At 37.9% G+C, this 63313-nt stretch overlaps 3 protein-coding genes across 3 annotated transcripts in view; 1 reads left to right on the top strand and 2 right to left on the bottom strand.

The window, feature by feature from the left end:
* The window catches only part of LOC121432222 (leucine-rich repeat and immunoglobulin-like domain-containing nogo receptor-interacting protein 3), a 3211-nt gene extending 2560 nt beyond the window's left edge, over positions 1 to 651 (bottom strand). Inside the window, exon 1 of the mRNA XM_041630075.1 lies at positions 1 to 651. This exon is cut by the window's left edge and continues 877 nt beyond it. Coding sequence (XP_041486009.1) covers positions 1 to 651 — 651 coding nt within the window.
* Positions 652 to 656: 5 nt separating this feature from the next.
* LOC121432221 (biglycan-like) lies at positions 657 to 2344 on the bottom strand. Its single transcript, XM_041630074.1, has 2 exons — positions 1828 to 2344; positions 657 to 665 (listed from the first exon to the last, which is right to left on the bottom strand). The coding sequence occupies exons 1-2, from the start codon at positions 2326 to 2328 to the stop codon at positions 657 to 659; spliced, it is 510 nt and encodes a 169-aa protein (XP_041486008.1). The 5' UTR covers positions 2329 to 2344.
* Positions 2345 to 19737: 17393 nt separating this feature from the next.
* Positions 19738 to 58750, top strand: LOC121431548 (serine/threonine-protein kinase 31-like). The gene is made up of 28 exons (XM_041629068.1): positions 19738 to 20067; positions 20458 to 20555; positions 24935 to 25045; positions 29088 to 29155; positions 29539 to 29573; positions 32950 to 33108; positions 33710 to 33781; positions 34702 to 34866; positions 36251 to 36557; positions 37559 to 37689; positions 38840 to 38946; positions 39780 to 39987; positions 41641 to 41763; positions 43987 to 44103; positions 44490 to 44579; positions 45222 to 45380; positions 47116 to 47367; positions 48355 to 48459; positions 49808 to 49888; positions 51093 to 51218; positions 51711 to 51922; positions 52486 to 52642; positions 53328 to 53453; positions 55101 to 55430; positions 56155 to 56377; positions 56876 to 56917; positions 57226 to 57294; positions 58027 to 58750. Exons 1-28 carry the CDS (start codon positions 20014 to 20016, stop codon positions 58077 to 58079), a joined length of 3780 nt encoding a protein of 1259 aa, XP_041485002.1. The 5' UTR covers positions 19738 to 20013; the 3' UTR covers positions 58080 to 58750.
* Positions 58751 to 63313: the final 4563 nt, after the last annotated feature.

Raw genomic sequence — 63313 nt, 5'->3', positions numbered from 1 at the left:
AAATATCACAAGTCTTGGGAATTCATCAGTGGTGTCTGCCTGCACAGAAGTGTTTCTTATAAAGTATTTTTTAAAAGAAAAACTTTGATGAAGGCTCAGGTATTCAATATTTTTCAAATCTCTTAACACCTCTATGGACGTGTTCAAAAGGGGTATGCTAGACAAATCTATACCAGTATACCCCCCTATTCGGGCTAGCACTCCTGAAAACTGTTGATTCGAAATGTACTTCAGAGGATTTCCACTCAACCTGAGAAACGACAGCTGCTCAATGTGTGAAAACACACCAGCGGGGAGGTACACCAAACGGTTTCTATTTAAGCTCAATCTGACGACATCTTTCAGGCCAATAAAAGCTAAAGGTTGAATATCAATAAGGTGGTTATCATCCAACTCGAGAAAGAAGAGTGAAGATGCCGACACGAAGGTAAAATTCGGTATGGAACTAATTTGATTCGTCTTCAGGTAAAGACCGACCAAATCAGGTGAAATCCTTATCTGTTTGAAGTCTGTCAAGTTATTATTGCGGGCGAAAATGTTGTTTCCTGAAAGAACACTTGAGTTGGAAGATCCGATAGCATTATTGTTAATGTTTATATGTAAGGCTGACATGGAGATGATTTCCGTAATCCCATTGGCTTCTACATTCATATAAATCAATTGTTCTGTATCAAAGATGTGGTTTAAATTTAAATGGGTTAACAAATTGTGACTAATATCAAACCTTTCAAGAGAAGTCAAGCTTAGGGGGTTAACCTCTGTTATGAGATTAAAAGCTAAATCCAGTTTTCTGAGAGAGATTAAACTTGAAAAATATTGACGATCGATTACCCTGACGTCGTTGTGACTTACATTCAACCTTTGAAGTGGTGTGATCGAACGGACGAAATTCAGGCAAGATATTTTATTCTCGGCGAGGTTTAATTCCACAAGGTTTGGTAAGAAATCAAAGGTGGAGTTTTCTATCATGTAGAGATTGTTACCGGACAAATCTAACTTTGCTAGTTCTGGCAATGTTGTAAAGTTTGAAAGCACTGTCAATCTATTGTTGCTTAAATAAAGATAACGGAGTTTTGGCAGACCTGTCAAGTATTTATGATCCCATGCGGTAAGAAGGTTATGACTTAGACCCAAGTATGTTAGGTTGGTTAGGTTGTCAAAATTAGTTAAATTTGAAATACAGTTCCACCTCAAATTAATGTATTCAATATTTCTATGTCCGAAAATTCCAAAGTGTAGAGTTGTGAGCTTATTGTGAGAAGCATAAAGAGAATTTAACGTAGGAAAATACATAACAGAAATGCTTCGCAGATAATTTTTATCAACATTCAGAATATACACGTTTGAATGATTCCTTCCATACAGTGCGTCTAGTGTTAGAATGTTGTTGGAGTTAAGACCTAGACTTTTCGGTGCGTTAAAGAAAATATCGTTTGAAAATTGATCGATCTTATTGCCATTCAATTTGACGGATTCTATTTTGGAAATGTTGGTAAATGCGGGTCTACCCACAAATCTGATTTGGTTATCTTCCAATGAGATGAACTCCAAACGTTGCATGTTACAAAAGGAAGAGACATCAACAATGTTATTGCCTTGTAGGTAGATTCTTTTTATTGAAGGAAAGCAAGTGAATAGAGTTTCACTGATGCTTTTGATATAGTTGTATTCAAGTGAAAGAACCTTCAGATTTTTCATCGTTTGCGCCTTTTCCAAGTATTCAATATTATTGTATGAAATACACAAATTTGATATAAATTTGGGGTAAGCAAAAATAGTTGTTGAAATGTCCCTGATTGCATTCCCTTCTAAATCTAACGATGATACTCTAAATGGGATTTTAGGTAGATTCTGGAGTTTGTTGAATGCCAGTTTTAGCGATGAAAGTCGTGTACCTGATGGATCACGAAGGGTCTGCTGTTGCCGCTCTTTCAGAGAATTCCTGCTGACTGATAGCTTCAGAAGAGCCGGTAAGGTACCAAGGTATGGTATCCTTTGAAGGAAGTTTGAATCAAGTTCAATGTACTGCAGTTGGTTGGCACCCTCGAAGACTCCTTCCTCGATTAAGCGAATACGGTTGTTGGACAGGAGAAGCTCAACCAGGCTTTTGAGACATGAGAATGACTCCTTCTTGAGTGCCGTGATTGAATTGCTCTTCAAGTCAAGCAAACCAGCGTTGCATGGGAGATCCTGAGGCATATCATCAAGATCTGTGCATGTCACATCGACCAAAGTCCTCCTCTGCTTGCACTCACAAAGATTTGAACATCGTGATTGACCTGTTCTTCCCAACAAGACAAGGATATACAGAAAGATAAGCACCCTCATCGTGCCAAACGGGTTGTAAGCATCCGATGGAATATGCAGCGGAATGTAAGCAGAATAGTTTCCTTTTTCGTGTCCATAGAAATACAATTTCGTTTAAATGTCCACTATGTTCATTCATTATCCATTTCAAGGCCAAAAAAGTGAGAAAAAAAATCAAAATCCTCTCACGTAATCTGTCCCGATAAAAGCTCTTTCGTTTGTTGGTTGTCGTATTTTAAGATGATGTAAAAAGGCTCTTGACACTATCATAATTAAACAGGTACTGGAGGCAGCAACGACCTCAATATCTTGCAGAAAACGAGAAGTTATTATGCTACACTGGATCAGATGTCTGATTATTTATAATTACCCAGCTCCGTATCCTCAGTAATTATCCTTCATGGCAACTCTTCCTCAGGGAATTATAGTTTATTGTGAGAGGTGTACTCTTTTCTCTACTCAGTCATGGCTATGTCAGCATTGTTGTGCTACTATTTTTCCATTCAATCATGTTGAAGATGATAGTGAATTTCATTGGACCTTATTTCATTATTTTGATTGAAACAAGACGATTGATATCGAGCATTAATTGAAATTGAAATAAAATCCCTTTTCAATGAACAAAACTGTTGCTTATGCATTTTCTGATCCAGTTATTTGGCTTGACAGTGCATGTGAATATATAATTTGTGAAGAATTCAGTAGACAGTTTAGCAATGTTAAGTCAAAACTTTCTATCTTTCATTTAAATGCTCGAAGCCTAAATAAAATTTTTGATGAAATGTAAACTGTTTTATCATCTTTAAACTTTGAATTTCATATAATTGCTGTTACTGAAACTTTATTTAGTACTTCTACAAATATAGAAATGTATAACTTAGATATGGGTCCCCTATATGTCATTCAGGCAATTCTGAGCAGAAAACATCTAAGATAAACACATGTGGGCTTCATATGGGCCCCATTTGTGCTGTTCTGGGCAAGCTATATATGGAAATCCTACCAGAACAACACATTCGGGCCCCACATTGTTCCCATTATGTGTTGTTCTGGGCAATCGCGATCTCCCAGGACAACACATGTGGCCCCACTTTGGCCCAATGTGTGTTGTTCTGGGCAATATCCAGATAGAAATTCTCCCAGATCATCACATGTGGGCCCCATATTTGTTGTTCTGGGCAATCTGAATAGAGATTATCCCAGAACAGCATAATTGGGCCCCACATGGGACCAATGTGTGTTGTTCTGCGAAATATCCAGATGGAAATCATCCCAGAACACATATGGCCCCCACTTGGGGGCTACCTGGGTAGGAAAATAATTCAGTGGGTATTTCAGTGCCAGTGAATTTGCCACCATTTACCATATTTACAGTGTCGTCAATAAATCAACATTGAAAAGGAAAATAACATATCACAATACAGTCTTTGAAATATTGAGTAAAAGTGCTCCATGAGGGTAATTATGTGTCCAACCAACATTGGGCATTTCTTTCCGGCCTTTTTATCTATCCATTGTGATGAAAATTTTGCCCATTCTGAAGCAATTGCTGCTTATTTTTTAACCTTGCTGGACAATATGCTTCCCGCATTGGGTAAATTACTGCCCAAAAATTGGTTGGACACGTAATTCAATTCATTTATTTTCAATTCCGATAAAAAGAATAAATGTACAGAGAATGCATGTGGGCATAATAACAGATTGTCAATACAAAGCAGAGACATTTTGAAAATATACAAGTAAACATGCCTATATTACATAAGGTGATACAGAGATTTGAAGAAAAGGATGGAATTGAGGAATACTGCAAGTTTTTGTCGAGGCAGTAATCCTACCAAAGAATGTCAGAATTGAAGAATTAAAAAAAAATAGAAAGGAATATGAGAAGAAAACTGAAATACATTAAAATACATAAATAAATACATTCAAATACATTGAAATACATATAAATACATTACAAATACAAAGCAAGGATCTTGGTCAAATAATCAATAATTCAAATCGTGAGATAAAAGATATAATTCGAGTTTTCGTTTGAATACATTTGGAGAAGGGAAAACAAAAATGGATGAGGGAAGGGAGTTCCAGAAAGATGCGCATGAGTATACTGCCCTATTGGTTGTAACGTGAACTCTTTATTGACTTTACCAACATTGAATTTAGAAGAACTTCTTGTATTATAAGTGTGAATACTACTATTAAGATAAAACATGTTATTTCATGTACGTGGAAGGATTTGTTTGTTTATATTTAAAGTTTCTTTAAACAGAAAGATTATTGTGCAATATTTATTGAGTTGGAATATGTTTAAAACATTAAGAGATATAAAAATATGTTTTGATGGGGCTCTAAATTCTGCATGGGTACATGTTCTTAAGATTCTCTTTTGTAATTTATAGATACCCTGTAAACGTGATGTATAAGTATGGCCTCAGACACTATTGCAATAAGTTAAGTGGGGTAGGATAAGAGTATTGTATAATAATTTCATAATTGTTCGTGGTAAAATATGACGTAATTTATTAAGGATGCCAGTGGTTGTTTAGAAATTTTGCATGAATAGATTGAATATGATATATTCAAGTAACATGTTGGTCAATAGTGCAACCTAAAAATTGGACCACTTCAGGTTGGTTAAAACTTATTTTTACAATCTCATTGTAAAATTTTCATTCAATCAATAGGGAAAGCTTTTTGTTTATTATGGAAATACTCATAATTAGACTTCTCAACACTGATAACTAGTCTATTGTTGTCAAACCACTTGCTAACCTTATTCAGATTAGTTGATATCACATTGGATAATTTAACAATATTTTCATGAGATATTAACAAAGTAGTATTTTCTGCATATAAAAAACACTATAGAGCATAAAAATAAATAATTTACATATAGAGAAGCGGACCAATGATTGCACATTGAGGAATACCGCATGCAATAAATGGGGAGTGGGTCAGAAAGTGTTTTATTGAAAGATACATATTGTAATCTATCTGAAAGATAATTTTTGAGCTATAGTAAGGGAACACCACGGAGTCCATACATATTTAACTTTTTAAGTAAGATATCATGGTCTAATGAGTCAAAGGCTTTAGATAAGTCTATAAAGATTCAAATCGTGTGTAATTTTTATATACAAAGAAGAAATAATCGTATCATGTAAGTCAATTAGGGCCATTTCACTTGAAATATTCTTTTGAAAATCATATTGACATGGATCAATGATATTATTTATACACAAATCATCATAAATAGGAGTATATAGATCTTTTTCTAATATCTTATGAAGAAAAAGGCAATATTGAAATAGGACGGTAGTTTGAGGTATGTATGTCATTTTTTATTAATCAGTACAATTTTAGCAAGTTTTAGTTTAGATGGAACTGTTCCTGTGGCAATAGATAATTCAAAATATAAGTGTTGGGAGTTCCAAAAAATAACAAGGCCCATCAAAAAAGGGGAAAATCAAACAAGCATAGCACTGAAATTTCATCAAAATCAGATGTAAAATAAAAAAGTGATGACATTGGAAAGTTTCGCTTAACATGCTTAAAGGGGTATTATGATTTGAACAGAATCTTGTTAGATAGATAGATAGATAAAATGGTTTATTTAAAGATCATCGCAGCCATAGGCCGAATTGTGATCAATTTTACAAACATGCAAGTTACATATAAAGTTCTCATACAAAGTATCGTAATATTTTCTTAAAATGATACACAAACCTATTATCTTGATATAGACTTAAATGAGTACTTAAAGGGGAATGAAACCTTTGGTTCAAATAAGCTTGTGTCGGAACAGAAAAATCAAAGAATAAGAACAAAGAAAGTTTGAGAAAAATCGGACAAATAATGAGAAAGTAATGAGCATTTGAATATTGCAATCACTAATGCTATGGAGATCCTCCCATTGTCAATGCAACAAGAATGTGTGATGTCACATGTGAACAACTTTCCCTTTGATGGACTATAGATTACCCTCAAAATGTATATTTTTTTTTTCTTATGGTGATACAAACTCTTTATCCTTGATGTATTCTTTAAAAATCTGTATTACATGCCCTCCTATAGAAAGAACACATGATCTTCTGATAGATTAGATAAAAGAAGCAATTTAAGTGAAATATATACTAAAGTAATGGGGAGAGTTGTTCACAAGTGACATCATACAGCTTTGTCGCATAGCCAATTTGAGGATCTCCATAGCATTAGAGATCGCAATATTCAAATGCTCATAACTTTCTCATTATTTTGTCCGATTTTTCTCAAACTTTCGTTGATCTGTTTCTTTGATTTTTCTGTTTTCACACAAGCTATCTTGTTCTAAAGGTTTCATTCTCTTTTAACGATGAAATTGGTCAAACTAATACGTAAAAAATAGGTTATACAAAAATATTGCAAAGATGCTAGTATAGCAAACAAAAAAAATAGAATAGAAAAGAATATTTCGTTTTCGGATTAACGAACCTTCGGAATTACGAATCTCATTTCGTTTTCGGATTAACGAACCTTCGGAATTACGAACCTCATTTCGTTTTCGGACTAACGAACCTTCGGAATAACGAAGCCTCAGAATTACGAATGTATGCCGTTTATTAGGGACTTGTGATCGATTTTTTTTAAACTGAGTTGAAACGCAATTATTTCTGTAACGGGATGCCAGGATGATCCAGTCCTTTCATTCAAAATAAACTCGACATTTTATGACGATTTATGAACTACGTTCTTGTAGTTGTAATGTAACATTATATTTGTCACAGCAAATGCAGCAATAAACCGTTAAAAAGGTGATTGAATTAATTACACTGTGGAGTTATTATTTCGTACAGTACCACAATACTGCACTTCCATAATATGTTTCCGTAAAAGAATATAAAGTAAGCCTGCCTATCACAATCCCTTAACTCACTAATACACTATAAAAACGCAAAACAAAGATTTCGAAACTTCCTGAAAATATTCAATTGTAGTTTGCAAAAAAAAGGTAGATCGATTGCATTGCTAGCATCGTTGATAGCAAATTTTTACTCATGATATTGATAGTAGCAAGAGATTTACCACACTGAAGATTGTCCGTCCAGTTTTGGACTAACATTGCTGAATAGTCAGTTCTGTCTTCAATATTTTCCCTTATATTTTCCTTGACAATTAATTTTAGGGTGAATTTCGTTTGCCCAGCTTCATTTTCACTCCAACAAGTGTAAAAACCAGTCATGTTTTTGGTAACATTATTGATCTGAAGAGCATTATGAGAAAGAATGGAAACTCCATCGGGTAAGGTGTCTCTATCAGAGAAGTGCAGATCTTGAAGCGTTACTGACCAGTAAGTGTTGCTTGATGTTGAATGTTTGACTGGGCAAGGTAACTCAACTTGTTCACCAACGAACGAAAACAGGGTTTGATATGATGGAGAGCACAATTGTGGGCGACAACTAAAATTGTCTGCGGCAGCTAGTTCGGCCACTGAAGTGTCGGCGTATGCTGCAGGTTTAACACATTTCATGGATTTCTCTTTTTGATGTATACATAGGGTTATAAAAGTCTTGATGAGGTCACAATCACACAACAGAGGATTACTTTCAAAATTAATTCTTACTGATTTCAAAGAGAACATTAGATATCCAATATTCAGTGTGGTGATTTGGTTGCCCTCAAGATTTAAGTCGGTCAAGTATGTCTGATATTGCAAGGAACCGAATTCGAATGATATAATATTGTTGTAACTTAAGTCCAACATCCAGAACTGCTGTTGCTTGTCTAATGAATCATTAGAAACGACTTTGATTTTATTATCGGACAAGTTAAGAGTATATGCCTTGTTGTTTTTTGGTAGACAGTATCTTGGAATTGAAGTAAAAGAATTGTTAGACAAATCAAGTGCCGCCAAATTGTTCATTAACAATTCTCTACAGTTATTTCCGAGATTAAGTGAAGAAAGTCTAAATATCAAAAGTTCTTGGAATTCAATAGTGGTATCTGCTTGTATAGTAGTGTTTCTTATAAAGTACTGTTTAAAAGCAAAACTTTGATGAAGGTTCAGGTATTGAACATTTTTCAAATCTCCTAACACGTCTATGGATTTGTTCGAATGGGGTATGCAAGACAAATCTATACCGGTACCTATTCGGCTCTGCACTCCTGAAAACTGTTGATTAGAAATGTACTTCAGAGGATTTCCACTCAACCTGAGATACGACAGCTGCTCAATGTGTGAAAACACACCAGCGGGGAGGTACACCAAACGGTTTCTGTTTAAGCTCAATCTGACGACATCTTTTAGGCCAATAAAAGCTAAAGTTTGAATATCAAGAAGGTGGTTATCATCCAACTCGAGAAAGAAGAGTGAAGATGCCGACACGAAGGTAAAATTCGGTATGGAACTAATTTGGTTCGTCTTCAGGTAAAGTCCGACCAAATCAGGTGAAATCCTTATCTGTTTGAAGTCTGTCAGGTTATTATTGCGGGAGAAAATGTTGTTTCCTGATAGAACACTTGAGTTGGAAGATCCGATAGCATTATTGTTAATGTTTATATGTAAGGCTGACATGGAGATGATTTCAGTAATTCCATTGGCCTCTACATTCATATAAATCAATTGTTCTGTATCAAATATGTGATTTAAATTTAAATGGGTTAACAAATTATGACTGATATCAAACCTTTGAAGAGAAGTCAAGCTTAGGGGGTTGACCTCTGTTATGAGATTGAAAGCTAAATCCAGTGTTCTGAGAGAGATTAAACTTGAAAAATATTGACGATCGATTACCCTAAGTTTGTTGTGACTTACATTCAACCTCTTCAGTGGTGTGATCGAACGGACGAAATTTAGGTAAGATATTTTATTCTTGGCGAGGTTTAATTCTGCAAGGTTTGGTAAGGAATCAAAGGTTGAGTTTTCTATCATATGGAGATTGTTACGCGACAAATCTAACTCTGCTAGTTCTGGCAATGTTGTAAAGTTTGAAATCACTGACATTTTATTGTTGCTTAGAAAGAGATAACGGAGTTTTGGCAAACCTGTCAGGTATTTATGATCCCATGCAGTAAGAAGGTTATGACTTAGACCCAAGTATGTTAGGTTGCTTAGGTTGTCAAAATTAGTTAAATTTGAAATACAGTTCCATCTCAAGTTAATGTATTTAATATTTCTGTGTCCGGAAATTCCAAAGTGTAAAGTTGTGAGCTTATTTTGAGAAGCATAAAGATAATTTAACGTCGGAAAATACTTAACAGAAATGCTTCGCAGATAATTTTTATCAACACTCAAAATATGCACGTTTGAATGATTCCTTCCATACAGTGCGTCTAGTGTTAAAATGTTGTTGGAGTTAAGACCTAGACTATTCGGTGCGTTAAAGAAAATATCGTTTGAAAATTGATCGATCTTATTGCCATTCAATTTGACGGATTCTATTTTGGAAATGTTGGTAAATGCGGGTCTACCCACAAATCTGATTTGGTTATCTTCCAATGAGATGAACTCCAAACGTTGCATGTTACAAAAGAAAGAGACATCCACAATTTTATTGCCTTGTAGGTAGATTCTTTTTATTGAAGGAAAGCAAGTGAATAGAGTTTCACCGATGCTTTTGATATAGTTGTATTCGAGTGAAAGAACCTTCAGATTTTTCATCGTTTGCGCTTTCTCCAAGTATTCAATATTATTGTATGAAATACACAAATTTGATATAAATTTGGGGTAAGCAAAAATAGTTGTTGAAATGTCCCTGATTGCATTCCCTTCTAAATCTAGTGATGATACTCTAAATGGGATTTTAGGTAGATTCTGGAGTTTGTTGAATGCCAGTTTTAGCGATGAAAGTCGTGTACCTGATGGATCACGAAGGGTCTGCTGTTGCCACTCTTTCAGAGAATTCCTGTTGACTGATAGCTTCAGGAGAGCCGGTAAGGTACCAAGGTATGGAACCCTTTGAAGGAAGTTTGAATCAAGTTCAATATACTGCAGTTGGGTTGCATCCTCGAAGACTCCTTTCTCGATTAAGCGAATGCGGTTGTTGGTCAGGAGAAGCTCAACCAAGGTTCCGAGACATGAGAATGACTCCTTCTTGAGTGCAGTAATTGAATTGCTCTTCAAGTCAAGCAAAACAGTGTTGCATGGGAGATCCTGAGGCATATCATCAAGATCTGTGCATGTCACATCGACCAAAGTCCTCCTCTGCTTGCACTCACAAAGATTTGAACATCGTGAATGACCTGTTCTTCCCAACAAGAAAAGAATATACAGAAAGATAAACACCCTCATCGTGCCAAATGCGTTAGCATGCAATGGAATATGTAGAATTTGTAGCAAAAAAGTTTAATGATTCAATTTAAAAGGTTCAATTTGTTCATTCCTTGTCCATTTCAAGACAAAAAAGTGAACACAACGATAAATGTACTTTCTGTTGGTTGTCGTATTTTCAGAAGACGTGAAGAAGCTCTTGACACTATCATAGTTAAACAGGTATTGGAGTCAGCATCAGCCTAAGTATCGTGCAGAAAAGGAAAAGTTATCATAATTCACAGAATCAGATTTCTGATCATTTTTTATTAGAAATTAATTACCCAGCGTCGTATCCTCAGTCAGTGAAGGTCTCTAGTAGTGTTATATTAGTCTACAAATGTAGACCCACATCTGCAGTGTGTGTACCTCAGCTGATTCAACGAGTCTGCATAGCAGACTAGGTCTACTGAGGCTGCAGAAATGACTCGCTTCGCTCGCCCTTTCAGGCTTCGCAAACCAGCAGATCCCACCTCACGAGCCATTCAGAGTCTGCATAGCAGACTTGTGTTATATCAGCAGGCGCGTAGCCAGGGGAGGGGTCGGTGGGGTGGTCGCCCCCCCCCCAAAAAAAAAATAAAATAAATAAAAAAGGGGGAAAGGAGAAAAGGAAAGAAATGTATAACTTTCTTGTTTTTTTTTTCTTTCTTTTAGGTCAAAATAATAAAAACTTAAACGAAACATTCTTCTCAGTCTCTACGTAAAATTTAAACAAACTGGCAGTATAACTAGACGAATTATTAACACATACGCTAACCACGTTTTCATAAACTCATAATAGCATATGCACGAATAATATTTTTATTTATCTTTTATCATTTTATATTTTTGTCATTTGAAATACCTTTTGCCAATTCGTTAAGTTATTTTTTTAATTATTTCCGACTTTATAATTATATAGTTGAATACTACAATGGCATACACACTAGTCATTTCCCAGACACACAATTCAATTTCAGTTAATATTTCTTTCTAGAATTCCACAACACAAGTAGTTTTAATACCATATTTTATCCGTAGTGTTTATTTTGTAATTATCTGTGTTATTATTTTATATTGTTTGAATTTTGTGTCATTATTACCTTGTAAATACATCGCAATTCGGCCTTAGCCGCGATGGTGTCTTGCTTTTTATTACTAAGCAATTTGTTTATCTATCTATCCATCCATCTATCTTTTTCTTCATTTAAAAAAATGGTTCCGCGCTCCGCGCAGGAAAGACATCGAAATTGCCTTTCCCCTTTGTTTGCCCACACCTTTTACTACTCGGTTTTCCCCCTCACCGGCTATGGGATTCGTATATACATTGAATATTCTTGCCATAATATCATTGCATTGTGTTAAAGAGTATGAAATGTAATTGTTTTTCAATCGCATTGACACAAAGTTCGGGTCTTTTTTCAGAGCGAGGAGGTAAACACCGTCACTCCCCGAGCAGTGGCGTGCGTAGGATTTTCCTCAGGGGGGGGGGCAAATTCGTCCACCAAATTTGACAAGCAAAAAAAATAAAAATAAAGAATTAAAAAAAGGTCTTCAAGATCAAAGGAGGGACCACTTGTGGCTCGTCAGGGATCAGTTGTGACTCGTCAGGGGGGTAGGGATACCCGGAGGGATACGTTCCTTGCATGGGTTCTGACTCGTCAGAGGGAGCAGTCTGCCCACTCTGCCCCCCCCCCCTTAGGTATGCTAATGTCCCCAAGTCCTCAAATGCTATTTTTACGCTTTTCATCAAGCAATTTGGGGCAAAGGATCTGCGGAAAGGGGAAGGCATTCGTGCTGTGCTATATGTGCACATGTATGTATTCGATGAAATTCCATCGCTGCACATTCATCTCTTGTCGGGTTTGCGCCTTTAGTTCAGATTTAGATAATCACTGAAGTTTGACAATCATACAAAGGGAAGCTCAATTACCCCCCCCCCCCCAAAAAAAAAAAAATCTTCTAAAATAAATCACAGAGGTTTCCGTGCTTCGCGTTCATGAAAAAGGAAATGTTGCTCTTCTAGCTTTAATATCTTGCCTTTCACATTTTGAGCTCTTTTTTCTTCATAACTTGAGAAATATCAAAATTACAGCAGTTTCAAGTTTAAGAGAAATTCATGAAATTAAGAGCTTCAGCAGCATTCATGGGAGGGAATATTTCCTCCAGCATATAGGCCTACCCGTCTTCTACTCTGTGTTGCAAGCGAAAGAAATTTGAAGTTTTTGCAATCAAATATGATCTAGGTAGGCATTTTACACCACTTCGGTTCTCATCTCAATTTATATAAAACGTTTTCGCTTCCGCACTTCGCGCGGAAAGTATCATTTCAAATTCCCCAATTTTTTCCCATTTGGGGGCTCTAATAATTTCTTTTGAAAACAGGTTGTTGTTTTTTTTTATCCCGGCAATTATATTGAAATCGAGATATTATTCTTTTGATTTGAATTTAATGAGATATCAAAAACTCCCCCTCCCTGCACCCTTCGCCGTAGAGCGCGCGGCACGCTTCGTGTGCAACCATTCATGCCACGTACCCCCTCTAAAAAAAATCCTGGCTACACGCGGTTGCATACCAGGAAATTGTGCCAGACCTTTCGCTGTACGACGCGAACGGACCTTTACGACGGTAGTTGATTTTGGAAGAGACTTTCGCATCCACAACGGAAACATTCAATTTGCGGCTCGTGTGCAAAATTCTGGTTACTATATACTATGCCTATGGTAATGGCGACATATCCGATTTAGATTGAGTTTCCAGGGGAGCGTTTCATCAACATTTTCGTCCGACAAGTTGTCAGGTCTGGCAACTGATTGTGATTGGCTGAGAGGCACTGTTACCATGATAGTAACTGTCGGATAAAACAGTACTTGACGGATAAAACGTCTGACAAGTCCTTTCTTGAAACGCTCCCCATAGTCACATTACTTTGGTTCCTCCTAAAACTCGAGGGGGGGTCTACTTCTTTTGACGAGTGGATACCAGGCGCGATCTCGCGTAAAAAGGAATTTCTTTTTTTAAGTGGGCACGTTCTATATGTAACGTAATAAGGGTATCAAAAACGCTAAAATGCTGGAAATATGGTATGGTATATATTTCGTTAGGAAAGCTACGTGTTACACTGTCAAATTTCCAATATTTTTTTAAGGGTAGGGTTTCACATGCAAATAAACGTGCTTCAAATTTCAAACAGCGTTTTACGGTGTAATATAGCAATTAGCAAGCAAGAGATAAAAGTTAAAATAAGATGTAAAAATGTACGGGAAAAAACTAATTGCTGCCATAATAATAATAATAATAATAACGTTTTATTTACCCAGGGTAATCACTTCAGTTAGGAAACTGCTCTATCAGAGGGCCCTACGTAACATAATAATGTCATTATTACCCTTCTCCAATCTAAATGCCGAGCGCCGAGCAAAAAGGTAGAAGGTCCCATTATTACAAGTCTTTGGAATGACCCGGCTGAGGATCGAACACTATGACCAGCCATGTGCATAAAATAGATTTTGTGGAGACAATTTCGTAAACAAGATATTTAACATATTATCATTAATCAAAGTCATGTTTAAAAAATATTCAAATACAGTTAAAAGGGATATTGATTTTTAATTGATGAGTTCTTCTTGAATTTGATAATATGAATTGAATTTATCAGAACATCGGTGGCATACGCCAATATTTTGTTCACAAAATACAAAGTGAATATATCATATGACATGAATACTAGGAAAGAGGGAGAAGCACGCAGGCGGGGGAGAAAGGGAGTGTGTGAGAGACCGGGGGGGGGGGCACTTCCATTCACGAGTGGATACCATGCGCAACCATGCATGGGGTCTCGAAAAGCACCCTAAACACGTAATTTCCATATTCCGAAAATGCACCTCTTAACAAGTATTGGCGTGTGAAACCTTACTCTTAACAAGTATTAAAAACAAAACGATACTCTTGGCAAATATTCCCTGAAATGAACCCCTAAACAAGTGCAGGGATGTTTTATTGTTACGGGTCATTCGGTCGTCGGCTGATTTGCCTTATTTGGTTTAGAACGACCCCACCTTCTACACGTCGCGCAAATCGGACTCTAAACATGAAGTGTTGGGGCAAAAAGGACATCCTTTATAAAACATCTTAATTTTGTTTTATCATCCCCGCAAATTCGACCCTAAACACGTAATTTTCCTTGCGAAATAGATACCCTTTTTTCATTATTTTTGTGTTTTTGACACCCTTATCACGTTACGTATGTAACGTGCCCTATCGTGAAAAAGACATCCTTTTTACGTGTTTTTTGGTCGCGCATGGTATATCCACTCGTCAATGTAAGTGCCCCCCCCCCCCCGGGTGAGAGAGAGAGGGGGAGAGATGAGAAGAGTGATATACGAAAAAATAGACGAAAAAAAATCATCAATCATGTTTAAATATTACTTAGAAAAATTAATATCGAATATAAAGGCTTGGTCGCACTGCACTTACGGTACAGAGAGGATGTAAAACGGAAAAGAATCTTGCCATCCCTTGGAAAACGTTATGCATCCGTTTTGTACTCTTTGCATACACGTATCATAGTTTTATACTCCCTCTCTCTTTCCCTATCTCTCTCTCTCTCTCTCTTTCTTTAATTTTGCTTGGGCTTCGATTGTTATTTTTCACAAACACAATGATAAAAAACTTTGAAATTATCGCTATTATTGTCAAAATAGTTACCTAAATGATTTCTATGTTCACTGTAACAGCTAACAACCTGTTTATTTTGTGTTTTAAGGTCTGGTCCCACTGGCTGACAGACACAAAGCGAATTCATGAATACAGTGGACAAGCAAAATTTCGGGGTGGGTTCATCTGTGTTCGATCTGTTATCCATCTGAATGTGCAGCATACTCCTGCCTTGTTTACTGAAGGCTCTCTCTTGTATGTGCTATATTCTTTCCGTGGAGGTAAAAGTTCAAATCAAGGTAAATGTAGATTAGTTCGCTCCAGAAAATGAACAAAAATAAATAAACAAATAAATGGGCAAACAAGGAATTCACAGTGGATGGATGCTCGATGGAAAGAGAGAGAAACGAGGAAGCAAAATGAGAAAGATTGTTAAGCCTACGAGAAAGGAGGGAGAGAGTTCACTTCTACATGTAACAATTAAAGGGGTGGTCCAGGCTGACAGTATTTATATAGCTTAATAAATAAAATAGAATTCACTGAGCAAAATGCCGAAAATTTCGTCAACATCGGACAACAAAAAGCAAAGTTATTGAATATTATAGTTTGTCAATATTTTGTAAAAACAGTCTGTATGAATATTCATTAGGTGGACTGATGATGTCACGTCTCCACTTGTTCTTTTGTATTTTGTTATATGAGATTAGGTTGGTTCAGATTTTTTCCTCCAAGAACTAGAAAAATTTGATTGACAACTGATTTAGTGCATTAGATATTTATTGCTGTAACTTATTTCATTACAAGTATGAAATAATGGAAAAATATAATTTTATGTAATAACAAGAAAACGGAAAGTGGAGATGTGACATCAGCAGCTCGCCTAATGAATATTCATGACGACTGTTTACACAAAATATTGCTAAACTTTAAACTTCAATAACTTCATTATTTGTTATCCGATTTTGATGAAATTTTCGGCGTTTTGCTCAGTGAATTCTACTCTGTGAATTAAGATTGAATATTTTCAGCCTGGACCACCCCTAATAAATAATCGTATACATCGCGGTCAAGGAAATCTGTTCTAAGATCAGTAACCATGGTTTGTGTCACGGGGCCTTGGATAGCTTCTCCTTCCTATCATGCCTATGACACAAATACATAAAATTAATCGTGTGATCGACATGACATTTGGTCCGGTCTTGATATCTCCGGGGAAAAAGGGTTAGAGTTATAGGATTGGAATGGAGTTTTTTTTTTAAGAATAATACAAAAAAATGTATTAGGGTTTCTGTAGTTACTGGGGTTAGTTGTTACAATTTCAACCAGAGCAAATGTCATTGTAACGATTAATTATCATGATACATCAATGCTATCAAACTTAAATCCGTTCTAAGATCAGTTGCAAATGTTTGTGATACGGGACGCTGAATAGCACAAAGCCATGCAATGGATGTTGTTCGTTTACGAAGTCTGCTCAACTCAGAGGAGAGGACGAGTGAAACAGAGAGAATTGCAAGAATTTCGCTCTGAAAACTTTCCTAAAATCAATGGAAGAAGCTGTTACTAGCGGCGTAACAGGAGTCGGTGGGCAAAAGCAAAAAAAAAAAATCCCGGTCATATCATGGTATGAACAGGCGTAATGGTGTCAAATGAGGTGACGATTTTGAGAGGGCCAGATATTGCGTATCGGGCAGAATTTATCTTTAAAAAAAATAATACAAAAATCCAATTTTGTGATATATTTTGGCAAGATATCCAATATATACAATTCTTCTCTCTTTCCATTCCTTTCTTGTGGTCTGTACCCCACTGTGAATAGGATTCTTTGCGGCAGTAACGTAAAGAGTACAAAAACGAGGGGGCACAGTATGGCGCATGCATGTGCTAAAAACTGACTGCTTGATATATGTCCCGAGCGAGCGAAGCGAGCGATAAAAAAATCACCTTTTCATGAGAATCTAACTTTGAGATATTTTTTTACATTCTTCACTTTTCCCTTGCTTTTCTTTCCTCCTTTTTTTTTTGTTTTGCTCTTGCATGATATAGAACTTTTGGGTTCATGGCCCAACACTTCCATAATCATGTACGGCAGTGCAATGCGCTATTTTTAATAAAATCGCGGGTATACACAGAATATAGCTTTTACACAACACATGTATTCAACCCAGTTGTGTAATGAACCAAATATTTGAGGGGGCAAAACAATCGCCAGCGAGCAAAGCGAGTTGCAAAAAAGTGCCTATTGAAATTGAATTCTAATTATGTAATAGATTTTATATTATATTCAGCAAATAACATATTTCATTGTTTCCATTAATTTCATTATACGTTGTCTCCTATTTCCTTTTGGGTGTAGAAACAAGACCCCCGCGCCTATATGCCAGTGACTGAACGTAAAGCTTAACGTAGGAAGGGTCCATACAGGGGGGGGTGTTATAGAGCCATTTGAATGTTATAGATGAAGAGTCCCTACTGCCTGGGGTCTGGGGCAAAGCCCCGATAGCTTATTTGCATAAAATTTAGGAAGCTTATAGCACAATGTTGTATACTGTCCATCTTTCTTCCCGCTCTTTACTTTCAATCCTCGGCAGGCCGGTCGTGTTATTGAGTGTTTTTTTTTTCTTGTCCCATTTCTTTGTTTTCCAATTTAGCTTTTGACTAATTCCATTCTATACCTTCGTTTCCCGCTACTGTTTTCCACTTTGTCATCTTTTGATTTATTTCCCATCCTGCTATTGCATTACATAGGCCTATTTCTGAATGATTTGTTCTTTCTCAAATGTTCTTCTTTCGTTCCTTTTCCCGCTTATTATTCCTTCCTTTTTCATTAATTTTTGTTTCTTCGTTTTCTTTTCACTTTTCCCTTTCCTTTTCCCCTTCCCTTCTCCTTTCTCTTTCTTTCTCCCTCCCTTTTCTCTTTTCCCGTTTTATTTTTATTTCCCGGTGAAATCCGCCAGGGGAGGGGCAGCTTGCCCCCCCCCGCCTGTTACGCCACTGGCTGTTACATAAAACCCGCCCGCGCTTTGGCCTTAATCTACCTAATTGTTTCCGATGGATATTTACGCTCATTCTGGCAAAATGAGCCCGATAATGAGGGTGTGTCTCTTCTTTCATTCTTGTTTAGAACGATAAGACAGGAAATTAAAATGTGCCTGGAGGTTCTAATTAGTTCAAGAAACCTTCAAGATGCATGTTTTTCTAAAAATCCGATGAAATTCACCGAGGATATGACGTGAATGTTTAGGCATTGAGCAGTTGAGGATAAGACGCTGTGATATTAAAAAGAAAAAAAATAATAATTGGAAATGTGATTCTGTGAAGGATAATTATTAAATGACCTATAGATTTTAACATTTGTCGGGGGTGTCTGGGGCCTTGAAAAATAACAAAAATGTATTTTCGATGTTTTTTTTCTATTAAATAGGGTCTACAATGAAAATTGCCTATCGTGGGCAAACGCGGGAAATTATTATCTCACATAGGAGCTTGCCCCCCCCCCCAAAAAAAAAATATATATGCCTGTATAAATATTATGTTAGGGAGCGTAGCGACCGATCGAAAAAAAATGCTTGAGTGTTCATCTCCATATAGCATCCGGTGGGTCTTAAATTAGGGCATGCCAGTGATTTCACTTCACGATAAAGAGGTGAGCTGGAATTAAAAAGGGGATTGTCGTGTTACCCAGTCTCTATGTACAGGCGTTTCATTTATCTTTACGGGAGAGAGACAATATTAGTGAACGAACGAAAAGTGCTTATTTTCAAGAACAATTTTATCAAATTTTTAGAGAACCCTGAATAAATAATGGCAGGGAATGGGGACTTCGATGGCACCCTCCCAGCTGCATAAAGAGGGGGGGGGGTGCTTAGGGGCGCCTCCCCCATAATAATTCACGCCGTAGAGATTGGGAAAGAGGATGAATTATGATATTATTTTTTATCATTTTTTCAAAATCTATTACAAATTTGATTTTTTTGTAATCAAAATGTTTTTGCTCGCTTGTAACTTTAAAAGAATTTGCCCGAAATCCCATCTAGATCGAGTATCATAGATTTATAATGGAATGCGTTCAAGGACATTTCAACAACCATTTTTGTATACCCACTTGAGTACTAACTTTCTTGTGAGACAACTTTGGATGAAATAGGGGAGCAAATGCATCTTTTCTGAAACATTTTGATCTGAGGGACGTAAGGACTCTGCTTCACCTTCACTTCGTCGTTCTCCTCTTTTTTACAAACAGGAGATAAGTCATGGTAAATTATTTTTTACTTTTCTGGCATTATGTGTAAATTCATCTATGTATTAAGTTTACTTTCTTTGGGATTGTATACTATATAATGTCAAAAAAGTGAAATGAATAGATGCAAAAGAAAAGCAAAATGAATTGATAAATGAACCTATATTCATTATTTCATTTTCTCTTCCCCCCCCCCCCCCCCCCCCCCCCCTCCCTCAAGCACAAGCAGACGACGTAGCACTGATACGAACAGCGCCCTCTTTGCACTTCACACTCGTGGCGCTGGCCTCGAATATTATATTGCGCACGTGTTTACAAACATCAATTTCCAAAAAGTGACAGTCTTCGTATGCTCTGCTAGTACTAGTACAGGAATCCACACGTCCAACGCCCGCAGCTGCCCCGCCGCCGCGGCCCATGCCCAGCCCGCCCGGTACATACATGTAGGTCGCTGTCGCGTCCATTGATTGTTAAACTCACGTGTGATTTGGACGAAAGAGAATAGGACTAGTTTTACATTTTCTGCAAACCCCTTCGGCCCTTGTCATGTCCAACAAAGGTAGCATATACGTGGGAAATCTCCCAAAGACGTTTACTGAGGTGAGTAGATTGTGAAATTATGACTAGAAACCATTATAAATCAATAAAAAAAATAGGTTTTTTAAATTTCATTTTAATAAAACAGTAAGATTTAGGCCCGTAGGGCCTGGTATTCCAGAGACTCCAACTCTCCCGCTTTCGGCGGGATATCTCCCACCGTAAACCCATTTAAGGCGTGATTTTTTTTTTACAAATTTGATTGTAGAAAAAAAGAGACATTAAGAATTTCTAAAATTGAATTTCTCCCAGGCATGAGTCCCAGGTTTATGGTTCTGAACAAGTTTTTTCTAGTAGGCCTACTAGTAGTAGGCCTACTAGTAGTAGGCCTATCACTGACACTATGTATCAGTTATCAAACTTTCAAAGCTTTATGATCTATTTCTGTTCCAGAATGATTTCCGTCAGCTTTTTGTCGAGATGGGACCAATCGCATCGGCTGTCTTGAAAGATGGCAAGCCCAAAGATGGAACACAAATGTTCAAATACGGGTGAGGATTAATTTCTAGAGATTTCCAGTGTCAGACTCAGAGTTTGTGACCAACATGGGATGGGGTACGTAGCAAATGAGTCCCTTGGAAAAGACCTTAAGTCATTGGTCCTCTGGTTGTTTGCTTAGAAGCATTCATGCTTTACACCTTGGTCACATTTGCCCTATGGGAGTATGGCAGCCATACGGCGAGTCGGAAACGGCCGTTTATCATTTTTGTACCAGCTACATAAGGTAGTTTACTTCAAATGAAAATGAATAAAACGGCTGTTTTTGACTCTCCGTATGGTCGCCGTAGAGCAAATTTGACCGAGGTATTTAATAGCAATGACTTTAAAAAAAAAAATCGAACCACCACCATCAGTGGCATATAGAGGGGGGGGCTTGGTCCCCCTCCCCCAGAGGAAAAAAAATATTTTTCAAGACCAAGAAAAAAAGAGAAAAGAAAGAAAAGAGTAAGGTGAAATTATTTTCTGAATGTTATATAAAAAATCTGTTACAAATTTTGATTTTTGTTTTAAAAGTGTTGCAATTTTTGCTTGCTCACTGTGCTTGCTTGCCAATTTTGATAAATTTTGCCTAAAACGCAATTTTTGGCGCCCTAAAAATTTGGGGCTCACTATTACCGTGTTTACACATTGACTCGGCTCGGGGGTTGAACACGAGAGCCGTGCTCAACACGGCAATTTCATGTTTTGTGAACACGATCAGAGTGATCCGCGAGCCGTGTCGAACACGGCTTTATCGATCCTACAAAATCGAAGGTTTCAAAACTTTCGACCCGAGTCAGACTCTGCAATTTTTTCGTGTGTAAACAGAAAGCCGTGTCGAACTCTCTTGACCTAGGTCACTGCGCGCTTTCACTTATGGCATTGTTGTTCGCACGGACAAGATTCAATTCCGGCAGGGAATTTCCCGCGTTTAATTTGGGACGTCATAATTCTTCCGTTCGAGATCCGCGAGCCGTGTTGAACTCGCCTTTTTATATGTAGGGGAAGGCGGGGTAAGTTGTGACAGTTTTTGCTTTTTGCATGTTAGAATTGATATGATTAATAATCTTGTCGAAATAAGTACCTTGCCTTAAAATTTAATTCTTCTGAAATATTTTCCACCTATATATAACTTTCTATCCCCACACTGAAAGTCATCGTGACCTTTGAAAAAAACGATGTCAAATGGCTCAACTTGCCCCATATATGGGGTAAGTTTGAGCCACCTTCTGGGGTAAGTTGAGCCACAAAAACTATGTACAAAATGTATGAGGGGAGAACCAGCATGCCAATTTTTTGTTTAAAGTCTTTTCACTTGGTAATTTTCTATAAATACTAACATCCTTTAAAAGGAAAAGAGCAGTCATTTAAATTTGCTCCTTTCAGCCAGCATTTCAATCGATTTTTACAGTTTGTTTGTCTTTTAAGATACATTACCATAGGAATTACCATGGCTCAACTTGCCCCATGCTGTTTGGCTCAACTTACCCCAGTGCGAACTTAGTGCGATAATTTTGTATCCACACATTTATTATGCATCCATCATATAAAAGACTATGACAAGAATGAAGATCCATACCTGGACTAATAATGTTGTTATCTTGTCTTTATTATATTTAAAGATGTGTGTGTTTATAAAGCACTTATCTATTTCACACTCTTTTTTACTTTTTTGGCTGAAATTCATATTTTTCCCTCTAAAAAACTACTTTTTGTTTCAAAGTTGAAAACAATGTGGTGGGGTTAGGGGTTATGCTATGGGTCATCAATACATGACACCACCACAATGTCTGACTCATTCATTATTGGCCTGGGGCTGGTGGCTCAACTTGCCCCTATGCTCAACTTACCCCGCCTTCCCCTACGTATGAACGCGATCTCTGATCCCTTCTTCGCAGTGTTCAACCCGGCTCGCTGATTCAACACGCGAGCCGAGTCAATGTGTAAACACGGTGTAAGCAATTGACCTCAACTCTTTATTTTATTGCTCTTTACTTACTGTTTGTGGTGAGGCACGCCACCCCCTCCCCCCTGCCCCTGCACTTAGAAAAGGGATAATTTGCGATCCTTTGGACTTAGAGCTTGTATTTCTCCTTACATTGTATTTAAAAAAATCCTCTTTAGAGACAGCTACAACACCCTGATTAATGGGTTCCAAAAGAGACTGATCAAACTTGTTCAAGGGCACTGCACAAATTCCATTCAGTCAAAACGAACACTATTTTGTATACAGGCTCACTAGCGTACCTGGGGGGGGGGGGTCTGCCCCTGACGAGTCACAAACTCACAACCCATGCAAACGACGTATCCCTGCCCCCCCCCCCTCCCCGACAAGCTTGAAAGACCTTATTTGCTCCCCCTGACGAACTTGAATACATGTACCTTTATTGCTTTTTGCTTGTCACTTTTTTTTCTGGTACAATATCCTTTATTTGTGATTGAAGACCTTTTTTTTATGCTCTTGTCAAATTTTTTGGCAGGTTTTGCCCCCCCCCCCCCCCTGTGGAAAATCCTAGGTACGCCACTGTACAGGCTTGCTTCAATAACCTTTACTGAGCACATGTCAATAATTTAGAAATTGTTTCAAATACACTTAGAGGCTATATCCCCTCACATCAATTTGCTTCTGAATCCAAAGTATTGACATGTGCTTAGTATAGATATTGAAAATAGCATACTATGTATAAAAATATTGTTTTGACAGAGTGGAATTTGTACACATTTGAGCACATGTCAATAATTCAGAGATTGTTTCAAATACACTAAAGGCTATTTTAGATGTGTAGTCTTAAGCATGTAAAATATCTATTTACACTTATTGTATCCTAATTGGGGACCTTGTCTTGACAAGCCTAGCTTTTTTAAGGTTTCCTCTTTCAAAAATGTGAAATTATGTGTATTTTGTCTCTGTAATCCTATACTGGGTATGATTTATGTAAACAACCTCAAAGTATGTTTATATACTGACAATCCATTTTTTACCTTGCTATTTATTTTATTATCATTTGTTTTGTAACTACCAGTCCATGTATGAATTTTTTTTTGTGAAAGAAAGAAATAAATGAACTATGAACTATATCCCCTCACATCAGTTGGCTTCTGAATCCAAAGTATTGACATGGGCTAAGTAAAGATTATTGAAATTAGCATACTATGTAAAAATATTGTTCATTTTGACATAGTGGAATTTGAAGTGCCCTTGTACAAGTTTGATCAGTTTCTTTTGTAACCCATAAAATGTAAAAGAAAATAATTGCAGCAAACAATTACTTCATGAGAAAGCTTGTAAAAATCAAGGTTAATTACCACCGTATTATCGTAGATATATATGTGTGGTACATTGAAATTATCTTTGTTAAATCATGAAATTTCAGCTGATCACTGATAATTCTGATGATAACTAACACAAAAAGGGCATATGCAGGACAATGCATTAATTTTGCTGGAAAATACGCGACATTTGATGGAATTCCTTGCTTATTTTGCTCATTTCTCACCAATTACACACTTTTCTTCTAGAGCCATTTGGACATATTTTCTATTCATACGTGTATCGCAGTGAGTCCTAACTTCACGCATGTCCATAATTCGCGGACTGTCATTATCTAAAAAACAGACAATATCCTTAAAATCTGACATCATCAACGTGAAAAGTGGCCTAAATTACCCATTGGTGTAAGTTTCTTTAGGAGGAGTTCAGTATTGATGAAAATATTGACAAAAGATCGGCAAATTTGTCACCGTTAGCGCCCGTTCCAAAGAAATCTGATATCCTCAACAAGCATCACAATATCATTTTGCAAGCAGATATTAAAAAATGTGAGTTCAATGTGGTACTGACTAATTCTATAGCATTTTGTTGTCAATCTGAAATACATGTAAGTATCTCACCTTTTAAGCTTGAGTTTTTGTTTAGATCTCCTCAAAATCTTTGGTCCGCGAAGTTAGGTCACACTTTTCCAGCACAGCGCGCATTGGTTGATCGGGATTAGAATAGTACTGGAATTTTGAGGTCGCGATACCGGTGAAACCCCTTGACCTACTATACATTTTCGTCAATGATTTTATAGTTTACGACTTTGCCGTCAATGTGGTAACTATTAAAAAATAAATTGGTTTTGCATAAATTGTGAATATTTTGTGAACAAATTTAAGCCTGAAGAATATTTTTCAAAAGTTTGCGAAGTTTGGACACCCCATCATACATGCAAACACTTGGGTATTCAGTTTATTGGATCTTTTCAGACTCATGAGTTTGTTACCACAACAGGTATTTATCTCTAAATGAAACATTTTTGCTTTTGACCATTCTGTAGATTAACCCATAAAGGTAATTAGTACATTGATAATTCAATTGACTGCTCCTTATCAAACTGTCTTTATATTGCAGGTTTGTAAATTTTGAAGATAACTCTTCTGTTGAGATGGCTATAAACACTTGCCAAGGTAAAGTGGTGCAAGGAAGAGTCCTCACTGTACGGAGATCAGAGAAGAATAGAAAGTAAGAATTTTTTTTAAAGGACAAGTCCACCCCAACAAAAAGTTGTTTCAAATAAAAAGAGAAAAATCCAACAAGCATAACACTGAAAATTTTATCAAATCGGATGTAAAATAAAAAAAGTTGTGACATTTCAAAGTTTTGCTTAATTTCACAAAACAGTTATATTCACATCCTTGTCAGTATGCAAATGAGGAGACTGGTGACATCACTCACTATTTCTTTTGTGTATATGAAATCGGATAACAAATAACAATGTTATTGAATTTTAAAGATTTGCGTTACTCCAGTGAAACACTTCTAGGCATGTCTTCATGAATATTCATTAGGTGGGCTGATAATGTCATATCACCACTTGTTAATATGTATTTTATTATACAATGTATGAAATTGTGTTTATTCAAAATTTTTCTACCAAGAACTAAAACAATTGGATTGACAACTGATCAAGTGCATTAGTTGTTTATAGCTGTAATTTATTTCATCATGATGGAGACACATCATTTACACATTCATGAAAAAAGTAAACAATTATGATTCCATGTAATAATAATGTAAGAAAAAGGAAAGTGGGGATGTGACATCATCCCACCCAATTAATATTCATGAAGACATGTATAGAACTGTTTCACCGGAGTAATGCAAATTTTTAAAATTCAATAGCCTCGTTATTTGTTATCCAATTTTGATGAAATTTTCAGCATTTTGCTCCATGAATTTTACTCTATTTATTTAGCGATAATTATCTTCAGCCTGGAGTAGCCCTTCAAGCAGAGTTACCTGCTGATCATTTGTAACAAATAATGCAGTCATTGTACTGATCTTGACAGTCCACCCATTTTCACATTGCTCTAGAAAACAACCATCTTTTATTCTCACTAATGAGTTTCATAGCATTGTGATTAGTACCAGAGGATTACCAAAAGATTAGCAAAGGATTAGCAGAGGATAAGAAGAAGGTGTTGATTGCCCCCTTCAAGCTATGTGAAGGGCTATTGTACTACATGTATATCACCCAAATTTACAAGCATTGACCAGTTTTTATTGTTGGCATTTTAGTGTGTACTGGCTGTTCTTATACTCTTTCATAAACCCAATTACTATGAATTAGGCGGTTAATAGCAGCATAATTTGGTCGTAAAATTGGAGGAGGACAAGAGTTATCCACATTACTCTGATGCTGCTATTATCCGCATAATAGCAGCATCGGGACAAGATTTTGAGTTTATGAACGCATTTCCAAATAATGCGGATAATTGCCATGGTGCGGTCACAAGGTCACCCTTTTCCAACACAACCGCATCGGAGGGGGCGTGTCCAGTTGTCATGGCGATTATCCGCCTTTTTCAGGACGGGCGCTCGTAAAAATAATGCGGCTTATTTTCGGAGTTTATGAACGCAATTTTTGTCTCACCTGCGAAGCAGAGTGAGACTATAGGCGCCGCTTTTCCGACGGCGGCGGCGGCGTCAACATCAAATCTTAACCTGAGGTTAAGTTTTTGAAATGACATCATAACTTAGAAAGTATATGGACTTAGTTAATAAAACTTGGCCATAAGGTTAATCAAGTATTACTGAACATCCTATTAGAGTTTCATGTCACATGACCAAGGTCAAAGGTCATTTAGGGTCAATGAACTTAGACCATGTTGGAGGAATCAACATCGAAATCTTAACCTGAGGTTAAGTTTTTGAAATGTCATCATAACTTAGAAAATATATGGACCTAGTTCATGAAACTTGGACATAAGGTTAATCAAGTATCACTGAACATCCTGCATGAGTTTCACGTCACATGACCCAGGTCAAAGGTCATTTAGGGTCAATGAACTTTGGCCAAATTGGGGATATCTGTTGAATTCCCATCATAACTTTGAAAGTTTATGGATCTGATTCATGAAACTTGGACATAATAGTAATCAAGCATCACTGAACATTTTGTGCAAGTTTCAGGTCACATGATCAAGGTCAAAGGTCATTTAGGGTCAATGAACTTTGGCCGAATTGGGGATATCTGTTGAATTCCCATCATAACTTTGAAAGTTTATGGATCTGATTCATGAAACTTGGACATAATAGTAATCAAGCATCACTGAACATTTTGTGCAAGTTTCAGGTCTCATGATTAAGGTCAAAGGTCATTTAGGGTCAATGAACTTTGGCCGAATCGGGGGTATCTGTTGAATTACCATCATAACTTTGAAAGTTTATTGGTCTAGTTCATTAAACTTGGACATTAGAGTAATCAAGTATCACTGAACATCCTGTGCGTGTTTCAGGTCACATGTCCAAGGTCAAAGGTCAATGAACTTTAGCCGAATTGGGTGTATCTGTTGAATTACCATCATAACTTTGAAAGTTTATGGATCTGATTCATGAAACTTGTACATAAGAGTAATCAAGTATCACTGAACATCCTGTTCGAGTTTCAGGTCACATGATCAAGGTCAAAGGTCATGTAAGGTCAATGAACTTTGGCCATGTTCGTGTTTTTTGTTGAATAACCATCATATCTCTGTAAGTTTATTGGTCTAGTTCATAAAAAGAGGACATAAGAGTAACCATGTATCACTGAACATCTTGTGCGAGTTAGAGTAGTTTTCAAAGTCAGCACTGCTGCTATATTGAACCGCGTGATGCAGGTGAGACGGCCAGAGGCATTCCACTTGTTATTGAATTATCCGCATTACTCTTAGGCGGCTAATTGGAGGATAGGTTTATGAAAAGGGTATTAGCCTGTGGCTCATTGAAACCAAATTGCTTGTTTTATGATAGGGTCTATAAGCTCATGGGTTTGGGAATACTGGTTACAGGGGGGGGATGGGTTCACATTGAAGAAAAGTTTGATGTTAAAAAATAGCAGACAAAAATGATGAAAAAATATTAGTGAGGGTTTGAGGAAAATCCATTAAACATTAAGGAAGTTATTAGATTTTGGATTTGTGACAGTCATGAACAAGCTGCTGCCCCATATGTTATATAATAATAAATGCATAAATTTCAAATTTTTAATGGTTTGTGATGGATTTTTTATTTTTTGCATTTTAGGAATGGGTGTAAAATGATTTCTCTAGATTGATATACTGAATATGCAGTAAAATCATTTTCAATTTTCTGAGAAAATGACATTTCATTGAGTTTTACCATCAATATAAAGGAAAGCTGCTCACATATGACATCACAAATCAAATGATTGAAATTCTAACAGCTTTTTTTCTTTGATGGATGTTTCTCAAACCTTCTGCAATGTTTTTGTTATTATTTTTTCCGCTATTTTCAAAATAAACTTTTTGTCAAGCTGAACTTCCCCTTTTAAAGTTGTCACTTTGCGACAAGTGCAAACCCCCTCCTATCTAAATTAAAAACATGCGATCTGTGTGTTCCATTCTGAGTGGATAATGACCAAAATCTCTTTAAACTGCTGTGATTATTGCAGCTTTTATGTGTCATGATTCCATAGATGTTTCCAAAGTTCAAAGGCTATATTTAGTTTCTCAGAAAGAATGAAAAGGAAGAGTAATTATTACCCTTGTCCAGTGAAATTCTACAAAATGTGCTATTTTTCTTTTGTATGCCTTTTCCCTTTCTCCTCTTATTTCTCCTCTCCTTTAACTTCAGTATCTTCTCCCCCTCCTTTCCTTCTTCACCTACTTTTCTCCTTCATCTACGTGCATATTCTTTGTTCCATTCTCTCAATTCATATATTGAATCTCTCAATTCATATATTTATTTTCAAACTGATCTCGAATTATACTTCTAAATTGTGTTTAAAATGGATTACCTTCATGAAATTACGAATGTATGATTATGTGATATATTTTTCTTACCTAATATTTTTATTAATTTTTTTATTATTATGATTATGTAATGCCTCTGTACCTTTGTAAACTCATCGCAATTCGACTTTGTCGCAATGATGTTTTTTATCAATAAACCAGTTATCTATCGATTTTGTACATGTAACACACAATTAATTGACATTTAAAATAATTTTCAGCTGAGTTTAAAAGCTATTCACTATGTCCACTATTGGTTTTCTCTGCAGAGCTTTACTTGCAACTCCTGGACGTCCAGATCCAAATTGGAAGGAAGGGTCCCATCAGTACAACAAAGGTATGTCTATGGTCATTCTAAAAATATTAATTTGCAATTTGTTGTCACAACCAGATTTTTAGCTTACGGTAGACAGTCATAGCATAACAATAACATGGAAAAACAGGCTGTACAAGTCAATTCAATTAATTTTATTGTCATGTATAAAAACACACAAATTGTCCTCAGACCCTTCTTAACAAAAAGTGCATAAGGTATGGAATTGCTGCCTCTTATAGTGATATGATAGATCTCTATAGCTTTTGCAATGTGCCTTTTTATGGTCGTAGATATTAAACCAAAATGAATTTAAATACAAAATCAGTTGAATCTACTGAATTTGTATTATTTATGAAAAGCATCCTGAAATTCCAAGTGATCTTTTTCCTTGTCTTTCTTCATAGGACCAGATGAGGTTAAGAAGCTCCAAGGATATGAGGTAATTTAGCATTGTTTCTCCATAGATAATAAAAAAAATTCTCCCCCCCCCCCCGAGGTAATTCAGCATTGTTTCTCAATAGATAACAAAAAAATTCTCCCCCCCCAAGGTAATTTAGCATTGTTTCTCCTAATGTTGTAAGTTCGAGCAATTACGGGATCGGAGTTCGGTTCGGAAGTTTTGCTCCTAAAATCGGAATCGGTTCGGATATCGGATCGGAAGATATTCAAAAACAAAAAAATACATTAAAATTTGTATGTGGCCGGCGCGTGGACAAATGCGGCACGCTACACTGATGGCAGAATTTGTTTTGATCTCTGACAAAAGCGGAGGAAGAAGATGATGAGTTGTTTTGATCTCCGACATAATCGGAGGAAGGAAAATAAGATAATGACGTTCCAGCGCGCGACACTACCGCCGATCAACGATAGGCCTCTTCTCTACAACATCGTGGTGATGGCGGAGGTAATCGTAAACTCTTAAAGGTCGCATGACCTCCCGAAAAAGACGCATTATTATCAAGAGTTGTTTACCATGATATTCACCTTCTCTACAACATCGTAGTGATGGCGGAGGTAATCGTAAACTCTTAAAGGTCGCATGACCTCCCGAAAAAGACGCATTATTATCCAGAGTTGTTTACCATGATATTCACCTTCTCTACAACATATCACTTCGATGTTGTAGAGAAGGTGAATATCACGGTAAACAACTCTTTGATAATAATGCGTCTTTTTTCGGGAGGTCATGCGACCTTTTTGAGATTACGATTACCTCCGCCATTACTATGATGTTGTAGAGAAGGTGAATATCACGGTAAACAACTCTTGATAATAATGCGTCTTTTTCGGGAGGTCATGCGACCTTTATGAGATTACGATTACCTCCGCCATCACTACGATGTTGTAGAGAAGGTGAATATCATGGTAAACAACTCTGGATAATAATGCGTCTTTTTCGGGAGGTCATGCGACCTTTAAGAGTTTACGATTACCTCCGCCATCACTACGATGTTGTAGAGAAGGTGAATATCACGGTAAACAACTCTTGATAATAATGCGTCTTTTTTGGGAGGTCATGCGACCTTTATGAGATTACGATTACCTCCGCCATCACTACGATGTTTTAGAAGGTGAATATCATGGTAAACAACTCTAGATAATAATGCGTCTTTTTTGGGAGGTCATGCGACCTTTAAGAGTTTACGATTACCTCCGCCATCACTAGGACGTTGTAGAGAAGGTGAATATCATGGTAAACAACTCTGGATAATAATGCGTCTTTTTTGGGAGGTCATGCGACCTTTAAGAGTTTACGATTACCTCCGCCATCACTACGATGTTGTAGAGAAGGTGAATATCACGGTAAACAACTCTTGATAATAATGCGTCTTTTTCGGGAGGTCATGCGACCTTTATGAGATTACGATTACCTCCGCCATCACTAGGACGTTGTAGAGAAGGTGAATATCACGGTAAACAACTCTAGATAATAATGCGTCTTTTTTGGGAGGTCATGCGACCTTTAAGAGATTACGATTACCTCCGCCATCACTACGATGTTGTAGAGAAGGTGAATATCATGGTAAACAACTCTGGATAATAATGCGTTTACCGTGATATTCACCTTCTCTACAACATCGTAGTGATGGCGGAGGTAATCGTAAACTCTTAAAGGTCGCATGACCTCCCAAAAAAGACGCATTATTATCTAGAGTTGTTTACCATGATATTCACCTTCTCCTGAAAAAACATCGCAGTGATGGCGGAGGTAATCGTAATCTCATAAAGGTCGCATGACCTCCCGAAAAAGACGCATTATTATCCAGAGTTGTTCACCATGATATTTACCTTCTCTACAACATCGTAGTGATAGCGGAGGTAATCGTAAACTCTTAGAGGACGTATAGTCAGATAGTCGTAAATATTACCGCGCATGTCAGCGTGTTCAACTCTTAAAGGTCGCATGACCTCCCGAAAAAGACGCTTTATTATCCAGAGTTGTTTACCATGATATTCACCTTCTCTACAACGTCCTAGTGATGGCGGAGGTAATCGTAAACTCTTAAAGGTCGCATGACCTCCCAAAAAAGACGCATTATTATCTAGAGTTGTTTACCATGATATTCACCTTCTCTACAACATCGCAGTGATGGCGGAGGTAATCGTAATCTCATAAAGGTCGCATGACCTCCCGAAAAAGACGCATTATTATCCAGAGTTGTTCACCATGATATTTACCTTCTCTACAACATCGTAGTGATAGCGGAGGTAATCGTAAACTCTTAGACGACGTATAGTCAGATAGTCGTAAATATTACCGCGCATGTCAGCATGTTCAACTAAATCTTATTTGCCTCCGCTTAAGATCAAAACATATCGTCTTTCCTTTTTTTTTCTTTCTCCATTTTTGTCGGAGATCAAAACAAATTATCACCAATTATCATCATTATCGTTTTGTTCTTCCCCGATTATGTCGGAGATCAAAACAAATCATAATCTTCTTCTCCACCTGCCTTTCCGCTAATATCACAGATAAAAACAAATCATAATTTTCTTCCCCTTTATCTTCTTTTCCTTCCACCGCTTTTGTCTGAGATCTAAACAAATCACCAGCGCATTTTGACGGCAAACATGTCGCCACGTGTTTTTTTTTGTCTTGTTATGTTTTGGTTTTTCCGATCCGATTTTTTCCCCACTGGTCAAAAATCGGAGTTCGGAAAAATGTAGAAAAAAGGGGAAAATCGGATCGGATCGGGAATTGGAATAAAAATCGGTTACAGCATTAGTGTCTCCGTAGATAATAAAAAATTCTCCCCCCCCCCCGAGGTAATTTAGCATTGATTCTCCATAGATAATAAAAAAATTCTCCCCCCCCCCGAGGTAATTTAGCATTGATTCTCCATATATAATAGAAAAATTGTCCCCCCCCCCCCCCCCCGAGGTAATTTCTTGTGAATTGCACAGTCACCTATACAAAAATTTGGTAAGTGATAAAATCTAGGTCGAAATCAGAATTGAAAATTGCATACACAAACGCACACATAAAGAGGTAAATCTTGTGCACTGTGTAGTGTCACATAAATGCAAACTTTAGGTCAAAAACAGAATGTGATGAAAATCACAAACATGAATACATGAAGCTCCAAGACCACAGTAATTCTGCACCAAAAGTTCATGAACTCCACCTTGACAGAAACAAGGTTAGTAAAGCACTTATAAAAGTAATTATTGTTGGTCTAAGCAGTCAACAGAGAAACATGGAGAACCTATCAAAGCTCCAAGACCACTGCAACTCTGTACCAAAAGGTCAGCACCAGTCATGATCAATTGCTTAGATTTTTGTTAACGGGGCCCTTGTGGGTATAATCTTGCAGGAGAAGGTTAGTATCACCCATGTTGTGGATCCACACACCATCTATGTCCAGGCAGTCAACAGGGAAAACCTGGAGAAGTTCTCTATCATCATGTCAAAGCTCCAGGACCACTGCAATTCTGCACCAAAAGTCCATGAACTCCACCCTGACAGTAACAAGGTTAGTAAAGCACTTACAAAAGTTGTGGATTACTGTTCGTCTAAGCTGTGTATCACTATCAGTATATAATCTTTTAATAAATGCATTTTTCCATGCATATGAGTGAGAAAATAATGACTTTCTTTATCATGGAACAAGAGTTCCTGCGCAAGATGAGTCTAGCCACTCTGTTATTTCAAACTTGCAACATTCTATTGCTATGATTTACCTGCTTTAAATTTCAAAAGAAGGGTTATATTTGGAAAATAGCATTAAGATACCTTGGATGTTGTCTTGTAGAACACTGATAGACTGAAGCTTCTCAACATAAACTCATCAGACTAAAACTCACATTAATGAATAGAATGCTAGAACAAAACAATATATAATATAACCAAGAGAAATAGTAGACACTAAATTAAATGACAAGTTTTGATAGGCTGTCAAAGTAAACAAAGTTAGGCTTGGCACCAGACCATTACAACAAAAACGGCCAAAATAACACAAGTGTTTTGAATTCTTAAAAATGTACAGAATAAGGGCAGTTCAATATCATATATTTTCAAGATTGGAATCCCCTTTCTATAAAATATCTGCAAAATTTACTTCTCTTTTTTTGTAGATCTACGGAGCAATCTTTCAGGACGATGGAGCTTGGTACCGATGCAGAGTGACAGGACATACACACAACATGGTAAAGCCCTACAATAATCCCATACTACGCTCTCCTCTGTTTATGATATTGTCAGTGTGGTTAGTTGATTTCCTACTACATTGATGATGATGACAGTTCCATGACATTTGCTCTGGCGACAACTGCTCTGCTGTAACTTCCACACGCTAATCAAATGACCAACTTCAACCCTGGATTTAACGCTATACCCTATTCTAAACCTTGCGTAAAACCCTATTGCAAACCTAACCGTATATCTTAGATGAAGTAAAGCTTGGAGCTAGTGTCGTGTCACCATGGTGACAGCAATGGTGGTAGTGTTGGTGAGGAGTGCTGGTAAAGGCGGTGGTAATCACACTGGTGGTAGAAATTATTGTAGCTGTGTGATGGTGTTTTTATTGACTTAACCATGGCAACAGGCATCAGTTTGGTGCACTGACAGAAGCACGAATTAGTATTAGACACTTTCCAATATACGCGTTATTGAAATTGAGCGTTATTTGTACAGGAAATCTGCATAAACCATAGGTTCAAAGGATGGTCTTCAAAACCATCTTTGTGAATTCGGGCCTTTTTTGTGTTCAGTTTGGCTGATGGGGTGTTTTATCTCACTTTCTGACTGATATGTCAACGATGCTGCCCCGTAAAGCTGTTTGTAAGATATGCCTAAATTACATAAAACAGCAGATTCTTAAATAATTATCTGTGGGTCACCCCCCCCCTCCCTTTCTGTTACTTTCCTACATTTGCCACTCTCCACCCAGGTGTAGTTAATGGATACCTGGTAGGAAGAAATTCCTTGAATGCTTAATCACCTAGGTAGCCCCGCTAATGTCGGGGTCGTAACATTTTGTTATGCAGGGCCGTTGGGAGAACAGTTTTTCGTAATTTAAGTAGCTACCTTGGGTAAATATATCATTATTATGAATTTCCAATTCTAGGCTCAGGTGATCTACATAGACTATGGTAACGGTGCCGAGGTGGAAATCAACTCGATGGCAGAGCTCTCGGACGAGCTTGCAAACATCAGTCCTATTGCTCAGAAGATCAAGATTATTGGTGTAGCTCCCTCGTTGAAAGACTCCTCATCAGATGCGGCTAAGCAGGTTTGTTGATATTCATCAGCTCTTAATCTTTATTAGAACTTTCAAGGGAAAAGGGAAACTTTTTGCTCAATTGAAAGAAATCATCGACCTTCATTAGTGTTAAGTCTAGTTTATGATTTTCCTTGATTAACATGGTTCTGTTTTGTTTAGTCCAGTAGCCACAAACTATGTGTTATGGTACTTTGAAAAGAATTGATTGACTATAATGATAATGATAATAGTTACATTTTTATAGCATTTAAAGTGGGAGTGAATTGTCTGTGATCTCTCATTTACTGTGGGTTATAAATAATAGTGATAAAATTTCCTCTTTTGTTTATATCTATTATTACTGCAGAGAATAAATTGTGATCTATAATTGTATTTGTATAGAGGAAATAAATTGTTCTGACAGGTAAAGTAATTGTTTGCTATTTGGTAGCATAATTATGGTGGTATATATGTATTGAGTAGTTAACTAGCATGTTATCATTTAATTTGGTCTATAATACTAGACTACACTGGCATTATGGGTCAGGAAACTGGCCAGGTATGAGAACTCGAGATGGTGTTATTGGCTCGTATCTGCTTTAACCCTAAATCTCCTGGGGTATTTTGATTCTTGTCATTCCGGGGGGGGGGGGGGGGGGCTATATGGCCCCCCTTAAGATCTCGACCGCGGATTAGGCGATCACAACAAAAATTTGCATGATGGTAGAGAATGATGTAATCTACGCAGTTGGTAAATTTCACTGAATTCATATATTTTTATTTTATGTGAATTAATTATGCTAATTTACTCATGAAATCATACTTTTTGCTCTGATTCACTAAATAAAGCTCCTAGAATGCTAATTTGGGTGAAAATATTCTTTATAGCTTCCTAACAATTATGAATGAAAAAAATTCTGGTACCACGACCGATTTCGAATGTATTTTATTGTTTTGTTTTTTTTTATTTCTCATGTATTTCTTTGTTTTTTTACTTTTTATTTTTTATTGTTTTTTCGATGGAAATTGTTCCAGACATAATTCTGATCATAAAAAAAAATTAATTAAGCTTAATCAGTAAAATTAGAAATGATGATACATTTATGAATTTTGGCTAAAACACAATCTGCATTGGATTTGGACATGAAATCACGTTTATGAGCAATTTTGGGTCTGACATGCACTTACATATTATTGCGTAATATCGTAACCACGTACCCAGGCATCACAAATTTGTGCGAGACTTGAAAGTAAAAGTCAGTGAGTGGCGAGGTGAAACAGATATATCATGAATATTGTCAAGGGGGGGGGCCATTATGGCTCCCCTCCCTGGGAGAATTAGGGTTAAGTGCGCGTCAGCACTAAGCAGGTATACCTTTGTGAAACACTGCCTGTTCTTCTGTTTCCAAACCAGGCTTATGCATTCATCGAGAGCCTGGAGGCCGCAGGTGGAGAGAACCAGAGTTTGAAGATCATCATCGCTGATGGTGTCACTCCCCAGGAAGATGGCTCCCTGCCAGTGCAGCTGTTCCAGAACAATGTCAACGTGGCACAGACTGTAAACAAGAAATTCGCTCCAGGGTACCAGGAGAAGGTCACCCATGCAGCCTCCAAGCCGCTCCTCAGCACTCCCCATTCGATGCCGGGTGGAGCAGGCGGAGCTGGGATCCAGCGAAAGAACATGGAGTTTCAAGGAGGTGGAGACGTGAATGGTATTAATGGTAAGGCGTAAAATGTAGGGGTTCAAAGAGGGATGGGGCTCCTGTCATTTGGAGCAGGTGGAGCTGGGAACAGGTATAAAAACACAGCTTGTAGGAGGTGGAGATCTGAATGTTATCAGTGGTCAGGAGTGCATTGTTGGGGGGGAGATGGGGCTTCTGACTGTCCTGTGGATCAGATGGAGCTGGGATCCAGTGACCCTCAAAACCCTCAAAACAAGCAACTTCATGGACATGAAGATGCTAGGAGCATGTATTGTTGGGTTCAAGGAAAGGGGGCTGGGGCTCCACATCAAATAACGGGTGGAGCCAATGGAGTTGAAATACAGCATAAAACATACCCTCGTCACTCCATGTTGAGTTATCACTGACTTGATCTGTATCATCTTTCTGAATTCAGCCTGCTTTTAGAACTTTTTTCAGTACTTTCTCAATTCCAACAGGGGATGATTAATCTTTTGGTGTTGGTGTCTGGTCAATTTTCAGATCAGCACAGCTCCAAAATTTAAAATGAATCTGCTCTTGGGAGGAATCCGACTAGGTGTTGAGCTACAAATGATGTGATTGGGGTCATTTTTTTTGGTTTAAGCTAGGGACGGCAATCTAAATTTTTTCTTCCAACACCGAAACTGCCACTGAACTTAAAATCAGCCACCCTGGGGGTACTTTGGTCTAGTGGTTTTTACTCGTCTTTTATCAGAGAGTCATTGCTTCAAATCCCAGCCAAGGCAAGTTTTTTTTTAAGAAATTTATCTTCATTGTGCCGCACTCAACCCAGGTGAGGTATCTGAGTGCCCGGCAAGAATATATTCCTTTAGAAATAGAAGTACATGTATGTAACAGCTGCACTGCGAAACCTAGGGTAATTATGCTGCATTATTGTAGAGCGCCGAAAGACTTCTAATTAGGCAAGTGATTAGCGCTAAACATATGCAGGCATAGTCATTATTACTTGCAAAAGAATATAAGGTATCTATCTTTCTCAATTACGGTATTGTTCACAGGGCACAAGCCACACCATAACCACAGCAAGGAGATGAGTGACCTGATGAAGAGGGTGCAGAACTTGGAAAGTGTCTTGGAACAGCTTAAAGATGATAAATTCATCCTTCAGAGTCAACTCCTGAATTACAAGGTATGGAGAAACAAAAGAAATAAAACAATAAAGCTATCCTACTTGAAAAATAAAGGGCAGTTTCGTAAATATGATCAACATTTTTTTGGTGTCCGACCCCCATTTTCTCATTTTGTTTGTCTCGTCTGAACAAAGATCGGTTTGAAGCGTCGTGGTGTAGTGGTTCTGACCCTTGCCTTGTAATCGGAGAGTCGTGTTCGAATCCCACCATGGCTTAGCGTCCTTTGGCAAAGCGTCAATCCACACTTTGCCACTCTCACCCAGGTGCTAATTGGGTACCGGTATGAAACGACCATCATTGTGGTTGGTTTAGCGAGTGTGCGCCTAACAGGCTGCTAAAAAGCTATGAATCCAGTGAGCGGGTAATGATTGTGAAGTGCTTTGAGCATTCGTAGGTTGTTAAAGCGCTACATAAAAGCCAATTATTATTATCATTAGAGACCGAGCAATCACTTTTCATGTTACTCGACTGGTCTGTTAGTCTTTTCCAAAATGTCAAAGCGTTTGTTCAACTTTTCTTTATTTAACTCATTTTTTATGTCTATTTTAGTTGTGTTAACACTTGGTACAAATAATCATTGGGCAATACCACATGTGTTTTCATGAGGATGATATTGTCAAATGTCATCTAGGGGTGGTCAAAAGATCATATTTCATGTTTTATTGATTGCAAAATCAGGCAAGACTCGTTTGTGAACCACCTTGTTTTATTTACTTCACGAACTGCTCAAGTTTGCGAGTATGAAAAATTATTATATGTACTTACCGAGAATTTTTTTCAGGTAATTCCCTGCAAGAGGGGATTATGCTCATATATTCTAATTCTATGGAATAACCTTGACTGTCACATTTAGTAGATTACACTGTTTTGTGGTGCAAAGATTTCTAACATGTATTCCTGTATTATGATATTATAGCTCACTTTTGTGTGTGTGTGTCTTTTGAAAATATTTTTATCATAAGACAGTTTTCATTTCTTGATGCAAAATGTGTGTAAAGAATCCCTCCCTTTTCCATCAAAATAAGCGCTTTATTTATGGTGATCATTCTCATACTGATTTTGGACAGGAAGTAATTAATTGTATAATTTCTTTGTACTACTTTTTTGTGCCTTCTTTATAATTATTATTGTCGTGTATTATTTGTTCAGAGTGAAGCCGAGAAGAAGAAAGAGGAAGAATCCAACAAGATGAAAAATATTCTGCGAACCCATCTTACCCCTTTGACTGAGAGCTTCCAGAGAATCAAAGAAGCAAGGTAATGATATTGGCAGTGTTCGCTGGTAGTGTTGATGAGGATGATGATTGCAAATGGTGGTGGTGGTTGTGGTGATGATGATGCAAGTGTGGTGGTGTTGATGGTGACTGAGGATGATGCAAGTGGTAGTGGTTGTGATGATGAAGATGATGATGGCAATAGTAATGTAAGTGGTGGTGATAATGGTGGTGATGTTGGTGGTAGTGATGTTGTGGTGGTGGTGTTGATGGTTGTGATAATGCAAGTGGTGGTGTTGGTAATGGTAATGATGGCAGTGGTGATGCAAGTAGTGGGTTGGTGTTTGTGATGACAATGACAGTGGTAGTTGTGGCTATGATGATCGTAGTATGGTGATGGTTGTGATAATGCAAGTGGTGGTGTTGGTAATGGTAATGATGGCAGTGGTGATGCAAGTAGTGGGTTGGTGTTTGTGATGATAATGACAGTGGTAGTTGTGGCTATGATGATCGTAGTATGGTGGTGGTGTTGATGGTTGTGATAATGCAAGTGGTGGTGTTGGTAATGGTAATGATGGCAGTGGTGATGCAAGTAGTGGGTTGGTGATTGTGATGATAATGACAGTGGTAGTTGTGGCCATGATGATCTTAGTATGGTGGTGGTGTTGATGGTTGTGATGATGCAATAGGTGGTGGTGATGATGACAATAGTGGTGATGGTGCTGGTATGTGGTGGTGTTGGTGAAAATGGTAGTGGCTCAGTTTCTGATGATGATGGTGTTATCGATAATGGTAATGTTGGTAGGGAAGGTAGCAGCAGCAGTGGTGTCCCTCAAGGTGCAATCTTTGGTCTTTTTTTTTCTTCTAAAAATGCAGGATACGTTTCTCAGTTGACCCTGAAGTGAAGAACACTATCCAGCAGGCCATCGATCTTGCAACCAAGAGACTCCATCCCTTCATGGAGGGTAGTCCGTCCAAGGAGAAGGGCGACCTCATCAGTCTTATCCCGGACTCAGAACCAGTCGGTCTCAAGTTACAGGAACTAGAAAACATGCAGCAGGTCCTACAGAATCTGGAGTCCAAGGTAAAGACTAATATTATACTAACACTGCTCTTTTTTTAAGGATTTATCATTTTGGCTGCACTATACAGTGCGTATCAAAAAAAAGTTTACACTTTGAAAAAGCCCTGGGAATTAAAAAATATACAACATGTGGGTAATTTTTTCACATATAATTATGGGTTTGGGTCTCATCTATCCAATGAAAGTAAAAGTTTTGACAGAATGTTACACTTGAGTGAGCACTGTCCATTTTTGTAAAGCTCGCAGAAATCTGTTTGCGCAGAAATGCTTGTTTTCACGCTGTGTCAAGGGGAAAGGGTGAAATCAAACTTACCCTGCGAAGCATTTCTCATAAATTTCCCTAGCACTTTTAGCCAATTGAAATAAAACGGATACATTCAAGCATTTTGTAACAATTTTGCCGCCCAAATTTGAAATTTCAACACTTAGTAAGCACAACCTTTACCCTTTTTGTGCCAGCTGGATCTGAGGACATAACTGAATCTGAACAAAAGTTTATATCAGATATCTCCAGCATTTTTCACTAAGTTCTTATCATTTAAAGTTGGTTTACATTTCATTTTCATTTAATACTTGTTTCTCCACACTTTTCCCAAGCTTGGCAATGATCAACAAAATGAAAATCAAGCCTAAGCCATTTCATGTAAATCACAGCTCAGTGTAAAGCAAATATCGTCACGATGGACTCGGTGTGTGGGGGAGTGGGATGGGGCGCAATGCACTCTTCGAAGTGTTTTGGGCAAGGAAACAAGTTTAAAAAGGTAAAAGATATTTTCCTATCAATTTTACTTGCTGATTTCCATGTGTTCTTCATTATTAAGGTCTACTTTTATTCGCATAACTATTTCAAAGTTCTGCGCAAATCATTTTTCACCAACTTTTCAAAAGTAAGTGGTGCTCACTCAAGCGGAAATATTTTTCGACAGTTATATTGTCATTTGCTTTAATGGATCTGTACCAATGCTAAAATGTGGAAAAATCGTCAGGATATTACAAATATATAATTTTACAGGATTTTTTCTAAGTGTAAACTTTTTTTTGATACGCACTGTATAGCATTTGAGGAAAACCCTCAACTCCATATGTATTATGATAACTACCTTGTTTGCGATTGATTCATATCAGACACAAACTGAGATTGATTTCAAATCGTTTAGTCAAGAGATAAGAATTTAGAGCAACTTTAACTCGAATTTGATTTGATTTTATTGCAACCCTTTGTGGGATGCACTGAATACCCATATCCTTGAATAAACCTGCTGGAGACTGAATGATATTTTTAAACCATGTTTATCTTAGAGATATATACATATGATTTTTTATCATGATGCATTTTCAAATCTTGATCAGTATCACATAAATCACTTGACAAAGTGGACTCATTCTCGAATTGAGTAAGTATTGTTCCTACAAAGAGATATTGTACAGGGATAGTTGGTGTTAGTATAACAGAGGTATATTTTTATTAAAAGAAAATTTTTTGGTCATTTGAAAATGACTCAATGTTCGGTATTTATCACAAACTACAAACTTTGCAATGGCAAGATTTCATTAAAAATGCCTTGTTCATTCATATATTGTGGTAAACTACCATCCAGTATCATAATCTATTTGATATGAAGATTTGATTTATTGTATTTTTTGGTGGGTTAGGATGAATTGGGGGATGCGATGCTGAAGCGAAATGATGCCCGACATGAGGCCTACAAAGCACTCACCAATTTCATGGATGACGTCAAGAAATTGCCGATTGCCAAGAGACTCCAAGATATTGAGGTATGTCAGGAGCATTAACAGAGTAAGCCCAGAGAAGGGCATGGCATTTTTTTTAGAAATGGTCTCATGGGGTGTTACAGGAGACTTGCGTCTGATCGCAAGTCATTATCAGGTCTAGAAATCAAAGGTGAGTTGTGCATTTTATTGCATTGCAAATTTGCATTTGATTGATGGTCTACTTCTGTTATTAACGAATATGAATTGATTTGCTTTAGTTAAAATTGATCTATTACTTGCAAAATTGCATCTGAAATTTGCATTGGATTGCAATTTTTTTTTTTTTTGGGGGGGGGAGCAACACTGTCTAGACTTCAATTCAACCACTGTCCTTTTATTTATCCAGGGTTGTTAGATTTCAGCTTTTTAGCTGTTTTCAGAATTTTGTTTGGTTTTGATTTCCAGCTTAATTTCAGCTTATTCTGGGTTTCCTCTGTACAAATACTGTAGGAGCTCTTTCTCTGTTTCAGCTTTGTTCGGATCTTTTTATTTGTGACCACTCACACCCCTGCATAAAAGTGTAACTTCAAAAGCAGGAAGATGGTTGGAAAGGGAATCCCAAGGCTGTTGCCTTCATTGTTTCATCGCTAGACTGGTCAAAACCTGGAGTACTTGTTGTTCAAACCAATTAGATCAACTCACCAAGACCTTTATGGAATGATAGTAGCCTAAGAGGGGAAGCACCAGGACCTGCAATAATAATAATAATGATAATAATAGCAGTATTTATAAAGCGCCTTTTGCCCGAGGATACAAAGCGCTGCTATTATCACAATACTGAAGAGATTATTACTATGGAGCTACGGACTAGAGTAGAAGTATCAAGACCTGGACTTCCAACAAGCCATCTATTGGGTAGCCAAGTATTCTGAAATCTGGCCTTGGTCTATTCATCAATTACTGATTAACCATAGATCGGATGAACCAAGACCTTTTACTCTAAAGAGCCAAATTTCACCGAGTCCAGGACAAGTAGTGTCGAGATACGGACCATCAACAAGCCATTCATCAAGTGGTCATGACCGGTCAAATTCTTATTAACTGAGGACACACTTCAATCAAGCAGCACAATATTGGAGATGAAGACTCTTTCATCAGGCCAAATGGAAATTCGGAAGGGAAGCAAGGTGGTTGAGATGGGTGCCCAAGGGCTGTTGCCGCCTTTGCTTTCGTTTAACGCAAGACCGTTACTGCCATACGAACGGCAATCAATACTTTCATTCTCGTCACAAAATTAAACGGTCAAATGTCAAAACCTTGATAGTGTATCTTATCTACTGTGTGCTCAACCACACATTGTCGACCCAGGTTGACCACGTTTACTTCATACTTTCTCTCTGAGTTCTCTTTTATTGATGGATCATTCGGGATCATAGTAAATGGATGGAAGCCATCTTAGAGCTGCCAAGTAGTACAGCTTTTCAGTTTTAGGACTGAAAAATGAGAAGAATACTGATTTCTATAGTTCCCGGTTTGTGTGTTGTTCTATGGTAATTCTTTGATTTCCTCACCAAAATACTGATTTTCAATTTTTATGATACTGAAATGTTTTTGTTCCGGTTAGCAGCTCTGCCATGTACATGTAGACCCAACCACAATTACCACATTTATGTTGTGTCATCTCTTTCAGTTGTCTTTGAATCATACAAGATTTTTTAATTTTTATTTATTTATTTATGTGTTTTTTTTATTTATGTATTCATTCATTCATTTTTTTTGTAGGGTGGCTCCATCAGTAATTGGCATACTGTTGTCCTTGGAGGCCCTACAACAAAAATACAAACAACAAAAATTATTATAAAAAGCGTACAATTTGAAGTTAAAGACAAACAAACTGTAAAGAAGAGAACAATACAAAGGGCCAGTTTATAAATTATTACAACGCCAAAATAAAAGGCTAAATGAGGATTCTGATCAGGCATTTCCTAAGAAATTATGGTAACATTATGGTAGGATATTGGTAAATCAGTTGAAATCCTATCTAAGCCCAGGCAAAGCAACCACATTTGCATGGTGTAATATCTCTCATTACCTTTTTTTGCGATATATCTGCTGCGCAAAATTTTTTGAATGATAATAATAGTAATATCTCTCATTACCTTTTTTTTGCATTGATAGGATATGGTAAATCAGTTTGATTCGGAGAATGGGTCCTATCTAAACCCGGCCAAAGCAACCACATTTACATGGTGTAACATCTCTCATTACCTTTTTTTGTGTTGATAGGATATGGTAAATCAGTTGGAATTGGAGTACAGTTCCTATCTAGACCCTACCAAAGTGATGCAGCCAGATCATCATGTAGCAGACATGGAATGCTTTGATGAATACCAAGCATGGCTGGTAAGTCGATGGCTGCATTTGATTGATTATTTTATAATCCATGCCACAAATGAATGTACAAAATAAAAGGAATTGACAATAATGTTTCATAGTAAGATAACAGCAGTCAGTGCTTTGGAGGGGATGGTCATAAGCACAGTGACTTGAAAAAAGGATGCCCCTCCCAAAACAAAAAATGCCCCTCATTTATCACAGTGTGCCTGATGGAAATATCTTCAAAATGTGTCTCTGAATATATTTCTAGGATCTTTACCTACACCTTATTCAAATGCAGAGATCAGAAGGGGGCCATCATGGCCCACACCCCAGTTCTCAATGCATCTCAAATAGCCCAGTCCTTCTAGAATGATTATTATAACAATTAGCCTGATTTTTGTCTTACACAGGAAGAAAGATGCGCCAAGATTACTCCTCTACGAGACGTGACCAATGTACTGAGGGCTAAGTGGTGTGAGTTACTCACTGACATGAATAAGGTATTATGGCTTCTTGTGTTTATACAGAGCAAGTAAAGTTCCAATGTATTTAGAGAAATGTGGATGCATTTGTTCGTAGAGGCACTGTCATATTATTCTGTGCAAGCCTTGAGGGTGACTAGTTTTGCTACCTTGCAGGCGTGCCTGCAAGTCTGATTTGCAAACAGAAATGTTTACGTAGTAAATTTAATCTACAGATTTTTGTGGAAGTATCATGGTCCGTTGGTTTTGTTTCTGGCCTTTCGAGCAGAGGGTCGTGTGTTCAAGTCCCAGTCAAAGAGCTCATTTTCATCAGTGGGAAATTCATTCATATTATGCCGCACTGGACCCAGGTGTAGTTAATAGGTGCTTGGTGCTTGTCATTCTTCGGAACACATGTGCAGGAGATAGCAGCCAGTCTTAAGCCAATGTAGTAATGACAATTAGGTCCTCAAGCTCTCTACAGTTTGCGTTATGGGTGCAATATTGCAATATTAGTATTCTTACAGAGACCGAAGAAATAAATTCAACAAGGAATAATGTGACTTAGTCACGCTTTAACCTCCGAGAAACACCCCAATATGTATTTCTATCTGTATTACCTGATTTTATTTTCAAAACATTTTCAGTGTGACTTTTCCAACTGTCAATTTTTTTATTCAGTCGTTCCTGTTTGATGGCATCAGCTCCCCTTCTTTGGAATCTTCTGATAAGCTAAGGGAGGATTTTGAGGTTGCCATGGAAATGGAATTAACGTTCACTCTCCATGGTTACACGCCATCAGTTGATCTTGCTGACAGCACAGCATTGAAGACTAAACAGGTAAAAGGGGAAATAATTGACTAAGGTTTACTTCCAATTGGTCTAATGTCATTTCATCCTATTACCAACTCATCTACTATCATTTGGTCTACCATCAGTTTGTCCACTATCTACATGGACTAATTGCCATTTCGTCCACTCACCATTTTGTCTATTAACCACTTGGTCCAATAGCCACTCAGTCCATATACCATTCGGTCTAATTGGACTAGGTGTTTATTGGGCGAAATGAATGAAAAGAAAATTGGTATTAGACCAATGGTTATAGACAAACTGGTGATTAGATGAAGCGGTTATTGGACCAAATGGTTATCGAACCAAATGGCTCTTAGATGAAATGGTGATGTGTGGAACGGCATTAGACTAAGTGAAGGTAGACCGTGTGATGAGTGGACGAGTTGGCAGTAGACGAATCGGCAGTTTACCTTGACTAAGGGTGCATTGTAAGGAATGTGAAATCAATTACAAGGCAAATGGAGACCCTGAAATAATTCTCAATCTGGGCAAAAGATCGTAAAAAAGTGAGTTAGTTACATTGAATATACTTTTTCTATGGATCAAAAAAAAAATGATGTACCAAACAAGTGCATATGGCCGTTTTGATAGTTTTAATCAGACCTAAATTTGGTCTTTTTTTTCAATGTTCCATCTTCCTGCAATGCTGCATATTCCCTTTACTTTGAACGAAGGGCCTTTTCACAAATGAATCTTGAATCATCAGTGTAATAATGATTGCTATTGTAATCATGGCTGTGATTAGCGTTCGTGATTCTAATCATGTTCTAGATTGGTTTCACACGCTAAATATTTGTCATTAGCCTTATTTTTCACTGGAATCATCATTTAAATTACAATTTTTTTACCTTGTGAAAGAGCGTTAAGATAAATTATAAAATGAATAGGAGCTTTGAAATGAAACTTCACTGTTATCAAGAACAGGATGTGCTTAATTGGTATGACAGATTTGAAGCTAATGTTATGACCCCATCTAGGATAATTTGAATGAGTTCTAATCCTCTTTTTATCACCTTGCACAATAGCCCAAGAGTAAGTGTGCTTGAATAGACTTGTCAACTTTAGTCCCTCTTGTCTCAAAAGCAAGATTCTATGATAGTCAGTGTTTTCTTTGTAATGAGGGTTGGGAATGTCCACTTGTATTGAGTTCTTTTCATGTATTATTTCTTAGTTGAGACTCTTTCAAATGGAAGAATTTCACTCAAAATTCATTTCTGGTGGCATTTTTTTGGTTCAGCCATGCCTTGGGGTGTTTCACAAAGATTTAAGTACGACTTGAGAGTCGCACTTAAACGTTGACGCACATATGATATGCAACATGCAATCATACTGATTAATACGCAGTAGTCTGCGCCCTCTTAGCTTGTTCTGTTCAATGTGGTCATGCCTTTTATAACACACGTCACTAGGTATTTAAGTGCGACTCCATATTTAAATCTTTGTGACACACCCCCCTGGGCACAAATTTGTAAAAAAAAAGAAATCTTACCATTTGTTATTTCAATCTCAATGGGCTCGAATCCTAGCCATGGCATGTTTTCCTTCAGCAAGAAATTTACCCACACTGCTGTACCCGACCCAAGTGAAGTGAATGGGTATCCGGCAGGATTAATTCCTTGAATGCCCCGAGCGCAAGTGATGGTAGCTCGAGCTAAAGCTGGGGTTATAATAGCGGCACTTTGTATCCTCATTATTGTTATTTTTTATTCATTTTTGACAGGAGCAAGATGTGAGAGAGGTGGAGGTGATCTCCTCCACGGTGCACGCCTTGGTGAAGGCACTCGTCAAGGAGAAACAGACGCTGGCCAGTCTGGCCCAGGTGTGTGAGAACTTTGCTTCGATGTCCAGTCAGCTGAATCCGTGGTTGAACAACAAGCCCGACGTATCCGGTCTGCAGAGCCTCATGAAGGAGGTTAAAGCACTCCGGTCGAGACTGAGGCACAAACTCGCTGATAAGAGAGACTTGGAAGAGGTGAGATTTTGTTATCTCCACACCCCCTCTTACCCCCCCCCCACCCCAGCTGAATCCATGGTTGAACAACAAACTTAAAGTTTCCTATCTTTAAAGCCTCATGAAAGAGGTCAAAGCAATTAGGTCGAGACAGACACACAAACTCGCTGATAAGAGAGACTTAGAATAGGTAAGATTTTATATTCTCCCCTCTCCCCCCCCCCTCTTGCCTCCCCCATCCCTCAGCTGGATCCATGGTTGAACAACAAACCTGAAGTTCCCTTTCTCTAGGGCCTCATAAAAGAGGTCAGAGCACTCGAAACAAGACTAAGACATAAACTTGCTGATAAGAGAGACTTTCCCACTCCCCTCCTCGGCTGGATCCATGGTTGAACAGCATAAGTCGGCAGTTCCATGAAGTATCCGCTTACAACCACCCTTATGTTGCACCTATCTGAGTGCTTTTTTAACTGATTGCTAAGAAAGCATGAATGCCTGGAAGGAAGCAACCAGAGGACTGACAGCTTAAGGTCCTCTTTCCGAGGGAACTGTTAATGAGGATTGATGCCTTACCAAAGGGCACCAACGTAATTCATCTTCTTATTTTGCATTGTTGTATGTAGTGTACAAATAATTCCTGGAGACAATATACATGTGCTGGGAGATTGGCATACACTAAAAATAATAATAATGGTATATTCACCCAGGATAGCCACTTCAGTTCTGAAAAGTGTTCTCCCAGCAGGCCCTGCCATTATTATTACCCTGCTAAGCCAGGCTACCTATTCAGGTGCACACAGCTTTTTGAGGAATTACTTCCTGCCAGTACCCATATACCTCACTTTGGTCGAGTGCAGCACACTGTGGATGAATTCCTTGCTGATGGAAATTACGCCATGGCTGGGATTGGAACCCACGACCCTCTGTTTCAAAGTCTGGAAACTAATCCCCTTGGCCATGACGCTACACTAAGGTTGTACTCTTAATTTTTCTGTGTTTTCTTTACAGGATACAGAGCAGTATGAGGCGAGTCAAATGGAAGAACTCAAGGTTGAGATCAACACTATTCAGGAGAAGCTTTGGACATTGTATCAGAAAGAAGATTCATTACTGGTAAGAGTTTGTTGATGATGTCATTGTTATCATTAGCAGCAGCATTGTTATCATCATCATCATCCTTATGACCATTACCATAGTCATCACCAGCACTATCATCTTTGTCATCATCGTCATAATCCGCAGCATCATCACCACCATTATAAAAAGCATCATCTTCATCTTCATCACTGTCATCATAGCACCATAGCCGTCATCATTATCACTGTCATTATCATCATCATCACAATGATCATTATCAACATCATCTTTATCATATTCATCCTCAATTGTACCAATGGCTTTATGAAACACTCCTCAATATTGAACTGTAATTTATGTTGAATGTTGAACGATCATCTTGATCATGGAACACTTCATTGATGTGTTACGGCTTCGTGGATGAATCTCCGGATTTTCAACAAGGTCTGGGTTTCAAATCCTACCGTGGCACTTGCATCCTTTGGCAAGGTATTTATAATAATAATAATATAGGATATTTATATTGTGCACATATCCACCTTGTTAGGTGCTCAAGGCGCTCCTATATTACCGGGCTAAGCTAGGCGTTCATAGCACACACAACTTCTTAAGGAATAACTTCCTACCAGTACCCATTTACCTCACCTGGGTTGAGTGCAGCACATTGTGGATCAGTTTCTTGCTGAAGGAAATTACGCCATGGCTGGGATTCGAACCCACGACCCTCTGTTTCAAAGTCCGCAGACTAATCCAATGGGCCACAATGCTCCACAACAACATTTATCTACATTTGCCGCACTCCACCCAGATGGATACCTGATAGGAAGGAATTCCTTGAATACCTGAGCGTCCGATCAGGGTAGTTAGGCTAAAGCCGGAGTGAAAATTAGCAGCGCTTTTAAACATTGTGTTAAGGGGAAGTTCACCCTGAAGAAAAGTTTGTTGCAAAAATAGCAGAAGAAATAATAAAAAATTATTGGGGAAGGTTTGAGGAAAATCCATAATGCATAAATTTCCTTTTTTCAATGGTTCCTGGTGACTTATTTTTGTTTTCTTTTTTAAGAACGGGTGTGAAATGATTTGTCTATTGATATACTGAATTTAGAGTAAAAAAAACATCTTCAATTTTCTGAGAAAATGACATTTCATTGATATTTTACTTTTCAATATGTAGGAAATCTGCTCGCATATGATGTCACAAATCAAATAAAATTCTAATATTTTTTTATTCTTCGATGGATTTTCTCAAACTTTCAGCAATATTTTTAAAATTATTTTTCTGCTATTCTTACGATAAAATTTTTGTCAGGGTGAACTTCCCCTTTAACTGCTCTGTAAATTCTCCATGTTATTGTTTATGATATTCATTTGTATTTTTTTCCAGAGGGAATTATCTGAGCTGACTGCGAATCATTTCCCTGAACTACCATATCTCTACCCTGCTCTTGGTATCACCAAATTCTTGGTAAGATTCAAAACCTGATTTATTTTCTTTGGAATGAAAATGTAGTTAGTGAACCGGTCTCGCACTGGAACTAGACAGTCCCTGTACAAAGCTTATATGAATTTCGGAAAGTAGTAAGTAATGGTTAAATAACATCCAAATTGCATGATGTAGGTCACATCAGCGACAAAAGAAGATAAGCCGGTGTAAGGAGTTTGTGAAGTGAATTTCTGATTAATTCTTTAAAGTGGCTGAAATTGCTTCCCAGGGATCTGCCCCTGGACCCAGTTGGGGGCTTAGTTGGGCCCCCTGGATGCTGGCCACTGATTGTCCAGATTTTGCAATTCAAAAGGCTCAGTCACATCGTTCCGTGCAAGCCTTAGGTGTGACTTGCGGTGACTAGTTGCTACCTGCAGGTTGACCGCAGGTCACCCATATCGACAGTATCTCGCACGTATGTCACCCGCAGTTGCCCACAGAAGCACACATAGAGGAGTTCCGAAGATGCTCAAAACTTTGTTGTGAATGAGTTGCGGGCTTGCATGGAACGATGTGACAGGATCTTTGATTTTAAAAGGTATGCATAACATCATCCTGATAAATTCAGCCTGACGAAATCCAGGATTTTCATTTTCTAGACTCATTTTCATATTTTCTCTCCCTGAATCTTCTTCTTGCCTTTATGCTATTTTGAAGTTTCAATATGTACTTTACCAAAATGAGGAATACAAAGTTGGTCTTGTGGCTCTCACTCTAGCCTTTGAATCAGAGGGTTGCGGGTTCCAGCCAATATTCTTATTCTTTCCCTCGCCCCCCTCCCAATTGATTTACATTGTGCCACACTCAGCCCAGATAAGGTGAATAGGTTCCTGGCATAATCAATTCCTGTAATGCACCAAGTGCCTGAAACACCAGTGACGCAACATTTGCTCCGTGCTTAATTTCTTGTAAGATGTAGGGGTTAGGGTTGCAATAGGGTTTTATGTTAGGTTTAGGGGTAGGTTAAAATATCGGGTAGGGTATAGTGTTAAGCTAAGGGTTGAAGTTGGTCATTCAGTTAGTGTGTGGAATTAAGAGCGGAGCACATGTCATGGAATCAAAACAGCAGCTGCAGCTAAAGCAAGGGTAATATATGGTGTACCATTGAATATGTAACTAGGTTGTCTGTGCTTTGTAAATACTGTACATGATTACTTATTGATTTTGTCTCCTTACTTCTATCAAGGATACCAACGGGCTAGTCAAGGATGGTCGTGACCTCACACACCTTGAGCTTACACCAGTGCCCGGCTGTAAGAAGACGACTGTCAAGCTTGCTAAGGTCAATGGAAAACCTGTCAGCATCATCAAGGTAATGTCTTTTTTTTGCCATATTCCTCTCAAAATGATTTTTAAACCAGTTTAAGGATTGATCCATTCAAATATTGCGCTTTTTTGATGTGTGCAATGCATTGTTGAGTATTTGCTGCTCAAAAAATATTATAGTATATGGCATTAAGAGAGATTGTCGCCCACATCTGACCTACCATAAAATGCGAAAAAAAATAAGGTCACTTTTTTAAAGCTTATTTACCAGACCCAAAATAAATCAATACAATGTCTTTTTAGGCAAAACATCAGATTGGGGCAACTAATTTGATCAAAATTTGTATTCAATGGCTTTAGCAAGTACTTTATTATGCATTTTGACATGTTTGACTGCATAATGTGTGATTTCTTTTGAAAAGGGAAGCAGAGAAGGCAATTGTTTTTTAATGACTGACCCATGTTGTTATTATCCCTATGAGGACAACAACAATTTTTTGGGCCTAAATGTACAAATTATTAAAATTATGTATTTTAGGTAATTCATCTACCCGATAAGCATACTCTGGATAAGATGATAGCCTACTCGGTGATCGACATCCCGTCTTGTATGAGACTCCATGCAGTGTATCCTGAGAAAGACGGTTCTCAGCTCTCACTTCAGTTACCGTACATGGGACTAGGGAACATCGAGACTGCCGTCAAAGAAGACGGGCTGCTTAGTAAGATGGCTGTCATCAGTGTCTGCAGGTACCTTAGTCTGGTATAGTAGATTATCATGTAGAGAAATGTTGGTATTCTTTTGTAGCTCATGCTTGTGAGGATTCGACTGATGATGATGATGCAGATGGCACTGATGATGAATCTGTTGATGGTGGTGGTGGTGATGGTGGTGATGATGTTGACGGTGGTGGTGATGGTGGTGGTGGTGGTGATGGTGGTGGTGGTGGTGGTGATGGTGGTGGTGGTGGTGATGATGATGGTGACTTAAATGATATTGGTGGACAAACACAACATAATTAATAATGGTATCGACAAAGATGAAGCATGATATTCTAGCTGTTTAAACCACAAAATGTGAGCATGAACTTATCAATGATGATGATGGTGGTGGTGGATGTGGTGATGATGATGATGACAATGCTAATGGTAATGGTGATGATAATGATGGTGACTTAATGATATTGGTGGACAAACATAACATAATAATGGTATCGACAAAGATGAAACATGTAGTTGTTTAAACCACAAAATGTGAGCATGAACTTATCAACAATTTCTAATAGAAGAATATTTCTTCTGTTTTATTGTAGGGATATTTTAATGGCCCTCGAGGGGCTTCACAGACTAGGTCTGGTTCATGGAGGTATACACCCGAGGAATGTTCTCTTAGAACAAAGGGTAGACAGCAAGGAGGAAGAGCCTCAAATCACTGCACACCTTGCTGAGTTCGACTTCACCAGAACCACTGTAGGTAGAAGTAATGCTGTAGCTAAAGTAATAAATGTATTTGTCGCCAACAATGATTTTATTTGAAAGACTTAAAGGTTAATTATAACCATATCATTGTAGATCTAGATCTGATACATTTAGATAAACCTTGCTGTGAATTAATGAAATCAACACTGAAGGAGACATCCAAACTGAAGATGAACATTGCCAACACAGATGAGCATATGTGGGACAATATTATTATTTGAAGAAAAAAAAAACTAACCTGGGTTTGATACAATGTTTTGCTTATTTCTCAGCAGTTGCACATTTGGTACATTGGCTATTCCATGTGAGACCAAAACCTCAAAAGTGGGGATCTCTTGGAATAATTTGTCATGAAAAGTTTTGGAAGAAAGAAATAGAATTCAGAAAATGGGGGGGGGGGGGCGGTGTACAAAATATATACTATTTCCATAATATTTGAAGTATTTATGGTTCATGGAAATGTCCACCTGTATTTTATTTGTCCCAAACTTCAATGGACATTTTATTGAATTCTGTTGGAAATTATTTTTGAGGTTGCAACCAAAACTTGTATTTTTCATTTCTTTTTCTCCTTCCTTGACTCCACCTCCCACCCTCCCCCTGTTCTTTTTACCCCATCCCAACCCCCTTCAACCCTCTTCCTTCTATACTACTTTTCTTTTTATGGCATCGGTAGAGTGAGACGGCTTTGAAGGGCTTCACCACCGAGACTGGGATATGCTTCACAGCACCGGAGGTCAACTGCGGCCTTCAAGCAACATCACAGGCCGACATCTTCGCTTGCGGTCTCCTCCTCCTCTGGGTAAGTGTCCTGCATGACCCTGACAAAAGCAAGCAGGTCACAAAGAGTGACATATCCTGCAAAAACAGGAAAATGTGTCTGCTTTTTTACAGATGCCAGTTATTAGCATGATGGCGAACCATCTACATCTCACAGTAGGATCTGTATTTTCTCAATTTCATCTGGAAGAACAATATACCGTAAACACACATTGAACATCCCTATATAAGTCAAGTTGCTTCCTTTGGTCAAAGTAGGACAGTATTGATTGCGCCACCACGATTCAAAATCCCACGGGGACAACTGTTCTTCCTCTGAAGTTTTCAGTGATCCCATGGAAAATTATTGGACATGTTTTCATAAATTTCAGTATAATCGAACATCTCACTTAAGTACAGGTCATATTTTCATTTTCCATCTTAGTTTCTTAAGGAAAGGTGTGTTAGCTTTTTGTAGCCATGGCAGCCTTAATACCCCAAATGAATAATCCATAAAAAGCTCAAGATAATGTTTCTACCATATTAATTCAAATGTAAACTGTGATCAGTGTTGCCACTGCTGTGGTCAACCCTAGTCAGAAGCTCACAGCACACTGAAATTTCTTCCTCACACTCAGTGCAGTATCTCAACAACCTTTCTGGCACTTCTCTTACAAAGAGAATGGTTATAAAATGATGGTTTTAATGTTTGATAATTATCTGCTTTTATGTAGTACTAAAATACATCTTGGACCCATCTTATAATGTGTTACGATTGATCCGATCTAAAATTTTAAGAAAACAATGAATGTATTATATACATGTACATCATATCTAGAAAATATTTTGAACAAATTTGCATGTTAGATGTTGACGTTGCTGGCCGTCCATAGATGTGGTTGATCAGATCAATCGCAACTCTTTGTAAGACGGGGCCCTGGGCTTCATCTTAGAATGAGTTAAGATTGATCCGATCAATCTCAACTTTATGAAAATCCATCAATGTCGTAACTTTGTCTACAGGAAAATTGCACAGTGTACTTTGTGAGCAAAGAGAAGCACACTGAATTCTTAAGAAAACGAATTATGAATATACATCATATCTAAAAAATATGTTGAACGAATAGGCACTTTAAATGTTGCTGGATTTCCATTGTTGTAGTTCATATGATCAATCACAACTCATTTAAGATGGGGCCTAGAATGACATCTCTTAGGACTTTACAGATATTTGTTACCCCCTATTATCGGATCCTGGCTCGTCTGCTTACAATCTTTCTCCGCTCGAGGGAGCATTCCAACAAGAGTTTTCAAACTTGGTTGCTAGGCATATCACATTAGGCATTGGAAACCAACTAGTTTTCGTGAATCCATGACATTTGCTCTGGCGGCAGTTGCTCCTCTGTAAATTCCAAACACCAATGGAATGGGCAACTCCAACCCTGGAGTTAACAGTATACCCTATCCTAAACCTATCACAAAACCTTATTGCAACCCTAAACATATATCTTAAAACAAATAAAGGAGCAATTGTCGCTGGAGAAAATGTTGTGTCGCCAGTTTTCATATCCTCAAACCACCATCACAAGAGATTGGTTGATCAGATTTGTACCACTAAAAGGTACCTGGTAACAATCTTACACACCTGAAACATGGAAAGATGTTGATTTCTTTGTGGATTCGATCTCAGGCGCTCTACCCGACCAGAGTCTTCAAAGTCGAAGCAGACGGCACACCCGACCTGCACGGCTGCGACCTTCCAGCCTCCCTGACGGAGATTCTGGATGCCATGCTGAACTACAGCCCCTCCAAGCGGCCCTCCGCCACCCGCGTCATGGAGTCCTCGTTCTTCGCCAGCCCTCCCGACTTTGCCGAGAAGCCGTCGGCGACGATGACGATAGTGGTCAATGAGGGCAACTCTACCCTCGAGGAGAGTTCGCTGAGTGATATCCCAGAGGGTGAGGACAACCAGAGAGACATCAGTACCACGGTTGATCCTCAGACGGAACAATCACAGCAGGTAAGAGGGATTTACTTTCAAAGGGCGAGCGAACTGATCACTGTGTGGTGGCCCAGTGGTGGGGATTCGATTCATGGCATGACACTTATGCCCTTGAGCAAGGCATTTTATCCACATTGCTGTTTTATCGTGCAATAAATAAAAATGCTATACCTTTTGATAAAGCAATGGAAGAAATAATGTGAACTTTATTGCAGATAATGATGACGATCTGGTATTTTTTTCTCAAAGATTTTAGTATGACTCTTAGAGATGCACTTAAATGACAAAGCATGTATGATATGCAACATGCAATCTTATTGATTAATAGGCAGTAGTGCGCGTCCTCTTGGCATGGTCTGACTCACGCAGTCATGCCTTTTTTTATAAGGCTCGCAACTAGACATTTAAGTGCAACTCTAAGTTGTACTTAAATCTTTGTGAAACACCCCCTGATCTCTATGGGGCAATCTGAGATCCTTCGGTTCCTTGGTAGCATAAGAGTGATATGAATGCTGTAAAGGGAAAAGTTGGTAAATGTGTTATTCTATTGGGTATGTAAACATTGATTTCTGGATCAGGGAAAAGGAATTGTTGGAGTAAACAGTCTAGCTGGTGCTTTTGAATTTGACTCTTTCCTTTTAAAAAGGTCATAAATTCATTGTGGATCCCCTTCTCTTCTCCCTCTCTTTTTCTAACTCCCTTTCTTTCTCTCTCTCTTACCATTTTGCCCCAATGGATTCAGACATCATCGCCTGGAGGTACTAAGAGATCGATGAAGACGCCACCAGTTTCTCCCCTCAAGAAAGCCATGACTGAGAAGCAATCTCCTGGACAGATGCTCCAGGACTCCCCTCCAAAGGTCCAGGATGATGTCGTCAGCGGCCAAGGAGAAGAGACGGCAACAGAGAAAATAGAATCCGTGGTCCAGGAATTCAGCCAGGTCACCTTGGTAACAGATCACAAGGGTATGTCTTGACGATGTAATTGTGGTAGTAGCAGGGGTGGGTGGTAGTGGGGGTAGGAGTTATTTGTCCTGGCTGCTTACAGAGCATAAATGCTTGTCAGTAAACAACGAGGGGATGGGCAGCTTGCGAAACCGCTGCTCTCCCAACTGAGCTCTCTCACAAAAGATACCTCATGCTCTCATCTTTCCTTTTTTTGCCTTTTCAGGACTCACCAAATTGTGTGAGAGTTCAGATTTTTTGTTTTGATTTTTTAGCTGAATTTCAGCTTATATTTGGCTTTCCTCTGTACAAAAAGTATGGGAGCTCTTTCTATTTCAGACATTTTCAATACTCTTCAGCTTTTTTCAGATCTTTTTATTTGTGACCACTCACACCCCTGCATAAGCCTCTTCTGCAATATTTTCAAAGCTTGACTAGATTGTGATGATTTGTTAAACGTTGTAAGATGGTAGGAATATCTGATAAATGGACATTTTTTTTTTTTTTTCTTCTTAACAGTTAACACAGAAGACACTGGAGAGGCTTCAGACTGTGATAGTGGTAAGTTTAAGTTCGGTGTCACAAAACTTTCTATCAATCTCCAGTTACATACTATTGTAATTGGCAATTGCCATTATTATTGCAATTAACTAAAGTAACCAGTATATCAATTACCAAATTTATGCTGGATGCCCATTTATGTCACCTGGGTTGGGTGTGGCAAATGTCGATCAATGCCTTACCAAATGTATGAGTGTCGAAGCGGGGATTGAACCCCTAACTTTGGGCTATACAGTCCAGAGATATATGTACTATACCACAACGCTTACAAGTATTTAAATGATTTACATCTTGTTTTTGTTTTGTAGAGCCCCCTCCTTTGGAAGATGATGAGGTCGTCGTACCAACCCTAGTAGAAGGCTCCCGACACTCAAAAGGTAAGATCTCTAATGGCAACTGAGTTTATTTCAAATGTTCCCCAGGGAGTGGCGAAAATGTGTGAATTGCATGCAGGCAAACCAGGATCTATTGACTGCTGCGATATGATTGACAAGTTCAGAAAATTTCCCAAGGAGTGGTGAAAGTGTGTAAATTGCGTGCAGGCAAGCCAGGATCTATTGACCGCTGCGATATGTTAGTTAAGTTCAGAAAATTTGACCGGGGTAGGGCCGCTCTCTAGGGAGCAGAGAAACACATAATTTGTGTGCGGGCAAACCAGGACTTGATGATTGGGGTAATTGCGTTTTGTCAAGATTTGAAACTTTTGGTGGAATGCTGCCCAGTTAGCCAGTTGTACTTGAGAATGTGTGTAAATTTGTGTGCGTGCAACTAGGGATGTGTATGTTCCCTGGGGGATGGAGACCAAAGTCTGCCTTTGGACCAAGGGAATGGCTATCATTATTCATACCAATTTTTTTAAATCAAAGTATATGCACCAAGACTAGTGCAATCAAACTTTTCTGTCTCCTCATTCTTCATTAAAAAAAAATCCAATACACTATATATGTCATTGTGATGAATATATTTTACAATTATGCTAGTAATGTTTGTTGACCTTGAATTTACACTTTTGTTATTTCATCGATGTTTTTCTGATGATTGAAGTGAATGCAGTCAATTTAAATTTATTCAAAGAATATGTGTTTTATTTTACTTTTTATTCGTGACAGAATCGGCAGAAGCAGGCAGTACTGATGCTGATGATAATAGCTCCCCAGTCTGAGGGAGGGATGATGCGTCATTCAATCACAGCTTTTTAACTCTGTGCAGACAAATCATGGCAGTATTATGATTTTTGTTTTGTAACACTATATCGTCCTTTTTGAAGAGATACGGTCTTATTTTCAATAGTTCTCCTATGTCTTGTTCAAGAAAGAATAGTCATGTTCTACAGAGTCGAGGAAGAGCTCATGGGCTGTTTTCTCTCTTATTTTGTTATCATGAAAAGACGTTTTCTTTATTTCTAACATTCGCAGAGTGCATTTAAATCAAATATTATATCATTAAAAATGTTAGCTTAAAATGTATTAAGTAATTTGGGTTACATTAGATCTATGTCTCTTGAGATTAATTGATGCTAATTCTTTTCATCACAAAACTCAACATATATGCGAAAAGTGCTAAGAAGTCGTAGTAAGTTCACTTTAATCGCAAGTCTGTGCCTTAGTTAATTATGAGCAGCTCAAACTCGATACGCCTCTGAAAAGTACTTGGAATTAATCAGTCTAAGTTAAGTTTTAATCTCAAGTCTTTGTCTTAGTTATAAGCAGCTGATCAGCACAGTATTTTGTAAGTTTCAAACAGTGTTTTGTATGTTTCAAAGAGTATTTTGTATGTTTCAAACAGTAGTTTGTATGTTTCAAACAGTAGTTTGTAAGTTTCAAACCTTGCCAAAGAGTAGGGGAAGGCGGGGTAAGTTGAGCATAGGGGCAAGTTGAGCCACCAGCCCCAGGCCAATAATGAATGAGTCAGACATTGTGGTGGTGTCATGTATTGATGACCCATAGCATAACCCCTAACCCCACCACATTGTTTTCAACTTTGAAACAAAAAGTAGTTTTTTAGAGGGAAAAATATGAATTTCAGCCAAAAAAGTAAAAAAGAGTGTGAAATAGATAAGTGCTTTATAAAACACACATCTTTAAATATAATAAAGACATGATAACAGCATTATTAGTCCAGGTATGGATCTTCATTCTTGTCATAGTCTTTTATATGATGGATGTATAATAAATGTGTTGATACAAATTATCGCTCTAAGTTCGGACTGGGGTAAGTTGAGCCAAACAGCATGGGGCAAGTTGAGCCATGGTAACTCCTATGGTAATGTATCTTAAAAAACAAACAAACCATAAAAATTGATTGAAATGCTGGCTGAAAGGAGCAAATTTACATGACTGCTCTTTTCCTTTTAAAGGATGTTAGTATTTATAGAGAATTAGCAAGTGAAGACTTTAAACAAAAAAATTAACATGCTGGTTCTCCCCTCATACATTTTGTACATAGTTTTTGTGGCTCAACTTACCCCAGAAGGTGGCTCAAACTTACCCCATATATGGGGCAAGTTGAGCCATTTGACATCGTTTTTTTCAAAGGTCACGATGACTTTCAGTGTGGGGATAGAAAGTTATATATAGGTGGAAAATATTTCAGAAGAATTAAATTTCAAGGCAAGGTACTTATTTCGACAAGATTATCAATCATATCAATTCTAACATGCAAAAAGCAAAAACTGTCACAACTTACCCCGCCTTCCCTACTACTTATTCTGATCAAAACAATGAGAAGAATGTCAGTTTATGTTTGCCAAAGGGGCCTTTTGTTGTACTTACAGTATACTTCATAAATATGTGCCAAAATACATTTCCAGAGCTGAGAATATGCACATTCTTTTATGCATTTTTGTCACTTTTTTTTATAGTAAAACATGAAGATTGTTATAAATTTATATGCTCATATATGTATGTGTAGTTTGCCATCCGATGAGCTGTTGTCATTCCTCTTTTGAACTGTGCCAAAAATTTTACAAAAATGAAAAATAAATAACACACGCCATCACAGAATATGTTGTTTTGTGATGGGAGAGTGCTATGAGTTAAGTTTGTAAAATGATCCAGTGCTTCATTTCATAGACTCAAGAGAAGTAGCCTACAAAGAATGTCTGAGTTGGCATCAATGTGTGATGTCGTTGCATACTGAACTTCAGTTGTTAGATATTTAGAAGATCGTGATATTGATGTTTATTCTTCTTGTACAAACTGTCTTATCACTCATTATGTTCTATGGGTTTAATAAACCAATGAAGTCCCACAGAATGGGCCCTGTTACACAGAGCTTAGTGATTGATCATGAGGCTCATTTCTATGATTGATTGCATTGTTGTGTATGATCAGTAGTGAAAACCAACCATACAATCCATTGCCAAGCTTCATAATGTGGAGCCCCAGGAGGTGTTTGTTCTCAGTATAAGCAATAAGGGACTTTTACACCTGCCTCAGGTGAAAATGCCTGGTCTTTTTAATCTGGGATTATATGTATCAAGTATTTTTCATTGTGAGAGCATTGAAAAATAGTGCATGCCAGTTGAAAGTGGAAGCTTTTCAAAATTTTGCATGGATATATGCAGTGTGAACGGAAACTACAAAAAACTTTGGATGTTAGGTGAAGATAGTATGCATCATTTGCTAGAGGGGTTAGAAAATCTTGCTGCAGACTGCTTAGTATGAGAACATTTGTCGGTTAAAGGTCGGTGTGAATGCATGAATAGATAATCGGGTATTTTATGGATTGAACAAAGCCTCATCATGTTATAAGGGCACTTTTCTGTTAGCAGATGGGAATATGCCTTGATTTAGAGCAGAGATTGTGCATGTTGAAAAGAATTCTTGAACAGATTCACAGAGAAAAAAATTTAGAAGAAAATACAGAGGGAAGTCGTAAATCAAGAGGATTATAGGCAGAGAAAGAATAGACGCGCTGTATTCATATTTCTGTTCATCCATTTTGTTATTCTTTTTCTAACATGTACTCCAGTCTTCACTTTCTTTACTTTTCAAGAATGTTTCATCTAGTTTAGAGTTGCTTTTGGTCCCAGAGTTGTGAGTGTTGTACCTCAAAGATGACTCGTCACAGGTCCAAGTCCTGATACTTATAGCCTTGGTCTCCATGATGATTAGCTCTTCTGTATTACAGGTCTTGTTGCTTCCAGTCTGTGGTTGGTCAGTAATTGATGAATAGATCAGGGCCAGTTTGGGGATACTTGCTTTCTCTTTAGAATTATCGGTTTAGGACAGTCTTTGCTTCTTAATAGATGGTATGTCGATAGTCCAGGTCTTGATACTTGTAGTCTAGTCCGTGACCCCTTGGTAATGATCTCTTCAGTAGTACAGGTCTTGGTGCATCCCTTCTAGGTTATTTAGAGGACGGTTTTGAAGGGGTCTTGGAGAGTTTTAGGATCCATGGTCTTTACAAGCACTGTAGGTTTTGACCAGTCCAGGCTACTGGATACATGATAATTGGATCTTCAGTTTTTCAGGATTTGCCTAGTCTTGATTTACTTGGTAGGTGCCTTATTGGTAATGGCCAGTTTGGGGATACTTGGTTTCTTGATAGTTCCACTTGTTTGACCAGTCTTGGCTACTTGATAAATGGCTTGTTGAAAGTCCAGGTCTTGGTAGTATTAGTCCTGGGCTCCGTAGTAACTGGCTCTTCAGTATTACTGTTCTTGGTACTTCAAGATTTCAGTTGCGCAATATGTGATGAAATATAGGTCATGAACATTTTGGGGATATTGCTTTGTTCAGCAAATACTACTGGTTTTGGCCAATCTTGCTTGGTTGATAGATGGCTTACCAGTAGTCTAGGTCTTGATACTACTAGTCCAGGGCTCCATGATAATTGGCTCTTTAGTGTTATGGGTCTTGGCGCTTCCAGTTTGGTTGCTCAGTAGATGAATTTATAGAGGTTGTGGTCAGTTTTGGATACTTGGTTTCTTAATTAGTACTAAAGGTTTTTTTTCTTGGCTACTTGATAGGTGGCCAAACAGTAGTTCGGTCTTGATACTTAATAGGTACATGATAATTAGATCTTCAGTATTGCAAGTTTGCTCAAATTTGGGCTATTTGGTTGTTGGTTTATCAGAAGTGCAGATCATGACGTAATGTCTTGTCTTATCAATTTGACAGCTCTGTATCATTTGTAAGTGGCTTATTGCTTATACAGGTCTTGGTCAGTCTTGGGGTACTAGACTTATAAGTATTGCAAATCTTGATGTTACAAGTGTTGTTTTAGTTGGTCTGTCATAAGTTGGGATGTTTTATGGTGTTCAAGGTTTGAATGAGGAGTACCAGTCTTTTTAAAAATTCCCAGATTGCACGAATAGACAAGCAACATTTCTAAAGGAGCATGATATCTTGGATGGTATTCAAGTTGAACTTAAGGTAGGTTGGCTCGAAGGATTTGAGATTAATTCTCCAGTCGGCTCCTCTCACAACAGCATTTGTCCTTGTGAAGCATGAAGAGACTGGCATTTTTAAAGGAATAAGATACCTAGGATTGTCTGAAAGTTTTTTTTTTTTTTTTAGAGGAGGGTGATATCTTGGATGGTCTTTCAGTTGACCAAGAGGCAGCTTCCCGGCACCTTTGGCCAAACCACAAAATCGTGTGTTCTATGATGATTTTTCTGATTCAGCCGATTGTTACGATGAGCTGAGATGAAGTATGATGATTGGCACCATTTAGGGTGACACTCTGACTAACCACTAAACTGTAATTGCTCTCTTGTCATTAGGGTACTTGAAGCTGACTAGCTGTTTGAGGTGTTCCCAGGTCCCTGGATGATAGACATGTGCAGGAACATTAGTCAAAACGTAGTATCACAGCTTGGTGAATCACTTGCATATCAGTCTTGGATGGACTCGTTTGGATTGACATGGTCCAGGTTTCATCTTGATTCAAATTGAAAGAGGAAATAATTTGAAATCTCTAGGTTGAAAATACCTTTTAGATTGTTGAGTTGGTTGAGATGTGACTCAAATTACAGAAGCTCTTAAAAGTTGTGAATGTTCTTTGCAAGGTCATTTGTGGTATCCAAGTATGAATGATTGGGACATATATATACAATTATCTGATTTTTATATTGCCTTGACAGCTCTTCCAGAATTCAAAATTTCCCATTAGCCAGTTGGTTGATTTCTAGTTTCCTCGACCAGCAAATTTTATCTACCAGATCGGACTTGTTCTGATCTTGCTTTCGGATGCATTAACACATTACACAGCATGGCCACAAAGAAATCCAGTGGCATGACTACTGGTTTAGTGTTCTTCAAGGAAAGTTTTCTCCAAAGTCCAGTCTTTGTAACTGCCCTTGGTGAAGTTCCGTGATGACTTATGGTCAAAGTTGATAAGATCTACTTCAAAGGCTACACTTTTGATGTGAATTTCGATGGACTCCCGTAT

Source organism: Lytechinus variegatus, chromosome 18 (genome assembly GCF_018143015.1).
Source record: "Lytechinus variegatus isolate NC3 chromosome 18, Lvar_3.0, whole genome shotgun sequence".
NCBI classification, from domain to species: Eukaryota; Metazoa; Echinodermata; class Echinoidea; order Temnopleuroida; family Toxopneustidae; genus Lytechinus; species Lytechinus variegatus.
Note: the sequence above shows the minus strand (reverse complement) of the source record. Positions and strands in the feature narration are given on the sequence as shown.

Bases quoted from the DNA above. Each gene is read 5' to 3' on its own strand.
- LOC121432221 (XM_041630074.1), bottom strand. From the start codon at position 2,328: ATGAGGGTGCTTATCTTTCTGTATATCCTTGTCTTGTTGGGAAGAACA.
- LOC121431548 (XM_041629068.1), top strand. From the start codon at position 20,014: ATGTCCAACAAAGGTAGCATATACGTGGGAAATCTCCCAAAGACGTTT. The intron at 41,764-43,986 runs GTATGTCAGGAG...TTGTGTTGATAG, and splicing joins AGAGACTCCAAGATATTGAG to GATATGGTAAATCAGTTGGA. The intron at 55,431-56,154 runs GTAAGAGGGATT...CAATGGATTCAG, and splicing joins AGACGGAACAATCACAGCAG to ACATCATCGCCTGGAGGTAC.